Source organism: Nicotiana sylvestris, chromosome 9, assembly GCF_000393655.2.
Source record: "Nicotiana sylvestris chromosome 9, ASM39365v2, whole genome shotgun sequence".
NCBI classification, from domain to species: Eukaryota; Viridiplantae; Streptophyta; class Magnoliopsida; order Solanales; family Solanaceae; genus Nicotiana; species Nicotiana sylvestris.
Window position 1 is genome coordinate 155,618,336 of NC_091065.1, and position 72,089 is coordinate 155,690,424.

At 37.8% G+C, this 72,089-nt stretch overlaps 4 protein-coding genes and 1 long non-coding RNA gene across 7 annotated transcripts; 2 read left to right on the forward strand and 3 right to left on the reverse strand.

Annotated features, from left to right (window-relative positions):
* Positions 1 to 11,014: 11,014 nt before the first annotated feature.
* Positions 11,015 to 11,488, reverse strand: LOC138878461 (secreted RxLR effector protein 78-like). Its single transcript, XM_070158143.1, has one exon. It carries the CDS (start codon positions 11,486 to 11,488, stop codon positions 11,015 to 11,017), a length of 474 nt encoding a protein of 157 aa, XP_070014244.1.
* Positions 11,489 to 16,002: 4,514 nt separating this feature from the next.
* Positions 16,003 to 17,307, reverse strand: LOC138878462 (secreted RxLR effector protein 161-like). The gene is made up of 3 exons (XM_070158144.1): positions 17,209 to 17,307; positions 17,026 to 17,118; positions 16,003 to 16,314 (listed from the first exon to the last, which is right to left on the reverse strand). The coding sequence occupies exons 1-3, from the start codon at positions 17,305 to 17,307 to the stop codon at positions 16,003 to 16,005; spliced, it is 504 nt and encodes a 167-aa protein (XP_070014245.1).
* Positions 17,308 to 25,734: 8,427 nt separating this feature from the next.
* LOC104239946 (red chlorophyll catabolite reductase, chloroplastic) lies at positions 25,735 to 33,810 on the forward strand. The gene is made up of 2 exons (XM_009794698.2): positions 25,735 to 26,148; positions 33,069 to 33,810. The coding sequence occupies exons 1-2, from the start codon at positions 25,816 to 25,818 to the stop codon at positions 33,678 to 33,680; spliced, it is 945 nt and encodes a 314-aa protein (XP_009793000.1). The 5' UTR covers positions 25,735 to 25,815; the 3' UTR covers positions 33,681 to 33,810.
* Positions 31,516 to 32,602, forward strand: LOC138877144 (uncharacterized). Its single transcript, XR_011402473.1, has 2 exons — positions 31,516 to 31,852; positions 31,988 to 32,602. It is a non-coding gene; the product is annotated as an uncharacterized lncRNA (long non-coding RNA).
* Positions 33,811 to 37,466: 3,656 nt separating the features above from the next.
* Positions 37,467 to 39,052, reverse strand: LOC104239947 (cyclin-dependent kinase inhibitor 7-like). Of its 3 annotated transcripts, none has more exons than XM_009794701.2 (5): positions 38,389 to 39,052; positions 38,202 to 38,230; positions 37,960 to 38,079; positions 37,655 to 37,773; positions 37,467 to 37,565 (listed from the first exon to the last, which is right to left on the reverse strand). In XM_009794701.2, the coding sequence occupies exons 1-4, from the start codon at positions 38,722 to 38,724 to the stop codon at positions 37,704 to 37,706; spliced, it is 555 nt and encodes a 184-aa protein (XP_009793003.1). In that variant the 5' UTR covers positions 38,725 to 39,052; the 3' UTR covers positions 37,467 to 37,565; positions 37,655 to 37,703. The 3 variants fall into 3 exon arrangements, with proteins under 3 accessions (XP_009793003.1, XP_009793002.1, XP_009793001.1); XM_009794700.2 differs by having other exon boundaries at positions 37,467 to 37,571; XM_009794699.2 differs by having other exon boundaries at positions 37,467 to 37,773.
* Between the last annotated feature and the right edge of the window lie 33,037 nt (positions 39,053 to 72,089).

Genomic DNA, 72,089 nt, shown 5'->3' on the forward strand with positions numbered 1-72,089 from the left:
AATAGGGGAAACGGAGAGGTAACTCATGAAACGACCGGCCAGGTCGTTACATCCTCCTCCTCTTAAACAAACGTTCGTCCTCGAACGAGTCAAGAAACATACCTGAAGCCTCAAACAGGTGAGGATATCTGCTCTCTATCTCCCACTCGGTCTCCCAGGTAGCCTCCTCCATGGGCCGACCTCTCCACTGCACTTTCACTGAAGTTATATCCTTTGATCTCAACTTTCGAACCTGACACCCCAAAATAGCTACTGGCTCCACATCATAAGTCAAATCATCATCTAACTGAACCCTGATGAAATCCAAAACATGAGACGGATCCCTAATATACTTCCGGAGTATAGAAACATGAAATATCGGATGCACACTCGACAAGCTGGGTGACAAAGCAAGCTCATAAGCCACCTCCCCAATCCTCTGAAGCACCTCAAAAGGCCCAATGAACCAAATACTCAATTTATCCCTTCTTCCAAAACCTCATAACACCCTTCATGGGAAAAACCTTCAACAGAACCTTCTCACCAACCATGTAGCACACATCCGGAACCTTCCTATCAGCATAACTCTTTTGTCTTGACTGCGCTGTATGAAGCCTTTCCTAAATTACCTTCACCTTTTCTAAAGCATCCTGCACCAAGTCTGTCCCCAATAGCCTAGCCTCACCCGGCTCAAACCAACCAACTGGAGATCTACACCGCCTCCCTCACAAAGCCTCATATGGAGCCATCTGAATACTCGACTATTAGCTGTTATTATAAGCAAACTTTGCGAGCGGCAGAAACTGATCCCATGACCCTCCGAAATCAATGACACAAGCACACAACATGTCCTCCAATATCTTAAAGTGCGCTCGGACTGCCCGTCCGTCTGAGGGTGAAAAGTTGTGCTCAACTCAACCTGAGTACCCAACTCTCGCTGCACAGATCTCCAAAGCTGCAAAGTAAACTGAGTGCCCCTATCTGAAATGATGGAAACTGGAACACCATGCAAATGAACAATCTCCTGGATATAGATCTCTTCCAACCGCTCTGAAGAATAAGTAGTACACACAGGAATGAAGTACGCGGACTTGGCCAGCCGATCCAAAATCACCCACATAGCATCGAACTTCTTCAAAGTCTGTGGGAGTCCAACTGCAAAATCCATAGTGATCCTCTCCCACTTCCACTCTGGAATATCCATTCGCTGAAGCAAGCCACCCGGTTTTTTATGCTCATATTTCACCTGTTGACAATTGAGACACCGGGTTACAAATCCCACAATGTCTTTCTTCATTCTCCTCTACCAATAATGCTTTCTTAAATCCTGATACATCTTTGCGGCACCCGGATGAATGGAATACCGCGAGCTATGGGCCTCCTCCAGAATCAACTCCTGAAGCCCAGCTACATTGGGCACACATATCCGGCCCTGCATTCTCAACACCCCATAATCACCAATAGTCACATCTCTGGCATCATCGTGCTGAACTCTATCCTAAAGGACAAGCAAATGAGGATCATCATATTGGAGCTCTCTGATGCGGTCATATAAAGAAGACCGAGAAATCACACAAGCCAATACCCAACTAGGCACCAAAATATCTAACCTCACGAACCGGTTGGCCAAGGACTGAACATCAACTGCAAGAGGTCTCTCCCCAACTGGAATATATGCCAAACTCTCCATATTCACCGCCTTTCGGCTCAAAACATCGGCCACCACATTGGCCTTCCCCGAATGGTACAAGATAGTAATATCATAATCCTTTAGCAACTCCAACCACCTCCCTGCCTCAAATTGAGATCCTTCTACTTGAACAAGTGCTAGAGGCTATGATGATCAGTAAACACCTCACAAGACACACCATACAAATAATGCCTCCAAATCTTCAACAAGTGCACAATGGAAGCCAATTCCAAATCATGGATGGGGTAGTTCTTCTCATGGGGCTTCAACTGACGAGAAGCATAAGTAATAACTCTACCCTCCTGCATCAAAACACACCCAATACCAACCCTCGAAGCATCATAATACACGTTATAGGAACCTAAAGCTAATGGCAAAACTAATACTGGAGTTATGGTCAAGGCTATCTTGAGCTTCTGAAAGCTCTCCTCACACTCATCTGACCATACAAATGAAGCACCCTTCTGAGTCAACTTGGTTAAGGGCGATGCGATAGATGAGAATCTCTAAACAAACCGGCGATAATAACCCGCCAAACCAAGAAAGCTACGAATCTATGTGGTTGAGGATGGTCTGGGCCAACTCTGAACCGCCTTTATCTTCTTCAGATCAACCTGAATACCCTCGCTGGACACCACGTGCCCCAAAAAAGCCACTGAACTGAGCCGAAATTCACACTTGGAGATTTTTGCATAAAGCTTCTCCTCCCTCAATCCCTGCAACACAACTCTCAAATGCTTCGTGCGCTCCTCCTGACTACGCGAATACACCAGAATATCATCAATGAAGACTATGACAAACGAGTCGAGATAAGGCCAGAACACGTTGTTCATCAAATGCATGAATGTTGTTGGGGCATTGGTCAGCCCAAAAGACATCACCAAGAACTCATAATGACCATATCGGGTCCTGAAAGCTGTCTTAAGAATATCCGAGTCCCTGATCTTCAATTGGTGATAACCTGAACGGAGATCAATCTTGGAGAACACTCTCGCTCCCTGAAGTTGGTCGAATAAATCATCAATGTGAGGCAAAGGATACTTGTTCTTAATTGTTACTTTGTTCAACTGCCTATAATCAATGCACATCCTAATAGTGCCATCCTTCTTCTTCACAAATAGAATCGGCGCACCCCAAGGTGACACACTAGGCCGAATGAACCCATTATCAATGAGTTCCTAAAGCTGCTCGTTTAACTCCTTCAACTCCTCTAGTGCCATACGATATGGTGGAATAGAAATGGGCTGAGTGCCCGGCAACAGGTCAATACCAAAATCAATATCCCTATTCGGTGACATGTCCGGCAGGTCTGCAGGAAACACATCGGGAAACTCCCTCACAATTGGAATAGAATCAATACTAGGAGTCTCTACACCGACATCCCTCACAAAGGATAAATATGAAAGACAACTCTTCCAAACCATACGCTGGGCCTTCAAGAATGAGATTACTCTACTGGGAACATAATTAGTCAAACCTCTCCACTCAATCCGTGGCACACCCGGTATAGCCAATGTCACTGTCTTAGCATGACAGTCCAAAATAGTACGACATGGAGATAGCCAATCCATGCCCAAAATAACATCGAATTCCACCATACATAATAATAAAAGATCCACTCGGGTCTTCAGACCCCCAATAGTCACCACACACGATCGGTACATACGGTCTACAATAATAATATCATCCACTAGAGTAGATACATGAATAGGTGAAACAAGAGACTCACGGGGCATATCCAAATAACGAGCAAAGTATGATGACACATAAGAAAAGGTGGAACCGGGATCAAATAATACAAAAGCATCTCTGTGGCAGACTAAGACAATACCTGTAATAACAGCATCGGAAGCAAAAGCATCGGGTCTAGCTAGAAGTGCATAGAAACGGGTCTAACCGCCACCTGATCGACCTCCCCCTCTAGGGTGACCCCTAGCTGACTAACCTCTGCCCCTAGCTGGCTGGGTAGGTGGTGGTGAAGTAACTGGTACTGAAGCCGATGGCCGGCTCCTCTGTTGAGATGAACCCGCAAGACGATGAGGATACTGCCTCCATATATGACCCATCTTTTTACACTCATAGCAACTCCCGGGTGCTGGAGATAGGGGCTGAAAGGAACCCCTAGCATCGGATGACTAGCTGATGCACCTGGCATAGAAGAGCCCTGAACTGATGGAGCACAGGATGAACTCTGAGCTGGAAGGGCACTAAGTGATGACTGGCCCTGATGAGAACTGTGAGAGCCATGACCCGATGACGCCCCATGATAACCTGGGCGAGCTGGCTGAGCATGCCTGAATAGATGGCCTCTGCTATGCTGAAACTGACCTCTCAAATGAGCACCATCATAACTACCAGATCCTCGAGGCCTCTTGGCCTCCCTCTCATCTCGCTCCTAGCGACAAACTGACTTAATCTCACAAGCAATGTCCACAACCTCCTCAAAAGTAGCACCAGACACCCTTTCCCTGGTCATGAGAATACGAAGCTGATAAGTGAGGCCATCAACAAACCTCCTAATCCTCTCTCTATCTGTTGGAACAAATCAAATCGCATGACGAGCTAACTCAGAGAACCTCATCTCATACTGTGTCACAGTCATCTCTCCCTGACGCAACCACTCAAACTGCCTATGTAACTCCTCTCTGCGAGACTTCAGCACATATTTCTTCAGAAAGAGAATGGAGAACTGCTGCACGTAAGGGGTGCTGCACCAACAGGCCTACACCTGTCATACGCCTCCCACCAAGTGAAGGCAGCTCTAGAAAACTGAAAAGTAGTGAAAGTGACCCCGATGGTCTCCAGAATACCCATTGTACGAAGAAGCCTCTAACACTTATCCAAGCAATCGGATAGGCAGGATATGCCCCTGGTGTCTGAAGTCCCTGCACAACCGGCTCAAGTGTGCGAGCGGCGGGAGTCTGAGTGCCTCCCCCGGCCTGAGAAGTAGTTGTGGCTGTAGTAACTGAGATCGCCTGAGCTAGCCAGTGCATACTGATAGAATCTGAGCCAAGGACTCCTAAAGACCCGGAATCACAATGGGCACAGCTGGTGCCTGAGTTGGTGCTGCTGGAGCGTCCACAACTGGGACCTAATCCTGAACTGGGCGACAGGTAGATCTACAGGTGTTGCCCTAGCTGTTGTGCGGGCCACACCCCTGCCCTTACTGCAACCACGACCGCATCCTCGGCCTCTAGTGGCCACAGCTGGTGGTACTAGTGGTCGTCCATCCTAACCGGTAGCGTGTGTCCTCACCATCTGTGAGAGAATAGAATAACAAAAGTTTAGTACTCGGATCAACAAATTCGCATGACATGAATTTCAAGAATATGAAGTTTTTCCTAAAGGTTCTGCAGCCTCTCGGGATAAATACAGACATCTCTGTACCGATCCGTGAGACTCTACTATACCTGATCATGACTCATGAGACGTATGTAACCTAGGCTCTAATACCAACTTGTCATGACCCTAAACCCGAACCCGGTCGTGATGGCTCCTCTCGTGAAAACAAGGCCAACCAACACACTCCAATTCATTCTTTTAAGAAATTAAATAATAAAAACTAAGTCTTTAACATAATAGTAATAATCCCAAAATAAGGTGAATAATACAGTTTGTGGAATAGACATAACCCGGCATCGGGTTGTCACCAGTCATGAGCATCTATCATAAAAACTACAAGTCTGAAGGAGTCTACACAACTATTACATAACTAAAATAGGAGAAAATAAGATGGAGGGAGAAGCACTGGGCTACGAGCACTGAGCAGCTACCTAATGAATCTCCGGAGTCTATTGGAAGCTCTAAACCCTCGAAAGCAGGACCTGAAGTGCCTGAATCTACGCATAGGGTGTAGGGAGTAAAGTGAGTACTCCAACTCAGTGAGTAATAATAATAAATGAAGACTGAGCGATAAGAAATCATGTAAATTCACATCAACATGCTATGAAGAAGTAGTATAAAACCAATAAAAGCAACGAAACAGTGGAAACATGTAAAAACACTTAGTTCAGAAGAATGTTTCTTTAAAACACCTTTTAACAGTTAAACAATTAAATAAGAAGCAGCTAGAAATGATAACACATAGAAATCCACCCCTCAGGCACAATGTTAATAGAATCCACCCCTAGGGCAATATCATGGAACAACACCAGCCCCTCGGGGTATATCTCATATCAAAATGGGTACCTGCGCTCACTGGGGGTGTAAAGTTGGGCCCCTTATGGCCCAACTGCAATATCAAGCCATCTCGTGGCATATTCAGTAGGCTCTCGGCCTCATATCAACAAGCCACCTCATGGTGTACAATCTCAGGCCCTCGACCTCATAATCATAAATCAGTGTATCCTCACAACATAGGCCTTCGGGCTTACTCAGTCAAAATCACATAAGCTACTAGAGCAATAGTAAAACATGATGCTCAACCCAAATTATCATTTAAAATATTATTTAATGTGTTAAAACAAAGTAAACATAGATGAATTATGAAAACAGTAGAATATAGCATGACTGAGTTCAAGTATAAAGTCTAAACAGTAAGGAAATATCAGTAAAAATCCCCTAAGGGTCCAAATAGTTGGCACGAGGCCCAAATATGGTATTCAGCCCAAAAGATGATGATAGCAATTAGTTTTCAATCAAATACGAGGTAAAACAGTCATACGGGATGGACTAAGTCACAATCCCCAATGGTGCACGACCCCACGCTCGTCATCTAGCGTGTGCGTCGCCTCAATATAGCATAATGATGTGCAATCCGGGGTTTTATACCCTTGGGATAACATTTACAATCACTACTCACCTCTACCCGGTCCAAATCTCTAGTTCGCGATGCCTTTGCCCATCGAACCGGCCTCCGGATGCTTCAAATCTAACCAAAATCAGTGCAAAACCATCAAAATATTCTAAGGGAACAAATCCCACTCGAAAGAAATCAAATTACAACACAAATCCCGAAATTGGCCAAACCCGACCCCCGGGCCCACGTCTCGGATTCCGATAAAAATTACATCAATAGACTCCTTATCACTCCCCAAGTTTATTCATACCAAAAGAATCAAAACCCAACCATAAACGACCCCTCAAATCCCAAATTCCAGGTCTCCAATTACAAGCCCTAGTTCTTCAATATTAGGCTTAAATTCCATGATTAATTAGGTAGAATCCACATAAGAATCGAGTATTAAGTCCATAAATCTTACCTTCAAGTGTTTCCCCTCGAATCCTTCTTTAATTCTCTTCAAAAAACTCCAAAATCGCTCAAAATGGTGGAAGTTAGCCCCAAAATCGCAGACCAAATGGCTATTTAAACATTCTGCCCAGGCATCCAATCCTTCTTTGCGAACGCGGTCAACGCCTCGCGTTCATAAAGCACAAACTGAATTTAACCAAAATTTCCTTCATCGCGATCGCGACTCCCAGCTCGCGAACGCGAAGACCTAGTTCCCTTACTCACCACGAACGCGACAACTCCCTCGCGAACGCGATTACTCCTCAGCTCAACCTTTGTGAACGCGTCTGATACCCCGCGAACGCAATGCACAAAACCCCAGCCCTTCGCGAAATTCAACCGAGGCCCCCGGAACCTCAACCAAACATGCCAACATATCCCATAATATCATTCAAACTTGTTCCAACCTTCAGAACGCTCAAAACAACATCAAAACACCAAATTCGCATCGGATTCAAGCCTAAGAATTCCAAAATCTTCTAAATTACACTTTTGATCCAAAAGTCTACCAAACCACGTCTGAATGACCTAAAACTTTTACACATATCCTAAATAAAACACCAAAACTACTGCAACTCCCGGAATTCCATTCTGACCCCTAAATCAAAATCTCACCTATCAACAAGAAAACGTCAAAATTCTAATTTTGCCAATTCAAGTCTTAATCTACTCCGGACCTCCAAAACACATTCCGATCACGCTCCTACATCCCAAATCACCTCCCAAAGCTATACGAACCATCGTAACTCACATCTAAGCCCTCTGACACATAAGTCAATATCCAGTTGACTTTTCTAACTTAAGCTTCCTCAAAAAAAACTAAGTGCCTCAAACCTTCTCAAAACCTTTCCGAACCCAAGCCAACCAATCCGATATCATATAGAACCAATTAACAAAGCAATAAGAAATAGAAATGGAAGAAATGGAGTAGTAACTCATGAAACAACTGGTCGAGTCATTACACTATCATCATGCAAGCCAGGCGTAATTGAAGTGTCATGTGAAGAAGCAGAGTTGTGAATTGTGAATTAGTTAAAGTTGTTGTTTTGCTGATGCCCTATGTGGGGTTCCTAAGGTGTCGTGTATGTAGGGTTAGGTGTGCTCTGATGTGTAATGCCTATTAAAAGGTGTAGTAGAAGGTAATGTTTTACTATTAGAGTTAGAGTGTGTGTAATTGGAGGAAGTGGACAGCCAGTGCTTAAAGGATTTGTCTCCTAGTGAATCAGCTTTGGGCTGTATTTTTGGTCTATCACTTATTGGGGTTGTTGTTTTGTTTGTGCCCATGTCCATATGAGTTTCATTGGATTCATTCAGATCTGCTAATTCACTGTATTTATTAGCAAAGTTCTTTTTATAAGGGTCATTATTTAATGATGTATGGGCCTCAGAAGGCCCAATAGAAATAGTAGAGTTACCTGGATGTTTCCCTAACCTTCCCGCCGCCTACGCCTCCCTATTGAGTGTTTGTTGACGGCCAATATTGTAGCGTGGTAGAGTTTTCTTTGGAAAATCTATAGTTTTCCATTCAGATTCTTGTGTTGTTTCTGGATTGGATGAAGTAGAAGGGGAACTAGTGTTTGGATGTAGAGGCTGGTGTGTTATGTAGTAACAGTTGACATTTGCATGTCCAAACCTCCCACATTTTGTGCATAGTAAATTAAGCCCCTCGTATAGTAGCATCTGATGATGATGTCCTAGAAGCAAATGTGTTTTAAGTGGCTTCTCTAGGGGCACTTCAATACATATACGAGCATACTTTTCCCTAGTAGTAGAAGAAGTAGAGGCATCAACCTTTAGTAGTTGTCACAGTTTAGATCCCACCTTTTGTAGAATTTTCTCATCATAAAATTCCGTATGAAGCTCCGGTAGGCGAACCCATATGGCTGAGTATGTAAGTTGTGTAGAAGATGCATTGAATTTAGGCTCCCATTTGCGAACAAACAAGAAATGGTTTAACACAAACCCTAGACCTTCATGCAGTGCTTTAAGCATATTTTCCTCCTTTTGAAATTTAATTAAGAAAAATTCGGAGCCCAAATCTATTAGAGGTAGATCCTCAGTTGGATTCCATAGTGCAAGCAGCTTAGTTTGTAGTATTTGATGTGTTATTTTCCTACCAAATACCTTAATAATAACTGAGTATTGTCATGGCATATATAGACGACATTTATCTTCCATAGTGATGGGGATAAAGATGTCTTCATCTTGGTTGGTTGAAAGACTTTCATCCTCCAAGTCAAAAGAGTGGTTAACACACTACTGGATATGTGGAGTTGTTGTGTGTTGTTTATTAGAGACTAAAGCTTGAAGAAAATATTCCGAAGGATTAAGTTGAATTTTGTCATCGATTTGCATAGTTCCAATGTCTGGTGGTTCAGTAAGATCGTTGATATAGGGAAGTTTTTGTGTAGGAGTATTCATGGTTATTGATTTATGAAGAGGGATATTGTATCGAATATGTTTGGTGAAGGAAGTAGGTCTGAAGTGTATAAGGGTTTTAGATAGAGAAGCTCTTACATCTTTCTAAGTGTTCTAGTAAAAGTTATGGATAATTGTGCTAATGTAGTCATACAATCAAGTAAAGCATAATTCAAGAAGAACTTACAACCAAACAAGGCATATAGAAGTCTAACACTACCCTCAAACTTGGTATAGCCTTAGTGTAGATATATACGTTCCCCAACTCGCATATACGTCACTCCCAAATCACACACACACACACACACATACACACACATCACACACACAAGATTGGCCATTCACATTTCAAGAGAGATAAATGGAAATGCCCATTCACATTTCAAGATTCGACCTCAAATCGAGGTCTAAATCCCCAAAATTTATTCTCTTAAGTTCTAACCCAAAATCTTAATTTTTACACTTTAACATTATTAATTTAGGAATATAAATCTGTGGGAAATCTTGTATATAATCAAAACTACGTTTAGAAACACCAACCTTTGATATTGAGCTCTATAAGATAGGCTCCCACACTCTAAGACACATGTAGAATGAAGACAGCTAAGTGCAATAACAACAACAACCCAGTAAAATCCCACTAGTGGGGTCTAGGGAGGATAGTGTGTACGCAGGCCTTATCCTTACCCCGAAGGAGTAGAGAGGTTGTTTCCAAAAGACCCTCGGCTTAAGAAAATAAAAAGACAAAAGGAGACAATATTAGTATCACCACAGAAATCATAGGAAAAATAGGGACAACATGAAATCTAGAAGAAAGATGCAAAGCAAAAGTGATAGCTAGTAAAATAGGTCCTGCACTGAAAAGTGAAATAGTAAGATACAACATTACCACTAGCTATCTTAGACAAAAACTCTACTAGACTAGTCTGACATAGGTACGAAGCAAGGCAAGACTCAACTATCTCCTAACCTACAACCCTAATACTCGACCTCCACATCTTCCTATCAAGTGTCATGTCCTCGAAAATCTGAAGCCTCGTCATATCCTTCCTAATCACCTCTACCCAATACTTCTTAGGCCGCCCTCTACCTCTTCTCATGCCCTCCACAACCAACCACTCACACCTCCATACTAGAGCATCGGGGCTTCTCCTCTTAACATGCCCAAACCATCTGAGTCTTGCTTCCCGTATCTTGTCATCAATGGGAGCTATGTGCACCTTCTCCCGAATATCATCATTCCTAATCTTATCCATCGTAGTGTGCCCGCACATCCATCTCAACATCCTTATTTATGCTACCTTCATCTTCTGGATATGTGAATTTTTAACAGTCCAACACTCATCCCCATACATCATGGCCGGTATAACCATCGCTTTATAGAACTTACCTTTGAGTATCAGTGGCACTCTCTTGTCACATAAGACTCTAGATGCTAACCTCCACTTCATTCATCCTACCCTAATACGGTGTGTGACATCATCGTCGACCTCCCCTCCCCCTAGATAACCGACCTAAGGTACTTGAAGCTGCCTTTACTTGGGATAACCTGCTATTCAAACCTCATATCCACGCCCACTTCCCCTAGCTCAGTGCTGAACTTACACTCCATGTATTTCATCTTCTTCCTGCTCAGCTTGAAACCCTCAGACTCAAACAGCATGTCTCCAAACTTCCATCGCCTCGTTAATACCGGCTCACGACTCATCAATCAGAACTATATCATCGATGAATAGCATGCACCATGGAACCTCTCCTTGGATATGGTGTGTTAACGCGTCCATCACCAGGGCGAATAAGAATGGACTAAGTGCAAAACATTGGTGTAACCCCATTACAACCGAAAAATGCTCAGAGTCGCCTCCTACTGTCCTAACCCGAGTCTTAGCCCCATCATACATGTCCTTAATCGCCATAATGTAGGGAACCGACACACCTTTTGCCTCCAAGCATCTCCAGAGAACTTCTTTAGGAACCATGTCATATGCTTTCTCAAGGTCAATAAACACCATGTGCAGATCCTTCTTCCTCTCTCTGTACAGTTTCGCCAACCTTCTAACAAGGTGTATAGCTTCTGTAGTAGAACGACCTGGCATGAACCCGAACTGGTTGTCGGATACAGACACTTTCATCATCGCCCTCGCTTCAACCACCCTCTCCCATACTTTCATGGTATGACTCAGTAATTTGATACCCCTATAATTAACAATACTAGATATCACTCATGTTTTAGACTTCAATACCACACAAGAGGGGGTGATTTCTGTGGTACCCAATTTTCGCTTAACTTGATTATAGAAGAACATGGAATACTACTTTTGCGGAATAATAAGTACAGAAAAATAAAGAACATAGAGATTTTTTGTGGAAAACACCTAGCTCAAAAGATAAAAAAACCACGACCTACCTTCCAGTAGGATTTTCCCAAACTCTCCACCAATATCACTGAGCCAAAAACTGCATTTACAAATACTCTTTTGTAAACCTAGGATTAACTCTAATCCCGTTGTGGCACACAGCCTCAACTGTTGCGAGAACTTCAAGTTACCTCTAAGTATCTAATATAATTGCTTCTAAATAAGCTGAAAGGTACAATGTAAAATCACCTACTACACTTGAACTAGAATAAAAGATAGACACTTGGAACTAGTTCTTCTATCTGGTTCAAGTAGCATCAAGATTGCACGCTTGAATCACACATAAATTGCTTGCAAAATTGTCTTGCTATTTTGCTCTCAATTCATGTTTAACTTCTGCTTATATGCATTACCTGTAAAAGAGAACAACACTAATATTTAAGGGGTTAGTAATAAGAGATTGACTAGGATACAGATGCTACTCTTCCATGGTGGAAGAGTTCTAGTTGATCTCATACTCTAACTCTATCCTCTTCCTAAACTGTGTTCTCTTTGTGTAAGGGGTCTTTCTCCGTATCCAATATGCAACTTTTTCGATCATGATCAGGAGATATTACTTCTGAGAAGTTAGATTTATCTCCATCACGTGCATCTCACAAGTTTGGGTCAATCACGACTGTGCTTTATAAGATAGATCTGGTCCATGTCTGAGTTCTTTTGTCAGTCTTCAAAACTTCACATTTACTTGGGCCAACAAATTCCCCCTTTTTGATGATGACAAACTCTATGCTTTTCATTTCTTTAGGCCCTATAAGAACTCAGCTTATTCATTAATACAAAGTTTAGAAAAATTCACTTATCATCAAGGACCAGATTAATTAGGTTATAAATATCACATATTCAGAATATGTAAAGCACAAATATCTCTTCCCCCTTTTGGCATCATCGAAAAGTTGCATAAACAAAGTATGAGTCCCAGATTTTAATAAGTACTCATGGCCACTGGGGCAACTGCAAGTGCAATCATGGATTAATCATCAGTAATCAGGCAAACATATTTAAACTATCAAGGAAATATGAACAGTCAACAAGAGCAAAAATAGTAGATAAGGATAGAAGATATGTTGCTACCATAATCCATAAATAGAAAGCAAAAATATTCAAAACATGAGCAAAAATAAAGGGAAATCCCTAATCTGGGTCACTGATGGTACTAGACAGGTTCTGGAGATAAAGGCTAGAATTCCTAAGGCTTGGGGGAGCTAAAGGGTTGGTTTTGGCCTTGGAGAAGATTCAACATATTGTGAAGAATCCCATCATTCTTCTCCTTTTCCTTGGTAAGCTCAGTTCTGAGAGCATCCCTCTCAGATTCAACCTCTGCTAAGCGAGCCTTCAGCCTAACTATCTCAGCATCCTTGGCCTCACTTTCCTGAACTAAAGCCCTGACTTTACTATTGATAGGTGTCTTCTTGGAAGAACCAGGTTCATATGGAATGGCATTGACTAGATAGTCATAAGTAATCAGAGTATTAATTCCAAAGTAGTCCTTGCTTGTGGCCATTTCCCATTTCTTCAGAGGCACCTTGCATCGATCCAAACAGTAGTCAGAATAAATCCATAGGGGGTGGCATGGACCTTGGAGCCATTGATAACCTTGTCCAGTAGCTTGATGATGAATGCAGGCCAGTTGATTTGCCTTCCACTTTCAAGGCACTCCGCCAAAACTAAGTCCATATAGTTAGCAATATGCCATTTTTGTTGCCTGGGCAGTAGGCACTTGTTGAAAAACTTAAAGAGGACTTTGTGTTGTGGCTTCATTTCACTCTTGTGCTCAAACTTGGCCTCATTAACTTCTTCAACATCACAAATATCCTAGTTATTTCCAGGGCAGGAGGAAGGGAATCCAGAATTGGCCATCTTTGCCTAGTGTAGTCATCATATCCCTCAGCAGGGATGTGAAGAATCTCTCCGAGCTTCTCTGCATCAAAGGTCACTTGAACTCCTTTTACTTGGCTGGTGACTCTGCCATGTTTGACCTCAGCATTTGCCATGAATTCAATGATCTCATTCCTGGATAGCCTTCCATCCATCTGAAAGACCATGTCCTTTTAGTCCTGAACAGCTAGGGCATCAACCAAACGAACCATTCCTGGTTCCACTAATCTTTCAGCAATCTTCCCTTCAAAAAATTTCTTTTGCGAAACTTGGCCAGCTTGTCTTGTTTACCATCAGACTCACTTTCTTCTTCACCACTTTATTCCTCATCTTCAGAAACTCTAACTTGTTTGCTTTTCACTGCAGACCTTGTCCTCTTGGCCAATGAAGGTTTAGCAACCTTAGACACAGATGAAGACTTCTTGGAATAGGTCTTGACCTTTTTGGGCTTGGGAGTCTGAACCTCTATTGTAGTATGGTCCTCCTGATGGATCTGTTCCATCTCCTCAACATCAACAGCTTTAGAGGACTCTGCAACCTTAACTTTTCCTTTATCCATCCTCTTCTTCTTACTTTCAGCCAAAGCCTTTTGTAGGTCACTCTCACTCTATTTCACCCTGCTTCTTGTGGCTCTTCCCTTTGACAAGGGAGTTTCAGTAGTTGTTGGGAAGGAAGCCTTTCATTTCTTGGAAGGTTTAGTAGCACTGGGGGCTTTTGGTATTGGAGTTCTCCTTTTCTTTGGATCATAACTAGCACCTACTTTCTTCACAAGGTCTACTAAGGTCTCTTTAATAGATGAACCAGGTTCATCTGCCTGTTAACTTAGATTAACCAACCCTTCAGCAGCCTCCCCTAAACTACTTCCCCCTGACTTCTTTCCACTTTCTTCTACAATTGCTTGTGCAACCCCACAGATAGCTGGCAACGACAATTCAGAAGTGGATGAAGAACCAACCACTCCTTTCCCATTTCCTCTCACATCACTACATACACCTTCTATCTCTCTCTCTTTTTCTTTTTCAATTTTCTTTTTACCTCCACTACTTCCCAATTCAGGCTTTTCACATCCCTAATAGGCCCAACCAAAACAAACCTATTTTCTAAATTTTCAGCCAAAGCAGAACTTACCTTGGAAGGGGAGTTTTGAGTCTTCTTAAAGTCAGAAGACCCAGGTCCTTCCCCTCACTCGTATATTTGAACGAATCATCTGAGTTCTCAGAATCTTGGGCTTGGTCAGCCTTCAATTGTGCGTTTAATCTCTTTGACAATGCACCTGAGGCTACAGTTTTTTGGGCTAGCATTTTAACATGACTTTTCTTAGGCTGATAGTTTGTACTAGGTGGAGAAGGCTTGGAGGAACTAGAAGGGGATGGTGGTGGAGAAGTCCCTGGGTTATCTTGAGGGTTCGACATTGTAGTTGATGGCTTGAGAGAGTTTGTGAGTTAGGCTTTTGGAGAAGAAAATAATTTAGAGTGAAAAGGGATTTTTGACGGTTTAGAATAATAAGGATGGCAGAAGGTAATAATGGGTATTTAAAGAGAAAGAGTCATTTAATGGATAACGGTAGCTTTAGAAGTCAATTAGAGGTTTAATCAACTTGAAATTGCAGGTTGAACTAACGATTAATCTTCCCTAGATTTTAGGCATTTTTTGTGGTGAGAATTCTAATAAGGACGGAACTGGTTCAAAAACAAACAGATGGTATTTTCTAATGTGTTGAACAATGGTAAGACTTGCTCATGATTTAAATATTTATATTTCTAATTGTGCAGAGTATAAAAAACATACCTTATCATTCAGATGAATCAATACTAATGAACCAAGTTCTTCATTTAAAATTCTCTTGATCATGCCTCAATTTACCACAATAGAGAAAATTTTATTAGAGATCAGGGAGTCATATCAACACATGTCACAGGAGTAAACTATTTACAGTATGAAGTTGAGTAAAAATTAATCTAGATATTTACACAAGTTCTAGATTTCCTAGCCAAATTTTTTTTTCATTTTTTTTCATTGTGTATTCTGAGCTGGTTCCATTAGGTGATCTTAATCATCCCTAATTCTAACATGTTCCTTTCAATGCTTTTTCTACTTAGTGATTTGGTAAAAATGTCAGCAATTTATTTATCAGTAGCACATAATTCTATGGTAATCAATACTTTCTCATAGTTGTCCCTTAAGAAGTAATGTCTAACATATATGTGCTTAGTCCTCTTATGGTGAACTGGGTTCTTTGTCATACTTATAGCACTAGTGTTATCACAAAAGATAGGAATGCAACCAACTTCAATGCCAAAATCTATCAGCTATTGTTTGATCCACAGCAATTGAGCACAACAAGAGGCAACAACAACATATTCAGCCTCAGCAGTGGATAAGGACACTGAATTCTACTTTTTAGTGGCCCATGATACGAGACATGAACCAAGAAAATGAGCCATACTTGAGGCGCTCTTCCTATCCACAAGGAAACCTGCATAGTCAGCATCATCATATCCCACTAGATTAAAGTTACTACCTTTAGGGTACGAAAGACAAAGATCAGTAGTGCCTTTCAAGTATCTTAGTATCCTCTTGATAGCAGTCAAGTGAGATTCCTTAGGATTTTCCTGAAAACGAGCACAAAGCCCTATACTAAAAACTATTTTAGGTCTGCTAGCAGTAAGATACAAAAGTGAACCAATCATACCCCTATACAACTTCTGATCAATAGATGAACCAGGTTCATCTATGTCTAATTTAGTAGTTGTTACAATGGGTGTGTCTATTTCCTTTGATTCATCCATTTTAAACTTCTTAATCAACTTTTTTGCATATTTCTACTGATGGATCATGATTCCATTTCAGTTTTGTTTGATCTGTAAGCCTAAGAAAAAGTTAAGATCACCTATCATACTCATTTCAAACTCACTCCCCATTAATTTGGCAAAGTCCTTACTCAGTTTGTCAGTGGTTGCCAAAAATTATGTCATCAACATATATTTGTACTACAAGAAGATCCTTACCTTTTTCCCTCACGAATTGAGTACTGTCAATTTTACCTCTCTTGTAGCCATGTTCAAGTAGGAATTTGGACAGTCGTTCATACCATGTTCTAGGAGCCTGCTTGAGTCCATAGAGAGCCTTGTCTAATTTTTACACATGTTCCGGACACTCCTTCGCTCTCAAACCCTAGAGGTTGTAAACACTTCTTCTTTTAGGTAGCCATTCAGGAAGGCACTTTTGACATCCATCTGATGAAGAGTGAATTTCATGTGTGCTGCAAAGGCTTTGAGGAGTCTTATTGCCTCCACTTTTGCAACTGGAGCAAAGGTCTCATCATAATCTATGCCCTCCTCTAGTCTTGCCTTGTTCCTTGTAACTGTTCCATCTTCATCAAGCTTGTTTCTGAAGATCCATTTAGTGCCAATTACTGATCTATCCTTGGGTCTTGGAACTAGATGCCAAACTTGACTTCTCTCAAACTGATTAAGTTCATCTTGCATTACATTTACCCAATCTGTATCCTGCAAAGCCTCAGCAACATTTTTAGGGTCAATAAGAGATAAGAAAGCATCAAAAGCACACAGATTCTTTAATTGTGATCTAGTTTTAACTCTAGATGTTGGATCAGTAATTATGTTCTCAATGGGATGAGAACTTTGATACTTGTAAGATTTCACAACCAATTGGTTTCTGTTTGATGTTTCTCCCATGTTCTATTGCTGAGGAACAGGCTCATGGACAGGTTCTATTAGGGGATTGGTTTCAGTTCTTCTTTGTTCAGTTCCCACTGTCAGGTTGCCCTGGATGGAAGAACCTGTTCCATCACCTGTTCCTTCTTTTAGTGCATATTTAACTTGAGCTGTGACTTGACTCAATTCTTTTACCAGCCCAATAGCCTCATCTTCATGTTCCTGTCTCTCAAAAATAATGTTAGTTTCATCAAAAACTACATGTACATTTTCTTCTATACACAAAGTTCTTTTGTTGTACACTTTACAAGCTTTGCTATGTGAAGAATATCCCAAGAATACTCCCTCATCACTTCTGGGATCAAACTTACCAAGGGAGTCATTTCCATTATTGTGCACAAAACACTTGCATCCAAATGCTCTAAGATGGGATATATTTGGTTTTCTCTCTTTAAGTAACTCATAAAGAGTCTTCTCTACAAGAGGTTTAGTCATGCATCTATTAATGATGTAACATGCTGTATTTACAGCTTCTGCCCAGAAGCTATGGGGCAGTTTACTAGAAAGAAGCATAGTCCTAGCCATATCTTCAAGAGTCCTATTCTTTCTTTCAACTACTCCATTTTGTTAAGGAGTCCTAGGGGCAGAGAAATTATGATCTATACCATGCTCATCACAAAATTCAGCAAACTTAGCATTTTCAAATTTAGTTCCATGATCAGACCTAATTGATGCAAGTTGATTACCTAATTGTTTCTGAGTTTTTCTAACAAAGGAAGTAAACATGTCAAATGTTTCATCCTTAGATGTTAAAAACAGTACCCAGGTAAACCTAGAATAATCATCAATAAGTACCATCACATATTTTTTACCACATATGCTCAATGTTCTCATTGGACCACAGAGATCCATATGAACCAGTTTCATCGTCCTGGTTGTGCTTACCATTCTCATTCTTTTAAAAGATGATCTTACCTGCTTCCCCTTTACACAGGCCTCACAAACTTTGTCTTCCTTGAACTTGATGTTAGGTAACCCTATTACCAGGTCCTTAGAGACTAATTTGTTGAGTTGATTCAGACTTGCATGACCAAGTCTTTTGTGCCATAGGAGGGGATCATTGTCGAACACACTCAAGTAAGTGAGTTCATTTTCTGAAAGATTGGACAAATCTACAATATAAATATTGTTAACTCTTTTTCCCTGCAAAACAATCTTGTCAGTGGTAAGATTAATCACAAAATATTTGGTAGAGGTGAATGCTACCAGGTTACCTCTGTCACACAGTTGTGATACACTAATTAGGCTATATTTCAAGCCATCTATCAAGTAGACATTCTCAATGGAATGTGAGTATGTCTTACCTACCTTTCCAACCCCCAGTGATCTCACATTTCTTCTCATTTCCAAAGGAGACATTACCTCCTTTTAGATCCTCAAGTGAAAGGAACTGGTTCTTGCTTCCAGACATATGCTTTGAGTAGCCACTATCCATGTACCATATTTGGCTACTTCCCTATACTTGAACCTGCAAAACGAAATCAGGGTTTAGTCTTAGGAACCCAAACTAGTTTGGGTCCCTTGCTATAGGCAAAGGGATGAATTAAATTCCTTTTGGCCCATCCAGGCAGCCTATTTTTCTCTTAAACAAAGGTTTTGTTCTTTTGACTGGCCTTTTCTTTTGCATTACATTCATTTTTGTAATGACCAGCCTTGCCACAGTGTGTGCAGATTTTGTTTTCAGGAAGTGTGATGTATTTGCTTTTGGGATCCCATTTAGGTGCTGGGGTCCCATAGCTAAGTCCTCTTTTATTGCTATTGTGGTGCTCTTATAGCTAGGATAGTGCATCATAGGACTTATTCCATTTGCAAGTTCTATATCTAGTTCATGTTTCACCTTGCCTAGATCTTCTTTTAGGACTCTTATCTGCTCATCTTTCTTGTACAACTCATCTTTCATATTTCCTAGATTTTCTTCTAAGGTGAGATGTGTGTGATCAACTTTCTTCTTACCTGTTCCTAATTTCAGTTTAAATTTACAGACCTGAGTTCTAAGACACTAATGTCAAGTTCAAAAATCGGATTCTTCAACTCAGCATTTTTACTATCACTTTCACTAGCCCTAAATTCCAGATTTTTGCACTTGGCTTTTAGGATCACATATTCCCTAGACAGTTGTTCCTTCTCATTGTTTATGACTTCAAACTCATCAATGAAGTCTAGCAATAATTCTGATAGCCTTTCTTTAGATAAAAATTTATCATCTGATTCTCCAATGTCCATAAGTGCTTGTTCATCTCCAGCTTCATCTTCTAAATCCTCATCTGAGGTTTCTCCCCAAGCAGCAACCATAGCCTTTGTTGATCCATTATTCCTTTTGGGTTGAACCTATTCCTTCTTCCTATTTCTTCATTCAGCCCTTTCCTTCTTCCATTCAATTTCCCGCTGGGGACAATTTTTGATCATGTGTCAGTCTTACCACATTTATAGCATCCCTCGTTGGTCTGTTTTTTAGGAGCCCTTGGTTTGTTGAAGGTTGCACCTCTTGAATAACTCTTTCCTCTCATTAGGTACTTCTTGAAATACCTTATGATTATAGCCATTTCATCATCCTCTAAGTCTGCACCTTCAGCTATTCTGAGAGCCAGGCTTCTTTCCTTCTTGGGAGCATCCATCTTCATGGTTTACCTTCTCAGTTCATAGGCAGTGAGATTTCCAATCAGCTCATCCAACTTGAGGGTAGCAATGTTTTTTGATTCCTGAATAGCCGTGATTTTGCTTTCCCAAGTTACTGGCAAGACCCTTGTCAAGATTTTCTCAACCTTGTCTTCTTCAAGGATAATTCTTCCAAGAGACTTAAGTTCATTTGTTAGTGTTGTGAACCTTTTATGCATCTCTTGGATGGTTTCTCCTTCCTTCATGGTGAAATTCTCATATTGAGAATATAGCAGTGTTCCTCTTGATCTCTTTACTTGAGGAGTTCCTTCATGGGCCACTTGTAGGATGTACCATATCTCCTTAGCAGTGATACAACTTTGAATCCTGCTATACTCGTCTGGACCTAGTCCACACACAAGCCATTTCTTGTCCTTGGCAATCTTTTCTCATTTCTTCAAATCTTCAGCAGTACAGTCAGCTCTTGTTTTTGGCACGTCCACTCCTTCAGCATTCTTCTTTGTAGTATCCAGGGGACCATCAATAACTATGTCCCAAAGTTCATAGTCTTTTCTTATGATGTGGTCCTTCATCCTGTTCTTCCACCAGGAATAGTACTGGCCATTAAAGAGTGGAGGCCTAGCAGTGGATTGCCCTTCCCAGTTTCCAGGTAGTGCACTCATCTTGATCTGTTCCTAAGGTATTAGCCTCTTCAAGGATAACCCACTCTGATACCAATTGATGTTTTAGACTTCAATACCACACAAGAGGGGGGATGATTTGTATGGTACCCAATTTTCGCTTAACTTGATTATAGAAGGACCTGGTTCTTCTATGTGTTCCAACTACTATTGTTGCGGAATAATAAGTACAGAAAAATAAAGAACACAGAGATTTTACGTGGAAAACACCTGGCACAAAAGGTAAAAAAACCATGACCAACCTTACAGTAGGATTTCGCAAACTCTCCACTAAAATCACGGAGCCAAAAACTGCATTTACAAAAACTCTTTTTTAAACCTAGGATTAACTCTAATCCCGTTGTGGCACACAACCTCAACTGTTGCAACAACTTCAAGTTAACTCTAACTTGAAAACTCTAAGTACCTAATACAATTGCTTCTAAATAAGCTTAAAGGTACAATGTAAAATCACCTACTACAATTGAATTAGAATAAAAGATAGACACTTGGAACTGGTTCTTCTATCTGGTTCAAGTAGCTTCAGGATTGCACGCTTGAATCACACATAAATTGCTTGCAAAATTGCCTTGCTATTTTGCTCTCAATTTACATTTAACTTCCGCTTATGTGCATTACCTGTAAAAGAGAACAACACTAATATTTAAGGGATTAGTAATAAGAGATTGACTAGGATACAGATGCTACACTTCCATGGTGGAAGAGTTTTAGTTGATCTCATACTCTAACTCTATCCTCTTCCTAAATTGTGTTCTCTTTTTGTAAGGAGTCTTTCTCTTTATCCAATATGTAACCTTTTCGATCATGATCAAGAGATATTACTTCTGATAAGTTAGATTTATCTCCATCACGTGCATCTCACAAGTTTGTGTCAATCACGACTGTGCTTTATAAGATAGACCTGGTCCATGTCTGAGTTCTTTTGTCGGTCTTCAAAACTTCACATTTACTTGGGCTAACAATCACCTTTGTTCTTATATAATGGGACCAACGTACTCCACCTCCACTTATCCGGCATCCTCTTCGCCTTAAAAATAACATTAAACAACCCAGTCAACCACTTCAAACCTGCTCTCCCCATACACTTCCAAAATTCTACCAGAATCTCGTCTGGCCCGGTCGCGCTGCCCCAACTCATCTTATGCATAGCTCCCATGATCTCCTCAGCCTTGATACACCTGCAGTACCCAAATTCATGGTGACTCTCGGAATTCTCCAATTCGCTTAGCACAATATCCCGGTCCCCTTCTTCATTCAGAAGTTTATGAAAGTAAGTCTGTCATCTCCTCTTAATCTGTGCAACTTCCATCAATACTCTGTCATCTTCGTCCTTGATGCATCTCACTTGGTCTAAATTCTCGAGCCTTCCTCTTTCTTAACTTGGCCAGCCGGAATAACTTCTTCTCCCCGTCTTCCCCCCCCCCAGTTCCTCATGCATATGACCATAAGCCACAGTTTTAGCCTCCGTGATCGCTAGCTTAGCTTCTTTCCTAGTTACTTTATACCTCTCCATGCATGTTCTCCTCTCCTCCTCACCTATGCTCCCCACTAGCTTCAGATACGCTGCCTTCTTCGCTTCCACTTTACCTTGGACCACTTCATTCCACCACTAGTCTCCTTTATGCCCACCAGAGACGCCCGTTGAGACCCCTAACACCTCTCTCGCAGCCTCCCTTATACAGTTTGTTGTTGCTGACCACGTAGTGCTCGCGTCACCGCTGCTCCTCCAAGCTCCCATAGCCGACAACCGCGCCTCCGACTCTTGGGATTTATCCTTAGTTAAGGCTCCCCACCTGATTCTCGGTCTTCCTCAAGCAGACCTTTTCCTCCTTTTTAGCATAATACCAACGTCCATCACCAAGACAGCTAAGTGCATTATATATATTATTGCATTCAGAAGCAGATTCAGAAGCAGATTCAGAATTTGAAGCTATTAAATACGAGATTCTAGTCTTATTAAGTTATTGAGTTCTAAATAAATAATTTGTATATTTTTAATAATTCTTTTCGACAAATACATGAATTTGTATCAAAATTAATGCGTTTGACCTAACCCGTAACTTACATGCAAGCTCCGGCCCTGATTGCACTCAGCTGCCTTCATATTATTTAGTTCCAAGGACAATTTGAATTCTTTTTCTCTTATAGAAAAAGGTATATGGGGTGAAAAGTTTATACCATTAGTTATAAGAGCAAATTTTGCCCATGTTTATAGCGATGAGGATAAATCTGACTCGAACTATTAATATAGGACATATCATAACCATTTTGCAAAGTTCAAAGGTAAATTTGGATTGTTTCTCTAATTTTTATAACAATATACAGTATACTAAAATTCGCTCACATTGTTACAAAATAGTAATAGTACATTAGTTCCAACACTAATTGAGTATTTCTACATCTGTATTTGCTTGCACCAGTTTGACCAAGCTAATGCAAATCTACGACATAGAACATTGCTAGAGCTCCATGTCAGCCAAAAATAGTTTTTTTACTTAGGTCAAATGTGAGCTGGAATTCTGCTAGTGAGAAGGAGCAAGTGTGGTTCAATTTTTAGACGGCAAGGATAATTTATTACGAAAAAATAGCGGAGGGCAAAAATGATAGTTTCAGGGTGTCTTTGCTTTTTTCGCTTTTTGTCCAACGTAGATTCGGTATTATGAATTTGAATCTCGATTTCAAAATATCACAGTATTATTGATTTGATCGTAAATCTCGATTTTCAAAATATCACAGTATTATTGGTTTGAATCTTACGATGTGTTTGTATACTAATATTGGATAAATAACTCAACATTCAATCATGTGCATCATTCAATCTTTTTGGAGATGATATTAGATTAATTCTAAGAAATATGTACTCAAAATATCCATGTTAACGAAGAGATCATGAGTTCAATGAACCATAATTTGAATTGTGAATTCGCCCCTGCAATATTGACTATAAAAGACGTCTAATTATGAGGCTGACAATGTTGGCTATATATATGAGATATGTAATTGTTTTAGAATTCACAAAATTTATTAAAAATGATCTCACGCCAATTTTTTTAGAAATTATTTAGTGGTACAACAATAAAAATTTAAATACAATAGAGCTACCATAGGTGGAGAGAGAAAAGAAGAAGAAGAGAACATAACGGTCAACTTTGCAACTCGAAGGAAATATCATTGATTAAAAGCAATTGCTTCAAGTGATTCAATTTCTGAATTTGCTAATTATTCTTCTCCTGCAAAATATTTCAAAAATCACTATAAAAAAATTGGAAAATATTGACTTAATTTGGATCGTGAATTTATGTTTATTTGACAAATAGATAATAAAGATTGTGCAGTAGCCATGTGATAAACGTGTAAAGAATGCTAAATTAAGCAAACAAAGGTTGGATATTTTATTGTCACTCCGTATAAATGGAAAGAGTATATGTGTTTTGTCATATTACAATCTTTCTAATGTAATAAAGTTTTATAATTTCCATTTATAATCATTCCTAAAAGTCAAAATATTTGAAGACCGTAAAAACGAACCTACTATTTTAAGTACTGTTATGTGAACCTATTTTTTTTTTGTCCGTTCCAAAAAGAATGACATCTTTCAAAATTTGATAACAATTTAGCTTCAACATACAATTCTATTATTAATGAGAAGCTTTTATAACCACACAAATACTCTGAGCCCCTTTTTGACTTATTTAGAACCACAAATTCCAAAAGTCTTAATTTTTTCTTAAAATCAAATAGATTCACATAAATTAAAACGGACGGAATACTATTTTATGTCTCACGTTACATTAAAGCAACAGTCAATGTTTCTTTCCGACATTAATCAGTGAACCGTACATGTTACTTTATGTGTTTTATTTTAGTCTTTATTTTAACTGCTTTAGCTCTTTTCATATTTATTAAGAAAATAATAAATAAAAGATATAGTTTATTTTGTTATCCCTATTAACTATTTTTTGAAAATTGAACTAGTATTAAGAAAACTATTAAAGGGTATTATAGAAAATAATTAACAAATTTAATCTTGAACTCCTAAAGTAACAATTATTTTGGAATAATTTCTTTGAATTAAAGCGAGATCAAAATGGGACAGAGCAAATAACTAATAGGAAAATAAATATTCACACTCAGTGCTTATATCAAACAAATAATTTAGTTTTAAAACTTATAAACTAAGGAAAAAGATATATTATTATTAACTTAATGAAATGACAGACGTTTATATGCAATCATATATAAGACATGGTTAATTTTACACACATATATTTGGTATTAATATTGATTTTACTTTTCATTATTTCATACCAATACTCTTTCAACATGTAGATATTATTATCAATCTTAATATTTAAATAATTTAACAAAATCGCCAATAAATATCTTGGAGTGCAATTACTAATTGCTAACTGCTTATTTGGATGGTTGTTATGTATCTTTTGTAATGTATAGTATAATATTATATTGTATTGTACTATATTATTATAATGTATATAATATTTGGATAGATTGTATTATTTGTCATCGTTTCATGATGTCATGCACCAATAATATGAAGAATAAACTTGCAATATTCTAAAGAAAAAGTAAGGTACAAGATAGAATTATTATATAAAAAGGTAGAGTAAAAGATAAAATAAGATTGTTTAATAATAAGGAGGGGCAAGATGAGAAAAAAGAATAAAGGAATGACGCAACCACATCAAATTAGTCGTTCCATAGAGTCATATTTTTCATCACTATGTAACGTCGAATTTAACGATACGATACAATGAAATTTAAGGAAAAATTAAAATAAATATTACTCTCTCCGGTCCACTTTAATTGATTTGACTGTTTTCATACATATTAAGAAATTCACCTTTAGAATTAATTAACAATAAAATTAACTATATTAATCTTAATTTATTTATTAGAAATATAACAAACACTTATTGGTTCTTTACTCCAAGTCCAACTTAAAAAAAAAATAATTTTTTTATATTTAAAATAAATAAATATTATGAACAATAAAAAAATTAATTAAAATAAACCGATAAAAATATATTTAAAGTAACAATAAGTACCCTCCAAACAAGTTGCAAGTGGATGGGAGTTGAGACGGAACAAAAGTCCCACACGTCACGTTCCTCATTTTTATTTGAAGAAAAGAAAAAGCAGTGAACAATTTGCTATGGCTATTTCAATATCCTCTGCCCAATTATTCGCTTCAATTCAGCCATTACTCCCTTCTTCTTCTCGCTCTGTTTTCCTCAGAAAAAGTTTATCTTGTTCATCCTCAAAATACATGGAACAGCAGAATGAAAACAAGTCGAAATTGAAGGAATTTCCTTACGTGTCGGTCCCACATAGGGAGTTGATGGTTGAACTTATATCGACTGTGGAGAATCGGCTTGGAACAGCTCTTCTGCCTTGTACTCTGCCTTCTAACGTGCAGTACTTTGAGAATTCGACTGCTACTGCTCATGCTTCTCTCTATGTCAGATCTGGCCACTCCTCTTCCCAGGTACCCCTCATTTAACCTCCACTACTTATATGTGAATACTACTTTATTGAAGAGCACAGTTTATATTGCGGTGTTTGGCTGAGTACAGAGTTTAAGGCCAAAATAACTTAGAATTTATGGTTTTAGACATGTCAAGTGATATATGCGGAGCCAGAATTTGAAGCTTATAACTCGAGGATTCTAGTCCTTTTAAGTTATTGAGTTTTAAATTAATAATTTGAATGTATTCAATGGATTTTCTAACACAAGTATATGGTTTGGCCCAAAGCTATTAAGTTCGGCCGAACCCTTAACCTAAACTCTAACTTAGCCCCTGTGCCAGGATAATTTTTTATGGCTATAATAGGATGTCATGAAGGATCAAATGCACAGTTTAAAATTAAAGAATTTCCAAATATAAAAAAGTGACATTCATTTTTAAACAGAAAGGAAAGAATGCTATGTGTTTGACTCAAAATATATTGAAACCTTTTTGAACAAATCAATCAAAGAAAATGAAGGGTAAATCCTAGTTAAGGATAATTAACTCTAGATCCGAGATGAATAATATGAATAGAAAAACATAGCCGAGTATAAATGTTGACAGTGATTATGACCAGATTTAATAGCATAAAGAAAGATGCATTAAGTAACATTAAGTGGCAATAAAATGTAAATAAAGGAAAAGATTCACTCAATCTTGAGTGGGACGGATCTTCTTTTATTTGATAAAGATGAATGATAGACAAATACAAGAACCTTAGGACCCTTGTTGGATCTGATGAAGGTCTGGGATCATAGATCCTCCTATCTCTTTAGAGAGATGTGTTTACATATATTCTAGAGAGAGGGAGAAGGAAAGAGCCCGAGAGCCCCCTTGGGAAGTCCTCCCTTCCTATATATAAGGGGTATTCCTAGAAAAACCCTAAAAGAAAAGGTACAATTAGAGGGAGTATTCAGTAGAATATTCCTTTTGAGGATTCCACAGCAGACTAGTTGTTTCATCACTGCCCACCTCGTCTTGTCCGACCTTGGCCTGTCCGACCTCGGCCTTATTGATGATTGTCCGACCTCGGCTTGTCCGACCTTAGCCTGTCCGACCTTAGTTTTATTGATGATTGTCCGACCTCGGCCTTACGTCTCCGTGTGCTGAATTTCTCTGATCTAATTTTGACCCATACAGTTAGTCCTTCCGTTTATCGAGGTCGTCTCTTGGTTGAGCTCGGTGAGCGAACTTCATTAATCACAATTCGAGAAATTCGGATGGAGAGGTTGACTAGTATGGATTGTGGCTGAGGGTGCCGATGCCCAGGGAGAATTTCTTGGAGAGGTGGTGAAGAGGGTGGTGATAGTGACGCCGAGTGAAAAGATAGCTGTCTGTTTTGACTATTGATCCAGGCCGTATGTAATCCGCAACTATTTGCGCAGTGACTTTGTATAAAGAAGAATTTTTTGTTGTTATTCGCCTTGTACTTTTTTGTGTTTTTGCTTTTCGCGACTTTGGTGCAAGGTAGATTCCCGTGTGGCGAGTCCCGGTCTTTCTTTCCCTTTATATTTTCTGACGGTACTTGGTCTTAGGAAAATTTCGAATTCTCTTTGGCGATGGCTCGTAGCCCCGAGGGTGCGTTTTCGAACTTTTATCGAAATATCATCCCGTCGTTGTCCGATCAAGGTCGGACTCTTCTTTTTGGCGAAGGCCCATGGCCTTAGAGGGTATTATTTCGATCTTATCGAAATATTGACCCGTCACCGTTCGATCGAGGTTGAACCCTTCTTTTTAGCGAAGGCCTTTGGCCTTAAAGGGTGTTATTTCGAGCTTGTCGAAATGTTAACCCATCGTGGTTCGAACGAGGCCGAAGGTTGATTCGGACGAGGCTGAAAGTTTATTTGGTCGAGGCCGAAGGTTGATTCGGACGAGGCCGAAGGTCGATTCGGACGAGGCCGAATGTTGTTTCGGTCGAGGCCGAATTCTTCTTTTTGGCGATGGCCCTTGGCCGTAGGGGTCGACCTATTCTTTTTTGGCGACGGCCCTTGGTCGTATAGGTCGAGCCCCTCTTTTTTGACGATGGCTCTTGGCCGCAAGGCCGATTCGGACGAGGCCGAATGTTGTTTCGGACGAGGCCGAATGTTGGTTCGGACGAGGCCGAATATTGTTTCGGTCAAGGCCAAATTCTTCCTTTTGGCGATGGCCCTAGGCCGTAGGGTCAACCTATTCTTTTTTGGCGACGGCCTTTGGCCGTAAGGGTCGAGCCCCTCTTTTTTGGCGATGGCTCTTGGCCGTAAGGTCGATTCGGACGAGGCCGAATGTTGTTTCGGACGAGGCCGAATGTTGGTTCGGACGAGGCCGAATTCTTCTTTTTGGCGATGGCCCTTGGCCGTAGGGGTCGACCTATTCTTTTTTGGAAACGGCCCTTGGCCGTAAGGGTCGAGCCCCTATTTTTTGGCGATGGCTCTTGGCCGCAAGGTCAACCGGACGAGACCGAATGTTGTTTCGGACGAGGCTGAATTCTTCCTTTTGGTGATGGCCCTTGGCCGTAGGGGTCGACCTATTCTTTTTTGGCGACGGCCCTTGGCCGTAACGGTCGAGCCCCTCTTTTTTGGCGATGGCTCTTGGTCGTAAGGTCGATTCGGACGAGGCCGAAAGTTGGTTCGGAAGAGGCCGAATGTTTGTTCGGACGAGGCCGAATTCTTCTTTTTGGCGATGGCCCTTGGCCGTAGGGGTCGACCTATTCTTTTTTGGCGGCGTCCCTTGGCCTTAAAGGGTGTTATTTCGAACTTGTCGAAATGTTAACCCGTCGTCATTTGGTCAATGCCGAACTCTTCTTTTTGGCGAAGGCCCTTGGCCTTAAAGGGTGTTATTTCGAACTTATCGAAATGTTAACCCGTCGTCGTTTGGTCGATGTCGAACTCCTTTTTGGCGAAGGCCCTTGGGTGTTATTTCGAACTTATTGAAATGTTAACCCGTCGTCGTTTGGTCGATGTCGAACTCTTCTTTTTGGCGATGGCCCTTGGCCGTAGGGGTCGACCTATTCTTTTTTGGCGACGACCCTTGGCCTTAAAGGGTGTTATTTCGAACTTATCAAAATGTTAACCCGTCATCGTTTGGTCGATGTCGAACTCTTCTTTTTGGCGAAGGCCCTTGGCCTTAAAGGGTGTTATTTCGAACTTATCGAAATGTTAACCCGTCATTGTTTGGTCGATGTCGAACACTTCTTTTTGGCGAAGGCCCTTGGCCTTAAAGGGTGTTCCCTGGGGGAGTCCCAATTTGCTTAATTTTGCTAGCATTGGAGAATATGACGTATTTCCTGGGGAGTCCCAGTTTGCTTAATTTTGCTGGCATTGGAGAATATGATGTATTTCTTGGGGGAGTCCTAGTTTGCTTAATTTTGCTTGCATTTGAGAATATGATGTATTTCCTGGGGAGTCCCAGTTTGCTTAATTTTGCTTGCATGGGAGAATATGATGTATTTCCTGGGGGAGTCCCAGTTTGCTTCTGCTTCTATTCCACTTAGAGAAATAGTCAGTTAAAACAAAATAAAAGCGTCCGTTACCTCGATTTGATCGGTCGACTAGTGGAGAGGAGTGACCATATTCCCTTCTCCGGTTATGCTTTCAGTGGCCGCTACCAATTTTGGCGTGGCTGTCCGTTTTAGTAAAGTTTTTTTTTTGTTGTACAGATAGCATATTATGATATTTCAAACATAAAGTTAAGATTGCTCCATCTGCCCTCTTTTTCCACTTTGGCGTTCTATGGGCTGTCATTTTCTTGAGTTCGTTTTGTGCAATTGCAGCCCTTCCATCTTTGTAACTTGGAAGTTTTTTAACTTCTATGTCCAAGCTCTTTTTATTTAAGACAATTGAACTCGTAAGTCCTTGAAGTCACTTATCTGTTCTCTACAGTTGAAATATATAATCAAATTTATCCAATGATAAGAAACGCCTTTGATTTGGCATTTAAAGAACACGGAAGTTGTACGAATATTCTCTTATACGGATAGTATATTAAAAATTTGAAGCTGCAGAAGCGAAAGAGAGTTTAAGAAAGCTATTTCGTCTTTCCATGTTATGCTAGATAGCCGTACTAGGAAATATCTACCATGAACAGAACGTGGAACTGGAATTGAATTCCAGATCTAGAGGAAACTAAAATTCTAACTAGAAAATCCCCACAGATGGCGCCAAATTGTTTGACTCTAAAGATATTGAAACCTTTTTGAACAAATCAATCAAAGAAAATAAAGGGTAAATCCTAGTTAAGGATAATTAACTCTAGATCCGAGATGAATAATATGAATAGAAAAACATAGCCGAGTATAAATGTTGACAGTGATTATGGCCAGATTTAATAGCATAAAGAAAGATGCATTAAGTAACATTAAGTGGCAATAAAATGTAAATAAAGGAAAAGATTCACTCAATCTTGAGTGAGACGGATCTTCTTTTATTTGATAAAGATGAATGATAGACAAATACAAGAACCTTAGGACCCTTGTTGGATCTGATGAAGGTCTGGGATCATAGATCCTCCTATCTCTTTAGAGAGATGTGTTTACATATATTCTAGAGAGAGGGAAAAGGAAAGAGCCCGAGAGCCCCCTTGGGAAGTCCTCCCTTCCTATTTATAAGGGGTATTCCTAGAAAAACCCTAAAAGAAAAGGTACAATTAGAGGGAGTATTCAGTAGAATATTCCTTTTGAGGATTCCACAGCAGACTAGTTTCATCACTGCCCGACCTCGGCTTGTCCAACCTTGGCCTGTCCTACCTCGGCCTTATTGATGATTGTCCGACCTCGGCTTGTCCGGCCTTGGCTTTATTGATGATTGTCCGACCTCGGCCTTACGTCTCCGCTTGCCGAATTTCTCTGATCTAATTTTGACCCATTCACTATGTAAAATGGAAGAGATGGAATATTGCATTTTTTTTTTTTGGCAACTAAAGTTTGTGCTTTATTTTCACTGTTCTTATTTTCACTGTTCCTTGAGCCGAGGGTCTGCCGGAAACAGCCTCTCTGTCTTTACAAGTTGAGGGTAAGGTCTGCGTAGTGTTTGTGGGATTACACTGGATTTGTTGTAGTTGTTGGTAACTAAAATTTGTATTAATCACCAAGTGAGCTTTTTACAAGGGATGATGAATATTACATTCACTATTCTTTTTGTAGAGACTAAGTGTGGATTTTGGTATTAATTTAACTATACTTATAAATGTTGTTGGAGGATATCTTGGAAGGACAATAAGCAAATTCAACTTGAACAGCATCCACGGAATTGGTCCTTTCCTTTTTGGAGGATGTTGGGACTTGAGACTTTATTGAATAAATTGTTCTTCTCAGCATTTCCCTTGATCATGATGTTGCTTCCAATAGAATGCAGCACGGCTCCTATGTGAGAACCAATCCTCCTCTCCTTCACTGTTAAATTTACATGGTGAAGATAACAAAGAGAAAAGAGAATCTTCTGGACCTCTTTGCTTTATTATATTTTCCACATGATGTTGTGCATTTGAGATTTATTACAATATGATTGATAAATCCCATTCTTGTATAAGTATGAACTCTAATCATCTAACTTTAGTCGGTTTGGCTTGATTAAGAGGATTTAAAACCATGCCAAATTGTGCTTACGTAAGTGTGAGCTTTCTTATTCATTATGCTAATTTAATTTCAGCCATTTAGGAGTAAGAACACAAATTGAAAAGCCAAGTGCAAGTTTAAGAAGAGCAGCAAATGTAATTTTGTTATCTCCATGCCTTTATCTATATACGAGGATCATATTGAACATAAGTAGGGATTTTGTCTCCATTTGAACTTGGGATTGGTTATTCCTCTACAAAGTTACATAAGGTGTTCGTTGAATTTTGCAGCGTTCCTCTGTGATTATGGTGAATTCAAGCAATTTTCTGCTTACCACTAAATAGGAACAGTTTAAGGTTCAACTTGTATTGGAGATGCCCCTATGTGTGCAGATGAAAAAAGACCCTTCTAGCTCTAAAATTTGTACTACGATGGGTTATTAGTACCCTCAAAATTGATATAATCAATACGGTTATACTTGGTGCGGACACTATCCTGGCTGGACTTCGTTTCAGAATTATCCAATTGCATAGTTTGTAGTCTTCAGTGCTGGTGTAGAGTTGCTTTTACTTGATATATTCTTATTGAAGTATACATCAGGAGTGCAAGAGCAAGGTGGAAAATGTAAACAGGAAGTCTTATAGAGCATCGAGTTAGTTCCACTTAAGGCTTAAGGAAGTAACTTTGACCACAATCTGATCTTCCTGTACTTATTCATTCCTGAATTTTGATCTGGTGTCTACTCATAAGTTCTTATTCCGTCATTTATCAGCTTAATCAATAGTTTCATTGACTGCTCTACAGTTCTTCGTTAGGTCTTGTTTCTCTTTGTGATTTGATATTCTATTTCTAACACGTGTTTTATATAAGATACTTTTGGGAACATGCAGTAAATGATTTCAACTTTTACACAAGTTGAAAAATCGTCTAATAAAGCAGTTCTTGTCATTCTAGCATCCGATGTTTATTAAAAGCTTTCGCTTCATCGCTTGATGTGTTTATTAAAAGCTATTGCTTCGTCGCTTGAAGCGATTCGAAGCGGGGGGGTTATTGCTTCAGTCAAGAAATGCGCTTCAGGGGAGTGTGGGGTTTAAAAAAGTGAAGGCAATATGATCCAAACAAGAAACAATAGGTTCTTGGGAATCTCAACTTTGACGAGTAGATTAATATAGGCCTTATTGTATATGAGATGATGAAATTAGTTATTATAATTGCATATTCTTAAAGCCTTAAATTCATATACGTTTGGAATTTTTCAAATTGTGCGCTTCGCTTCTTGCTTTTTCCTTCAAGCTCCATGAATCTTGTTGCTTTTTACTAGCATCAGGAATACATGCGAAGTCAACATTTTGCCTTTCTAATGTGTGACAGGTTGATTTCATACTGGGTAGTTGGGTTCACTGCGACTTGCCCACAGGTGGAGCCTTGAACATTACAAGCCTCTCCGCCTATTTGAGACCTTCAACTGATGCACCAAACTTCTTAATCGAAGTCATCCGCAGCAGTCCAACATCTCTCATCCTCATTCTTGATCTACCTCCACGAAAGGACCTCGTCCAACATCCTGATTACCTTAAAACCTTTTACGAGGAAACACAATTAGACGAACAGAGACAACTTCTCGAGAAGCTACCTGAGGTGAAGCCTTACTTCTCTTCATCTCTATATATCCGAGCTGTTGTCTCTCCGTCAGCTATCTTGGTTTCCATAGAAACCGAAGCTTCTCAGGCCGTTCGCATTGATGAGATTATTCAGGACCACATAAGTCCTGTTGCTAAGGTAATGTTGGAGACATGGTTGGATCTGTGTGCTTGTGCTGAGAGAAAATTGACAGAGGATGAAAGTACAGCTTTGGCAAAGAGGGATAAAATAATTAAGAATAAGACAATTGAGATAGATCTTGAATCAAGCTTCCCTAGGCTTTTTGGTCAAGAAGTAGCAAACAAGGTTTTAGTAGTACTAAGGGAAATCTACAATGCTTGAATCTCTTACTTATGCAGCTGTTGATTAATACAGAAAGGTGATTATTGTATGTAATCTTGTTAATTCTTCAAATATCAGAAAAGGCAAATTGAAAGTAATTATAAAAGTTGCATTCTTCTGCTCCTCCCTAGATTGTTTTTCATGCTGTATATTGATGCTCTCCCAAGTACAAGAACTGTGCTGGTTTACTTTGACACTTCCTCTAGCTAGACTACTATTCCAGCGAGTGTCTGTTACCTCCCATCAACATAATTGACGTGCAATTTTGTCCACTAAGGTTTAAACAGATGGGAAAAGTACCTAGGGATATTTCTATCTATTGTTTCAAGATGGGTTTTCCCAAGGTCTCTATGACATTTTTTTGGTGCAAATGTAGTATTTGGTTAAAATATGTGGGCTAAAGCTCAACTGGTGATGGGACACTTGTTCCATGTATAGCCCAAAATGTTGTTGCAACTTTGCCAGTTCCAGAAATGCTTATTGGTCAACACAGTCCTACTGCCTTTGTTTCTTAGATGGTGATTTATTTCCTGTTATGTGAGGGTAAACTTAATAAATTCAAGGAGATTAGTGATTTTATTGTTGCTTAGCATAGAAAAGATGAATTCCCAAAAGGAATACCTGCTTCAGTTTCAAAGCATACACATTTTTTAGTTCGGATTAAATAGGAAAGTTGTGACAGTTAAATTATTTGGAGAATCCAACTAATTAATGAGATACTCCAGTTGATAGCAGGGCCAAAAATGAACACCAGAAGGAGCAGCATTTCATTCCCATTTTTGGTATGAATAATAGTACTCATAATAAATATAGCTGAAGCTTTTTTAATAACTGAATTAAGGGGCACATCTCCAGAGAGGTTCATTAATAACGAGTCTCAGGCTTTAATCCAGTCTGATAATTAATACACCTATTTAGGAATACCTAAGGTATTGAAAATTCATTCTCAGCTACTCAAAGTAGAAGTAGGACAGTACCCTAAACAAGAAAGGTCTAGCAATATTCACCAGATCCAAGAAGAATGCTAGCGTAGTAAATGATGGCAACCACTATTGGCATTGAATTATTTAAAATATTTTTTTCCCATTAACAATTTTTGCTAAATATAGCAGGTTATTTATTACTCCCTTTGTCAATTTTTGTTTGTTCAGTGTCCAATTTACTTTTAGCACGCCCATTAAAAAATACTAAATTCTATACAAAGATATCTACTATGGCTAAACTACTCCTAATTAAACATTTAACGTGAGGAGTAAGAAAACTTTTTAGGAATATGTACATAGGGATTATTTTGTAAAAACAAATTGAATTCTTTATTGATTACATAATTGGACACTTTTTTTGAACCAAAATAAAAAAGCAAATTGGACATTTATTGTGAATCGGAGCGGGTAGTATACTAAAAAAATGTACTATCACTTTTACAGGTCCTGTTTGAAAAACCAAGAAATACTTTATATCTGTACTTATTTTACTCTTATACTAATAATTTTCAATACATTGCACAACATATTATAATTATAGGTAATATAATAAAATTATTATTTTATTAATTGCTTCTTAAAACATGAACAAGCAAATTGCACGGAGGAAATACAATTTTAGAATATCAAAAATTTACCTCATGTTGTAGTTCATCTTAACTTCATGACTACAAAAGTTGAGCTCTTTTATATTAGACGGCAAAAAGCAGGGGCGGCCCGACAAATTTTGTGGCCTAAAGCCAAACTTTATAAGTGGCCTTAATTTTTTAATTTTTTTTATTATTTATTTGAAGTCTATTTTTGTTAGTTTTTCTTAGATACAAAATTATTAATAATTGTCTTATAATCAATAACTCCTAATAAGTATTTCTCAATTGACAATATAGTTAATCCATTCAATCTTTCTTGTGACATTGTTATTCTTAGGTAAAAAAAATTCAATTTTAATTTTGAAAACTTCTTTCCGTTGAAGCAACGGTAACATGAGTTATGGACATTATTCCATAAGTAATTTAGACGTTTAGAAAAAAAATAAATCTTTTTATTTGATTAAGTATATCAATTAAACTTTTTTCTTCTAATTGTACTATTTTTCTTAATACTTTTAGTTCAGAAAATATATCTAAACCATCAATATCTAATTGATTATTATGTTTTAAGGAATATTCAAGATTAACGCAATATTTTTTAAAATTTTCAACATCTAGCGATCTTAGTTTCTACTGTCAAATAGAAAACTAAAAATATTTTCATATGCTTCGAATTGTTCAAAATCTATTTTGAAGTGAAAATAGTCTTGTCTATTATGTATAAAAGTAATCAACTCTAAAGAGCACTTCGAAAGATTTTGAGATTTCATTATCAACATTCGCATCAAATTGTTACTTCTTATATATCGCATGTTTCTTACGTAATTCAGGTTCGATATTCCTTTTCAAGTGCAATTTCCTTGGTAGAAATCATAGCAGTTGCAAATTCTTCTTCTTTGTATTTGTTAAAGAAAGAAATCAAACTTGTTCACTTTACAAAACTCTTTTTTAAACTTATACATAGTCTATTAGGTGTAACAAAAAATAAGGCCCCCACAAATATACATAGCGATTGATTTACTTGCTTTATGGAAGGACCGCCCATGGCCAAAAGTCTATTAAATACAATAACAACGGCCCAGGAAAATCTCATTAGTGATGTCTAGGAGGATAGTGGGTACGCAGATCTTACCCCTATCCGAAGGAGTAGAGAGATTGTTTCCGAAAGCAGCTCTATGCCTTTTCGGGGTGATTAATCCCAAGAATTTAACGAAACAGTTATTAATGCTGTTATATTGCTTTCCTTTATTGGGATCCCAACTCACAGATTACAGAGATTAATCTTTAGTAGTATGATCTCTCAGCTAGCTAATCTTGACTTTTCAACTACGTAATTCCTATTTATTCGATAAATTAAATAAGTTGTCATCATTACTAAGCTAATCACATCCGGCGCATCATGCCAAAGAGAAAAAAGAAAACATCGTTTCATGCTTCTAAATACACAATGACACACCCAGAAAAGTTAAAAGAATAAAATAAAATAACTGTAATTAGTGTAATTTTCAGAGTCTATATACTAATTTTACAATTCTTGCACTACACCTCATTCATATGTCCTTAGTCCTATCCAATTGGGCAAGAAAACTGCATCGCCAATTGGCTTTCGTACATAAAACAACTACATTGTATAAGTACATATTTTACTTTGTGATGAAAATGTGGTAATAATAATTCCCAATTGAGCAAGTACATCTTTTACTTTGTGATGAAAATGAGTATAGGTGAAGGGACCAGAAAACTCATATCCACATGGGGGCGTCCCGTTCTTTGAATAGGTGTCCGTAACTTATACGGCAAGCTCTGTTGGCGCTGTTTCTACATATTGTTTATTTGTTGCTGTCACTCTCACTTTCACTTCCATCTCATATGGTATCTCTTCTACTGCTTGCAGAACTTAGTGGCTTCTAGTCCTATATATTACTCCGTCCGGTCTATAATAAATGACCATTTTACCTTTGGCATTAAGAAAATACAAACTCCTAAAGAAAAAAAAATGTATTTACTAAATTAAACTTAATTAATTGTTATCTTGACACATTAAAATATGTAAATAAGTGCAAATTTTGAAAAAAATAAAATTAATTCCTTCTTGATTATGTAAATGGACACTTATTTTGGACAAAAATAAAAAGATAAAATAGTCACTGGATCAGAGTTAGAGGATTAAGTATCGCTTCATTTAAATAAATATAATTTTATGGCGGAGAAAATTAGTAAATTAATCCTAATATATATGAATTGAAGACGAAGAAAGCTGGATGCGAGCTGCCTACATTGTTAATCCATATTAATTGTTCATCTCCAAAATCCTAGTCCTCAATTAAAAAAGACAAAAGAATAATTATTAGTATTTAGGAAAGAAAAGCATGAACACCTAAACAAGGTATTGGTGTAGTACCAGCAAAAATAAATAAAGAAGCAGCAACTGATACTGTTGTGGTCAGTCTTCAACTTCCTATTCGAACCCATTCGTAGCGACCTTCCAATGGCTCCTCCTTCTCAAAGTCGAAGTTGTACCTTTACCAATTACACACATTCATTATGATCTTCATAATTACGTAATTAAAAAAAAAATTGAATAGTTTGAATTTTTTTTTTCTTTTGTCAATTTGGAAAAATATTGTTGAAAGTTAACAAAAGCCAGAGGAAAAAACATAAAAGGAAACAAAAACAAAAGGCCAGAAAAGAGAGAGGGAAATGTACTTTTCTCTAAATCGTTTAAATATAGCTTTCTGGCGAACTGCAAAAAAATCTTCAATCTCTTTTTCAGACGGCATTTTCTCCGGCGTTCGTTCACGCTCGCTTGATAATTTCGCCTCTTTACTGCAAAAAGTACGTTTTAAATTAAATACCGGTAATCGTATAAATGTTGAAATAAATTACAGTATTTTTTTTTTTTTGAATTTTGAATTGGAAAAAACAAATTTAATAATAACACTATTTACCTTTCTGCAGACGCTACCACATTGTTCTCCTGCATTACAGAAGATTCAAAATTCAAGTTTCACATATATTCAACATATCCTGATTTTAAATGCAAAATACACTTATATATACTATATATATTCACACATATATATCCATATAGGAGAAAATTGAATTCTAAGTAAGTTATACTCAGAAGCGTCGTACATTCAGATCTAGGGATTTCGCGTTGCTCTTTGTTACCTCCGTTGATCCATTCCTTGAACAACAAGACGCTAAATCGTGATCTAAGTTAGAATCATCATCATTCTCCTTTAAATTGACCGAACCCGACGGAGAAACCAAATTTCCGGCCGGCGTATCTCCGACTCCGGTGTGACTTCGGCAGCGAAGTAGAGCAGGAGATATGAGCTTCACATCTCCATCACTTGATATCTTCCTTTTTTTCGTCGTCGTAGTCGGCACGTCCAAATCTACATCATCTGACACCTCCATAATTGGCACCTTTCCAATTCCCTTGCACTTCCTCAAATACCTTCCCATCAATTCTTCTCACTTATATACCATATATAGATGTAGGCTTTATTCAATAACAATAGCCTAGATTCTATATATGCGAATTAGCTAAATATTAAATTTCGAACTCAATTATTAGTATTTGAGCTCGCTGACCCTCCTCGATCGTACACAAAAATAATGAAATATCTTTATCTTCAATTCTATAACAGAAGCTCTGAACAAGAATTTCAGAAATTTCCTTTCCCTTAAATTAAAGTACTCACTGAGCAGACCTTCTTTTGCAGAGAAGAGAGATAGAGAAACAGAAAAAGAGGGTGAGGATGAGAGCAAATTTCGTCGGATTGTGGTTCTTATTATTGGCTGATGAGTAGTGCTGTCATTTCTGTGGTCCTGAGTTTTTAACAGCCGTTAAATGAGATCGGGAATCGTTTAGTTGAGTAACGGAATTTCTGACGTCGCCGTCAGCTAATCCTGTGGGGGTAGAGAAGAGGGGACTAGGTAAAAGCTTAAAACAAAGCGAGCAACTGTTTTCGTCGTTTTGGTGGAAAGTTTGTTAAGAGAATGTGAAAATTACAAAGAAGTTAAAACAGATAGAGCTTAAGTTGTGTGGCATGATTGTGTAATAAAGTATGTCATAATTATGTTTACGTAAATTATTAGTAGTATTAAAAATAATATTTAATAATTAACCTTAGTAATATGAAAAGTCTTTAAGAGAGGGATGATGGAGCTGTTGATTTTTGGATGTTAAAATGTTTAAGAAGGGTCATTTTCGTACAATGAAAATAGACGGTTATCAAATTAATTAGGTCATGTAGAAGAAAGGTTCACGTCTACCGGAATCAACTAAGATGCCTCACTTAGGTATATTGCTACATTTCTACTTCTCACCTATCATAATAATAAACAATTCATCTTGCCGTAATTTTCTCTTTTAAATTCTCGATCGCTCCATTCTTGTAGGGATAGAGAATTTGTCGTGGTTAACTATTCTTACGTAGGTTCTGCTGAAGTGGGACAATGTCATTAACTTATACTTATGACCCATTTGTCAATACAATTTTTTTTTCCTTTTTTTCGATTTTTTTTTTAAAAAAAAATGTGTTGAGTTTTTCAAAACCAAATTTTTTCAGAATTTTTTTCCCACCGCAATATTTTTTCAAGGAAAATGTATGTCCAAACAAAAATTTAAAATTAAAATATTATTTTTCAACTTAACTCTAAATACTTCTCCTCTTTTTTCTTTCTTTCAAAAATAACAGCTTTTATGTCCAAACACCTACTTAGTAGTCAATGATAAATTGTTTGGAATGTTATTTTAATTAATTATTAGAGTTAAATAGAACTAAATACCACAAAACACATATTAAATCGTTAGTTAAAATTCAATTAATTTAAAGCCAGTAAATAATCGGAGGAAACATAAAAAAAAGGAATAGGATCGAGAAGTTAGATTCCCCCAAAATTAAAAGCCGGTAAAACATAGACAAAAATTTCAAAAAAAAAAAGGAAAAGGAGAAGAATTGGATAATGTATATCTATTCTCAAAAGAAAAGGATTAGTCTTATTACAACTCATCCTTTGAACTCATGAAACGTACATTAACTATGCTTGTTTTCTTGTGCGGATTAATAAATTAGTAATCCACACGTTTCTTTCTGCTCATAAAATAATAAAACTTTCCCCATCTAAGAATTACTTATTAAATTGTTCATACGAGGAATGTACAATATATGCTTAGTTTTTTTAAAAAAATCCTTGTGTTTCAACTAAATAACATTAAAGGGTTAAGGAAATAAAACAAGTAATTTCATTTAGTGACATGAATAATTCGTAGAAATTAACTTACCATCACAGCGGCAGAATTCTTCCTATATATATGTACCTCTCCTTTAATTTCCTGCAATAAAAAGAGTAACATGTTGAAATTAGAAAGTGTAGAAGATTAAAACATATTTTAATTTAATATATGATCTTTGTATTCAGATTGAGATATAATTACCTGAAGACTGAGATATAAGTACAACTAAATCTGTTTAAAAGCAACAGAGATTAGTACTAATGCCCTGAAAAAGATGAAACCAATAACCTCTTAAACACAAGAGGGGTTTGACTCTATTTATAAATACTACAGAATCTATAGTTAAATTACTTATCCGTGCAATTATTCGTTTAGACAATGACTAATACCGCAAGTCTAACCGTGCAATAATTACAATAACTGTGTAATATTGATAGATTCCCTTTTGAAATTCCTTTAATATCTTTCAGATTATCAGATTTATTAGGTACTATATTCTTTCAAGGAAAGTTATATTTTATAGTTGTTGGCAACTAATTAAATTGTCGGTTGTCAGAGTTAGCTAACCACCAAATGTACGAAAATATCTCCAAGTAAGGAAGTAATGAAGTTAACTGCTTTAATCTAAATTTTGAACTAACATATGTATTTTTATAGATTTTAATTTTCATATATTGTAAGTGTAAACTAAATTTTTACACTACCAAGTCATCTAAAAAATAATTACAAATGATCTCACATAAAAGGTATTGGAAAAAATATATATACTTAAAAGATACTATATATTATCTGCTACAACTAGGGATGTGCATTTGGATCGGATATTTAAAATCCGAACCGATCCACTCAATTTCGAATTTCAAATATTTGGATTGGATTTCGGATTATCTTTATTAAAATTTCAGATATCCCGGATTGGATTCGGATTGGTATATTAATTTTAACCCAATCCGAAATCTGAAATTATTAGGGCATGCATAAATACTAAACTTTAATTTCGGATAGTCAGTATTTCCTTTACATCTTCCTCCAAGTTATTACCTTTACAATGCTACATTTTGCTACATTGGCATCATAGATCTCTCATAATTGCAGAAACATGAATTTTTCTTGCTATATTGCCTCTTCTACAAAGAAAATATAAGTATGAGTTTTGCAACTTAGAGGCATAACAACTCGAACCTCTAGAGAAATATTTTCTTAGAGATGCAATACTGATAAAAGGGATGAAAAGCAACGAGATATTTGTATTAGCACATAATACAAAAGAAGCAGATAAGGTAGATGCATTAGCCGATTAGATTAGCAATAGCCTTAATAATACGTATGATCTGATCCGAAAATCGGACATATTTATCCGATCCAAACTTTAAAATCTGATTCGATATTAATTCGGATCGGATTCGAATTGCATTTTGTAGAATTTGAAATTTGAAATGTGCTAAATCTAATCCGACCTGATCCATGAACAGCCCTAGCTACACCTATACATAAGTTAAATTCATAGTGTGTGTGTATATGTGTGTGTGAAGGGGGAAGGGGGCGAGCGCAAAACACAACAAGGATTTGATGCTCGCTAGCCAAAGATAGTATATTTTAATTACTATCTCCTACAAAAACTAGATTTAAATAATGTTAAGTGATTTTTGGGTTAAATGCTATTCTGTCACGACCCACAATTTTAACTTCAGATCGCGATGGCGCTTAACATTTCACTTTCTAGGAAAGTCAATGTTAGCTATATTTATTAGCTAGTTTTTAACAATTTCAATCACATTATAACAATAACAACTATATAATCTGAAATAATGTGATAGGCTACTGAACGACGTAATCCAAATATAACCTAGAAACTGGAGTCACGAATACATGAGCATCTAGAATACTATAGATAATAGTCTGAATAAAATATAACTATTCTAATCAAAATAAACAGTAATGGTGACATAGAAGGGGACTTCAGGGCTGCGAATGTCGTGCAACTATATCTCAAGTCTCCGCCAGAAGCTAGATCCGGGGAACCTCACTGAATGATGTCGGGACCAACTCCAGTATCTGCACAAGAAGTGCATAGTATAGTATGAGTATAACCGACCTTATGTACTGTATAAGTGTCGAGCCTAACCTCGATGAAGTAGTGACGAGGCTAAGCGGATCACTTACAATAACATGTACGCAGTAATAATAATAAAACAAAAAAAATAACAGGAAAAGAAATTGGAAATGGAAGTAAAGCAATTAACTCATGAAAATGAACTCCAACCTCACTATCAGAAAGCCCAGAATAATAAGTTTCATAATCTCATATAAAAATGTCGAGACCAACTCAATAATAACAAGTACAACATACACAATCCATTGCGGCACGCAGCCCGATCCCACCATATCGTCATGTGTTAATGTCAAGTACCACATATACCATCCTTTGCTGCGTAAAATCCGACCCCACTTTACCATTTATCAATATTATAATCTATCCTTATTCTACTATTTCAATTCATTATCTTTCAATTTTCGTTGTGGCGTGCAACTCGCTCCCCAAGTATTTTCAATCAACTATAGCAATTCAACAATCAAAATTTGCAAGAATTTCTACGTCAAAAGAGTAAATGTATGAGGCAATGTAGAATCACATAATAATCAAAGAATCTCTAACAACTCGAATGACTCAACCTTACCGACTCATCGGTATCTATCAAATAGACAACACATACAAGTGAGACCACATATAGAAGACATCAAATACTACAAAACTATGAGGCAAGAAGGACATATGACAATTTAGATATACAAGTAAAGCAATTAGCAAATAAGCATGAAATCATGGAAGGAATGGAGAGTTTAATACAAGAATAGCAAAATGACAAATAACAATTTTGGCAAAGAAATCGATAAAGCAAGTAGCAATTAAGGTATGAAATAAGATATATAATAAAGTAACAAAAACATGGAAGCAAGTATCATAGTGGCGCATATACACTCTTCACCGCACATATACGCCTTTCCCACATAATTCACATAATATGTAGTTCAGGTTCCTAATTCCCTTAAATCAAGGTTAGACCCAACACTGTCCTCACTCTGTAACTCAAGCAATCAATCAACCACGACCTTGTCTTTTGAACAAGCCTCCAAACTAATACTATCTAGCAAATTATTGACCAAATGATACAAAATAAGCTTTAGAAATTACCCACAAATGAAAGAGGTTCAATTTTGATCATTTTTTAAAAGTCAACCTCGGGCTCGTTTGGTCAAAACCCGAATTTGGACAAAAATCCGATTACTCATTCACCTCGAGCCCAATAATGTGATTTGTTTCGAAATCCGGCCTCAATTCGAGATCTAAATCGCAATTTAACAAAAACCCTCAACTCTATCCAAATCCCTAATTTCTACCATGGAAATCAAATATTTGAAGTTGAAATCTCATGAAATGTAATGGGTAATTGAAAAGAAATAGATTAAAGTCACTTACCAATGAACTTGGGAAGAAAAGTCTCTTGGAAAATCGTCTCTATAGTGTCTAGGGTTGAGAAATGGTGTAAAATGAGCTAACTCCAGTTTTTTCCCTCTTTTACCCAGCTGCAGGTGTCGTAATTGCGAAGTCATGTTCGCAATTGTGAACACCGCAAAGGTGAGACAAGGGTCGCAAATGTGAACCGTGTCACAGTGGCCCCAGATGTCACAATTGCAACATTTAGCTCGCAAATGCGAACTCCCAATATTTTCGCAAATGCGGACCTTTCCTTTGCAAATACGAAGATAACTCAAGCACACACTGAGTGGCAAATTCGATCTCTGATAGTTCGCAATTGCGAATATCTTCCTCGCAAATGCGAGGTTCCCAGTAAAATCCTATGGTAGCAAATGCAAACATTTATTCGTAAAAGCGAGGCTCGCAATTACGAGCCAATGCGAGATCTGCAGCAGAAAACCAGCAACAGAAGTGCACCAACTATTCCAACCTCAACCATGCTCATCCGAAACACGTCTAAAACTCACCCGAGTCCCTCGGGCTCCAAACCAATCATGTACCCAATTATAATAACATCATACGAACTTGCTCACGTGATTAAAACACCAAAATCACACCTAGAATAACGAATTGGACATCAAAATGCATGAAAATTCAAGAACTTCCAAATTCACAATCGAACATCCAAATCATACCAAATCAACTCCGTTTTGCACTAAATTTTGCAGACAAGTCTTATATGAAAAAAACGAACCTATACCAAGTCCAGAACTGAAATCCCATATGGTTAAACTTCGGAATTCTTTTAAACCTTCAAATTACTAGTTTCCAACAAATCACGTTAAATCAAGTTAGGGACTTCTGGATTTAATTTAGGGTATACGCCCAAGTCCTGAATTACGATATGGACCCAGCAGGATCGTCAAAATACTAATCCGGGTCCATTCACATAAATTGTTGATCGTAGCAACTTAAATTATTTTTAAGGCAAAAAGTCACACTTTCTTCAAATTTTCACATAAAGACTTCCCGAAATAAGACACAGACCGCGCACACAAATCGAGAAATGCTAAACAGAGCTAATCGAAGTCTTGAAACATAAAAATAAAGGCTAAAACTCAAAATGACCTGTCGGGTCATCATATATTTAGGATGTTCAACACTTTGATTTGGGATGATTATGAACTGCAATTAACTAACTAAAATTAAAGAAATTAATAATTGATCAAAGAGAACTAGAAAGTATAGAAATTTATTATTATTAATTATAATATAAAGAATAAGGGTTTTGACATGATAGGTGCAAGACTGCTATCTTAGATTTGACACTATTAAATTTCACTCTTAAAGTTCTATTGATTCTCACAAATTCAATAGGTGATTATCTTATACTTCCGATTTAGATTCCTCTCTCGAATAAACATAAATCTTTCAAATAAATTAATGTGAAGAGCAGTGAAACTCGCAAGAAGTTCGTTGGTAGGAATGGTCTAAGAGAAACTTCTCGTGAATACTTTTCAATCTTAATTTAAATGGCAACTCAAAAATCTCTCTCGATTACTTCAAAGAATTACCAAAATAAACTAAGTCATACACTGCAATACTATTCAATATATTATTCCTCTTTCGATTAAGCAATATAAAGAGTAAAATCACAGCTAGTATTATAGCTCCTCCAACAAATTCAAACAATAGTCATATCCATAAACAACAACCAAGTCATCAAATCATGTCAAACCCTAAGGTAAACTACTCCATAGATATGGAGAAAGTCATCAACATTAGAGTTAAAGAATAAGAAAAAACCAATCCAACGTTGCAATCCAAACTTCCATATTGTTGGTCGAAAGATGATGAAACCTTGTGCCTTGAAGCCTCCAATTATCTCTCAATTGTTTAAGTCCAAAAGTCCCTTTAAAAACGTGTTTCAGTGTATTTATACCAAGTAGGAACGGGGCCGGACGAAACTACCCTCTCTTAGCCGAAGTGAAAAAAGTTAGGCACTATTTTATACTAGCGTGTGATTTTTCAAAGAGCTAATTTTTTTCACTCTACATGAATTTTGCTCGAGCGTCCCGTGGCGTGGTAGTGTATTTTTCTCAAATTTTGACATCCTGACTTGGTCATCAACCATCCAATGCGATCGCGGTTTAATCCCTTGAGCTTTTACTTAAACTTTAAAGCTCCCAATCATCCAGCTTAGCTCCAAAATCGCTCCTTACGCGAAATCACTTCCGACAAAGTATAATACACGTAATTAGTATAAAATACTAGCAATTAAGTTCAAATACAATCAAAGTGAAGTAATTAGAATACAAAATATAGTTAAAACGTGAGTTCCACGCGCCCATTACTCCGTGCTATTTGGTTTGATTGTTAAAAACTAAGTAGGTAGTACTTGGAATAAAATGTGTTTCTAGACTTGCAGTTTCTATCAAATTTCGCTCCATATTGTACATAGATTTAAAATATATAGGAGAATGATAGACTTTCAGATATTAAAATATATGTAAAGGTGGAAAACCCCAAAAGAAAATCTGTCGTTCCAAACAAAATATTCTTCTTGATTTTTCATAGTAAGCCAGCACATCCGCTAATTTATTTGCCTCCCTGAAAACATGTTGCAGGGAAGGGTAAGTGGGCAACTCACGGCGAGAAACCTGCAATCATTTAACAAATGTAGATATAGTGTAGTTTTAAAGTCTGCGTTAATCTGATTTATCACTTGTGAATATGCTTCAACAATAGGAGGAAACAAGTTCTTATGCGCACTATTAGGGGTTGTTTGGTTAAAAAAATACTATGTATAAATTTTATTATCACACCAAAATTAAGAACCACCTTTGTTTAGTACTCTATCCGCTCTTTCTTAAAATTGTAATGTTTGGCGTTTGCATGGCCTTAAAAAATAATTAATTAAGAGGATAAACATTAATTACTATATGAATTCTCATTATATAATCTATTATAAATATATATATATATATATATATATATATATATATATATATATATATATATATAAGGCTTTCATTGGTCATTTTAGATGTTTATGAGAAATATATTAATGTATTCGTGTTTTATAATTATCCCTTATAAAATAATATCTATATTAATTAACAAGAATCATGAAGATAGTATTATATATGCAGGTGTGATGACCTGATAGGTCATCTTATGTTTTTGAACCTAATTCTGCGCTTTGAGGCCTTAACCCTTCTCGATTTGTGTGCGCAACCTAAGTGTTTTTTCGAAAAGCTTTTATGTTAAAAACTGAGAAAATATGAAATTTTTGCCTAAAAATTCATTTGAGTTGACTTCGGTCAACTTTTTGAGCAAACTGATCCGAATTTATGTTTTAACAGTCCCGGTAGGTCCGTATCGTGATTTGGTACTTGGGCGTGTGTCCGGAATCGAATTCGAAAGTCCCTAGCCCGAGTTATCAGACTTTGTCGAAATTTGAAGTTTAAAAGCTTAATGTCCTTGAAATGTTTGACCAATATTTGACTTTATTGATATCGGGTCCGTATTTTAGTTATGAAATCCGGTATAGTTCCAATACCATATTTATGACTTGTCTGTCAAATTTGGTAAGGAACAAAGTTGGTTCGACGTGATTTGAACGTCCGGTTGAGAAATTAGAAGTTCATAGGTTTTCTTGAAAATTTCCTTTGATTTGATGCTAAAGTTCTAGGTGTTATTTTGGCGATTTGATCGCGCGAGCAACTTCGTATGATGTTTTTAGACTTGTGTGCTTAGTTGATTTATAGTCCCGAGGGCTCAGGTGAGTTTCGGATAGGCTACAGAGTGAATTTGGACTTAGAAACATTGTTGGTGTTCTTCAGTTTCTGATGCAGGTCTCAGACCTCGCAATTGCGGGGTCTGGCCTCACATTTACGATATGGAAATATACTTGCCAGGTTCGCATTTGCGATCATATTCTTCGCATTTGCGAAAGACCCAAATGCGCAATTGCGACTAGGTCTTCGCTTTTGCGATTGGGACTGGGAGAGGGGGAGGGAGTTACTTCTCATTTGCGATCAATGGGTCGCATTTGCGACCAGGTCCAGTTCGCATTTGCGATGGAAGCAGAGATGGGAAGGGTTTCGCATTTGCGATGATTTCTTCGCATTTATTTGTGAACCCCAGGCCGCAAATGCGACATCTGCAACTGATCAAAATGGGAGTTAGACGGGATTTTTGTTCATTCTATCAAATTTTCAAACTTAGAAACCCTAGAGGAGATTTTTCAAAGAAGTCTTCTTCTCCAAATCATTGGTAAGTGATTCTAAACTAGTTTCTTTCAATCTTTCACTACATTTCCTAAGATTTCAACCAAAAATCTTGTGTTTTCATGGTGACAATTGGGGATTTGGGTAGAATTAGGGATTTTTGTAAAATGAGGATTTAGACCTCAATTTGAGGTAGGCTTCCAAAAAAATTGCATAGCCGGGCTCAGGGCTGAATGGGTAATCGGGTTTTGGTCCGAATTTCGAATTTGGACCAGGCGGGCCCGAGAGTTGACTTTTGTTGACTTTATATTAATAATGACCTATATTGAATTCTTTGCAATCGTGGGTAGTTCCTAAAGCTTAATTTGAATCATTTGGTTGGTAATTTGCTAGATTCTTTTGGTTCGGAGGCTTGTTTGAAAGGCAAAGCCATGATTGAGCTTTGAATTGATCCTTTGGAGCGAGGTAAGTGTCGTGGTTAACCTTGACTTGAGGGAATAAGACTTCCCTGTCTATTTTCTACATGTTTAGATGTTGGGTACAACGTATATTTGAGGTGACGAGTACTACTTATGTGTTATTGTCGGGTTAAAACATGCGGGTGAGACCTGTTCCTTGCAATTATTGCTTATTTTGATCATGTTATGCATGCTTAGACTAGTTATTTGTTAAATTGATCGTTCTTGTCGTGTTTATGGGTTTTTGGTGATAATTGAGTATTGATTTCACAGTTGAGATTGGTATTGTGGAACCAGTATTGAGATAAGGCTTGTACTTGTTATTCTATCTCCCTGTTGTTACTTGTTCATTGTTATATGGTAAGGGAGAGTGTTAATGCACGAAGGGTGATGTCGTGACGTTTGTGAGTGTTAATGCACGAGGGTGATGTCGTGCCATATTGTGAGTGTTAATGCACGAAGGGTAATGTCGTGCCATGTTATGAGTGTTAATGCACGAAGGGTGATGTTGTGTCGTGTCTATTGATTTATACTGTGAGTGAGAGTAACAACACGAAGGGTGATGCCGTGCAGTATTATTGTTTCATTGTAACACGAAGGGTGATACTGTGCAATTTTCTTCATTGTGCTTAATTATTTTTACTGGTTAAAGTCTTATTGACTATTCTGGTTATCATTTCCACTGTATCTCTCGTATCTTGTATCCCATTAGCATGTTCCCCTCCCAATAGTACATGTTTGGCTTTTATTCGTTGTTATCTTGTACATATACTGTTATCTGCACAGGTTTATTACGTGGGTGTCTTGTCATAGCCTCGTCACTACTTCGTTGAGGTTAGGCTCGACACTTATGGAGTACATGGGGTCGGTTGTACTCATACTACACTCTGCACTTCTTGTGCAGACTTTGGTACCGGCCCTAGCTGTTCATGAGGCGTATCAACTTGGATTTGCTCATTGGAGACTCGAGGTAGATCTGCTGACTTTCGCAGACCTTGAAGTCCCCTTCTATTTTACTATTTTACTGTTTCTTTCGCTCAAAACAGTTCTATTTCTTTCAGATTCTGTATGTAGAAAATCTTACAAGCTCGTGAGTTGTGACTCCATATCCGGATTGTAGTAGATGATATGGACATTTATGTTATTCCGCACTCAGTTTTATTTTATTTTGGCTTAATTTACTTTATTTATTGAAATTGAATGAAAATTGGTTGAACGGTTCTGTAACGTTAACTTGCCTAGGAAGTAAAATATTAGGCGACATCACAATTCCGAGGATGAAAATTCCGGATCGTGACAGCATGAGACAAATATACCAATTGAATGTTTTATTATTAATGTAGAACTTTATGTCAAAATTAGTCCAACGGGAGATGGAAGAAACCCTTATTTCATTTGTTTTTTGCACCTTATATGCGCGGCAATCATTACTTAAGCACTGATTACTAAGATGCATAAAGAAAGGTAGAGCGGATATATTTGTTTGAAATGAAATAATACTACTTCAAGCATCGACATCATGACACTTGAGATTAGACATAATGTATATTATTTATTATTATTATTATTATTAATGTGTGATAGGCGACAAAAATAAAGGATAGCGACAAGGGCACATGGACCTTTTTCTAGGGTGGGCAGGCGATCCTAGAACACATTTTTGGGCCCTCTTTTTCTTTTGAAGGATTAAAAAAAAAAATGAAAGTGAAGCGGCAGCCATTAAGTAAAAAGTGGTATAAATATATTCCTGAAGAAGCTTAGTCATATGGGACTCCACCGTAAATATATTTATCTATTTAGTACTCTATTGGAAATAAGTTTTCTGAAGAAGCTTATCACTCCTGTACTCGGTTATGGATAAACATTACCCCGGTAGAAGATTATCCATACTAGGTATAATAAGCTTATTCATTCAGTACTTCGTTATGGATAAACACTGCTCTCAGTAAAAGATTATCCATATCTGGTATAATAGCAGCTTACACAGCAGCTTGCAGTAGCAGCTTGCGTAGCAGCTTACACAACAGCTTCCTTTCTTCTATAAATAGAAGAGATTTCAGTTAATTATGTACATCAGTTTGAATTCGAATAATATAACAGTTTCTCTCTATACTTGTCTTTACTTTACAGTCTTTATTTTATAACACGTTATCAGCACGAGACTCTGCCATCTCAAGCAAATATTTTGAAAGTATCTGAGGTAAGAACTTTCTTTTCCTAAATAATGTCAAATCTTTCTAAACTTGAATTTGTAGCCTTGGATATATCGGGCAAAAGCTACATGTCTTGGGTGCTTGATGGTAAAATTCATCTTGATGCGATGGGTCTGGCAGACACCATCAAAGACAAAAATCAGGCATCAAACGAAGACCGTGCCAAAGCAATGATATTCCTACGCCATCACCTTGATGAGGGCCTAAAAATAGAATATCTTACAGTTAAAAATCCAGTCATACTGTGGAATAATTTGAAAGATATATATGACCATCTGAAGATGGTCGTTTTTCCACAAGCACGATATGATTGGACTCATCTAAGGCTACAAGATTTTAAATTTATAAGTGAGTATAATTCTGCTATGTTCAGAATTATTTCCCAATTGAAATTATGTGGTGATAATATTACTGATCATGATATGTTGGAGAAAACTTTCACCACTTTTCATGCCTCGAATATGCTCCTGCAGCAGCAATATCGAGAGATGGGATTTAAAAAGTATTCTGAACTTATCTCACATCTTCTTATAGCAGAGCAACATAATGGGCTATTAATGAAAAATCATGAAAGCCGACCTATTGGTTCTTGTCCATTCCCTGAAGTGAATGAGACGAACTTCCACCAAGCTAAACGTGGAAGAGGTCGTGGCCCCAGTCGTGGTCATGGCCGTGGTCGGGGAAGAAACCCCAATCATGGTAATAATAATGCACCAAAGAAGCCTCCTCACCACCAGCAGTGGAAAAGGAAGGAACAAAAGCATGAAGCGGTGCAAGCGCCAAATGCAGAAAATGCATGCTATAGATGTGGAGGAAAAGGGCACTGGTCACGTACTTGTCGTACGCCAAAGCACCTGGTTGAGCTTTATCAAGCCTCCCTGAAGAAGACAGAGAAAAATGCTGAAGCAAATTTTATTTCTGAAGATAATTTAGACTTCATGCATTTGGATGTAGCTGATTACTTTGCACTCCCAGAAGGAGAAACAAGTCATGTAATCGGTAGTGAATCTGTAGAAATGTAAATATTTTAATTTTTGTTGTTTGTAATAGATAGTATGGTTATGTAATTTTTGTACATAAATAAAAGTTATGCTTTGATAATGATGTTTACTATAATATATTTTATTTATGTCATTTTGAAGAATATAGATAATCCTCAAATTATGTTTGGATCAAAGACAAATCATGAAGATATTTGTGTTATTGATAGTGGAACAACTCATTCCATATTCAAGGATCAGAAATACTTTTCTTATTTGCATAAGGAAAAAGAAAATGTTTCAACAATTTCTGGTAATATAAGTTTGATTGAAGGCTCCAGAAGAGCCATTATATTTTTGTCTAAGGGAACAAAACTTATTATAGACAATGCATTATTCTTCTCCAAGTCCCGAAGAAACTTGTTGAATTTTATAGATATCCGCCGAAATGGGTATCATGTTGAGACAATAGATGAAATGAACAGGGAATATCTTTGTATTACAAAGAATATTTCTGGCCAGAAATGCATTGTAGAAAAGTTACTAACTTTATCTTCTGGCTTATACTATTCAAAAATTAGTACAGTTGAAGCACACTCTATCGTAAACCAGAAGTTTATGGATTCAAATACTTTTGTGCTTTGGCATGGCCATTTGGGCCATCCTAGATCAATAATGATGAGACGAATTACTGAAAATTCGAGTGGGCATCCATTAAAGAACCTGAAGATTCTTACAAATGACGAATTTTCTTGTGATGCTTGTTATCAAGGCAAAATGATCACTAGACCATCACCAATGAAGGTTGGCATTGAATCTCCTGCCTATTTAGAGCGTATACATAGGGATATATGTGGACCTATTCACCCACCAAGTGGGTTGTTTAGATATTTTATGGTCCTAATAGATGCATCTTTAAGATGGTCTCATGTGTGCCTATTATCATCTCGCAACCTGGCGTTTGCAAAGCTATTAGCCCAAATAATTCGATTAAGGGCACAATTCCCAGATTATCCTATAAAGGCTATTCGCCTTGATAATGCTAGAGAATTCTCATCTCAAGCTTTTGATGATTATTGTCTATTAGTTGGAATAAAAGTTGAACATCCTGTAGCTTATGTTCATACTCAAAATGGCCTTGCATAGTCATTTATTAAACGCTTGCAATTGATAGCAAGACCACTACTTATGAAAACAACATTGCCCACTACTGTTTGGGGTCATGCTATCTTGCATGCAACATCATTTATCCGTCTCAGACCGACACATTATAATAAATATTCTCCGTCACAATTAGTTTTTGGTCATGAACCAAATATTTCTCATCTACGAATTTTCGGATGTGCTGTATATGTACTAGTAGCACCACCACAACGCAGTAAGATAGGATCACATAGAAGGATAGGAATATATGTTGGGTTCGAATCACCCTCTATTATTCGCTATCTTGAACCATTGACAAGAGATTTATTTACTGCTCGATTTGCAGATTGTCGGTTTGATGAAACAAATTTCCCACAATTAGGGGGAGAGAAAAAGGAAATCAAAAGAGAAATTGTGTGGAAAGTTTCATAATTATCTCACTTTGATCCCCGTACTCCTATATGTAATCAGGAGGTCCAGAAGATCATCCATTTACAGAATATAGCAAATCAAATTCCAGACGCATTTACTGATTTGAAAAGGATAACTAAGTCACATATCCTAGCAGAGAATGTGCCTATCCAAATTGATGTCCCAGTAAGACCATCTACTAGCATAAGAGCTAGTGAACCTAAAGCACGCCTGAAGCGTGGTAGGCCTTTGGGTTCTAAGGATCGAAATCCTCGAAAAAGAAAATTGACAAATTATCAAAACGATACTATGAAGGGATCTCCTGAAGAGACCCAAGATCTGATTAGTTCTGAGATTCCTGAAGAAATCAATTAACCCGAAGCTTATGTGAGTGAAGAACTTTTAATAAGTTCGACCAGTGATGGAATTAATTTAAATCGATCTGAAATAGTGGTGGATAATATTTTTGCATATAATGTTGCACTTAATATTATGCAAGATAGTGAGGATCTTGAACCTCGATCTGTCGAAGAATGTCGACAAAGATCTGATTGGCCAAAATGGCAAGAGGCAATTCAATCGGAATTGAAGTCACTTGCTAAAAGAGAGGTCTTTGGACCAGTAGTCCAAACACCTGCTGGTATAAAACCAGTTGGTCATAAATGGGTTTTTGTGCGAAAAAGGAATGATAAAAATGAAGTTGAAAGATACAAAGCTCGCCTTGTTGCACAAGGATTCTCACAACGACCTGGAGTCGATTTTGATGAAACATATTCACCTGTTATGGATGCCATAACATTTCGATATCTCATCAGTTTAGCACTACATGAAAAGCTTGAAATACATCTAATGGATGTAGTTACAGCTTATCTGTACGGTTCACTTGATAATGAAATTTATATGAAAATCCCTGAAGGATTTAAAATGCCTGAAGCAAAATCTCAGGAAATGTATTCAATCAGATTACAAAGATCTTTGTACGGTTTAAAGCAATCTGGGCGCATGTGGTATAATCGCCTTAGTGAATATTTGCTGAAAGAAGGTTACATAAATGATGTTATTTGTCCATGTATTTTTATAAAGAAAATGGCATCAGAATTTGTTATACTTGCTGTTTATGTTGATGACATAAATCTTGTTGGAACTCCAGAAGAGCTCCAAAAGGCAATTGAATATCTTAAGAAAGAATTTGAGATGAAAGATCTTGGAAAGACAAAACTTTGTCTTGGTCTGCAAATTGAACATTTAGCAGACGAGATCTTTATCCATCAATCTGCCTATACAGAAAGGGTCTTAAAACGCTTTTACATGGACAAAGCGCACCCATTGAGTACACCAATAGTTGTTCGATCACATGAAGTGAATACGGATTTGTTCTGACCTCCAGAAGAGGACGAGGAGCTCCTTGGTCCCGAAGTACCCTATCTCAGTGCAATTGGTGCACTAATGTATCTTGCTAATGCTACAAGGCCTGATATAGCATTTTCTGTTAATTTACTAGCAAGATATAGTTCTTCTCCTACACGGAGACATTGGAACGAGATTAAGCATATATTGCGATAATTAAAGAGAACTCTTGATATGGGTTTGTTTTATGCTAACAAAGATAGTGCAGATCTTGTTGATTATGCAGATGCAGGTTATTTATCTAATCCCCATAAAGTTAGATCTCAAACCGGGTACGTATTTACATATGGAGGTACTGTAATATCATGACGCTCCACAAAACAATCTATTGTTGCTACTTCTTCAAATCACGCTGAGATAATAGCTATTCATGAAACAAGTAGGGAATGTGTATAGTTGAGATCAATAATTCATTTTATTCGAGAAAAATGTGGTTTGGAATGTGAGAAAAGACCCACAATTTTATACGAAGACAATGCTGCATGCATATCACAATTGAAGGGAGGATTTATAAAAGGAGACAGAACGAAGCACATTTCACCAAAATTATTCTACACACACGATCTTCAGAAAAGTGATGACATTGATGTGCAACAAATCCATTCAAATGATAATCCAGCAGATTTATTCACTAAATCTTTGCTAACTTCAACTTTTGAGAAGATGGTATACAAGATTGAAATGCGGAGACTCAAATATTTAAAACAAGGTTTTCATCAGGTGGAGTAAAATACGAGATGCACTCTTTTTTCCTTACTAAGGTTTTTTCCCAAGAGGTATTCCTTGTAAGATTTTCAATGAGGCACATAGCAATGCGTATTACTAAATATGTGTACTCTTTTTCCTTCACTAGGATTTTTTCCCACATAGTTTTTCCTAATAAGGTTTTAATGTGACACATTATCTTTTAATGAACATCCAAGGGGAGTGTTATAAATATATTATGGATGTTCATTTAGTACTCCGTTGTAAATAAGCTTCCTGAAGAAGCTTATCCATATGGGACTCCGCCGTAAATATGTTTATCTTTTTAGTACTCTATTGGAAATAAGCTTCCTGAAGAAATTTATCACTTCGGTACCCAGTTATGGATAAACATTACCCCCGATAGAAGATTTTCATACCGGGTATAATAAGCTTATCCATTCAATACTCCATTATGGATAAACACTGCTCTCAGTAGAAGATTATCCATATCTGGTATAATAGCAGCTTACACAGCAGCTTGCAGTAGCAGCTTACACAACAGCTTGCACAACAGCTTGCAGTAGCAGCTTAGACAATAGCTTTCTTTCTTCTATAAATAGAAGAGATTTCAGTTCATTATGTACATCAATTTGAATTCGAATAATATAACAGTTTCTCTCTATACTTATCTTTACTTTATAATCTTTATTTTATAACAAAAGTACATATCCAACCCTTTTCTTTCTTTCTTTCTTTCTTTCTTTCTTTTGGTACAAGGATTTTCTTTTTCAATAGGATTGAAATTTTATTTTAAAAAATTGGACATGTTGGTGCTTTTACGAATTTTAATGAGATATTACAGAAGATTTAAAGAGAAAGAAATTTGAATTTCATATGTGTAATTGTTTGTTGGCAATTATTGTATTTAAAAAGTTAATTATAAATAAATATTTATTATAATTGCGAATAAGTAACTTGAGAATGAATAGCCTTGTCCAATTATTGAAATTATATTGATCTAACAGAAACTTAGCCTTGTCCAATAACTGAAATTATATTGATCTAACAGAAACTTAGCCTTGTCCAATAACTGAAATTATTATCATTGTATATAAGTTGAATGTTGATAAAGTGGTATAGAATAATGACATAAGAGTTGGAATGTTTGATAAAGTGGTATAGAATAATGACATAAGAGTTGGAATATAGTGATCTGAAATGTAGTTGTATAAAGATGTTAGAACATTAATTAAACATTTATAACCGAGATCAAATATTATAATACATATCTTTTTGTTGAAATTGAGGAAAAAAATGTGACAAAATGATTTTATAACCGATATCAAAATGATTTTCGCGTTGCCCTCACAGTACCAAGAGCCAAACCAAGAACAATAAAGGATTTCCATTTTAATTTACAATTTCCTTTATATTATAAAATAATAAAAGAAGAAGAAGAGTATTGCAGAGAAAAGTAAGGAGAGATAATTCTTATTAATTTGGGGTCAATTATAATGGAATAGAACCCCTCTATTTATAGGAAAGAAAGTGGCTTAGCCACCAAGTAACAAGCCCTAAGATCTCTCTAAAATATAGACATTCACCTTAAATAGAATTCTATTTATAACACTCTCCTTGAATGTCTATTCAATAGATAATGTGCCTCGTTAAAACCTTAACTAAAATAAAATCTAGTGGGAAAAAAATTTTAGAGAAGGAAAAAGAGTACAACGCCTTTTGGTTGCCTCGTTAAAAACCTTGTAAGGAAAACCTAGTGGGACAAAACCTTGTAAGGGAAAAAGTATACAACACGTATTAACTCCCCCCCTGATGAGAGCATCAATTCACATCCTTGAGCCTTCACATTCCAATCTTGTGTACCATCTTCAAAAGATCGTTGGTAAAGATTTGATAAACAAATTAGCCATATTAACTTGTATGAATTTGTTGCACCTTTAAATTATCATTCTTGATAGATATGTAATGTCTTCATATAATATCATGGAATAACTTCTTCAATATCTTCTTAGAGGAAATCTCGCTATCACATTATCATGCTTATAGTTATACAAGATACATATGTGCACAAATTGTACTTAGGATGTGGTACTTCAGGATCAAGAATTCTATATGATTTAAGCGATTTAAATCCTTCATGGATTGTCATATAAGTTAAATCATATAAGCCATATGAATGGACTTTAGATTCATATCAAGTTTTCATGTCATGCTAGACAAATAAGATATCGAAAACTGATTGCACATACCATTGATTTTATACTTTCAAGTGTTTGAACTGCAGGTCGAAAATTACATGTATTTCATATGAAACCAATTCTACTTGAATTGTTTCTTCAAAATTAAGATCCTCATAAATATTTAGCGTTATCATAGATGTAATCGACGGACATTTTATATCGGTTCCAATATTTTTCATAAAGACATAACATAGAGAGCTCTCCATTCATATATTCAGGTACCTGAATCTCTCCTAAGATTTTATGAAGTGTTATGTCATGTGATTTTCTAGATCACTTGCCTCCTTACTATGATCATTTAGATCATTTACTCATCTTCTTTATCAAGAATTTTATTTGAAACCGATTTGTCTATACGCTTTAAGCGTACCATAAACTTTGTCCTTCTAGGACTTATTCTGATAGGAGCATCTGCAATGAGAATATAGTTACTTTCTTTGGGTCAGCAAATGCGTCTGGCATGCTTTGCAATATATTGCAGATGAATTATCTTTTTATGAACTTCAAGTTCATATTATCTCATTCGAGGATCTAGATATACAAATGATAATTCCTTCCACGTAACTTTTTCTCAACTATTTATTCTCTCTCCCCCTCATGTTAGAAAAACTAACTTGCTTCCTCAACTTTGAAAATTCACATTTGTGTGTTATGGTGTTAATCAAAATACACATTGCACATCAATAATAATAGGATGAAATTATTTGGTTCATGACCCTGAACCACTTGTGAGGGGAGAAAGTAATATACTTTCGTATATAACATATATCAAATTGATATTGTCACGACCCTAGTTCGCCCTCCGTGAACTGCCGTGATGATACCTAGTCTCTATAGCTAGGTAAGCCTAATGCGGAACATAAACAAAACTTGCAGAAGAAATAATCAAAAGCCAAAATAATGGAATGGAGCAATAGTTATAATGTCGCTCGGCATATACAACACAACATTCTCAAAACCAGTACAATATCCCAAAACCCGGAAACTCACGAAAACATAAGCCTTTGGAATATCTAACAATCTAACTCCAGAATGTCTAACAAGAAAGAAAATACAAAAGGGCAATGTTTAACAGCTAAATAGAAAGGGACTTCTCGGTCTACGGACGCGGCAGATGTACCTCGAAGTCTCTAGAGCAGTCGCCTCCCTCAAGGATGGTAGGCCTGAATAGTGGTACCTGGATCTGCACATGAAAAACATGCACAAAAGAGGCATGAGTACACCACAGCGGTACTCAATAAGCGCCAAGCCTAACCTCGGTTGGGTAGTGACGAGGAAGGTCAGGGCCCTACTGAGGTTAAATAAAATACAAAGATCGACAGTATAGAACATAACAATATAAATAAGTACAACAGTAAAATAACACAGGATGTACATGACAACAACAACTATACAGAAGCAAGGTAAACACAGAAAGAAAATACAGCTCAGCACTAATAATAACAATCGGGGATCTCCTAGGATACTGTCATGTAGTCCCACATGTACATATCCAATGGATCTCCCAAGATCCCGTCCCGTAGTCCAACTCATAGTGCGCGGGGATCTACTGGAATCCCGTTTTATAGTCCCAAATGTAAATACCCAGTACTGGGGGAATCTACCGGGTGCATTCCCGTAGTTCCATACAACTATGCAGGGGGATTTACCAGAGTTCCACATAAGTAGTCCCAAAATAAACAGACAAGGGGGAGCTACCGGAATCCCAGATCCGTAGTCCCAAAATAAACAGACAATGGGGAGCTACCGGAATCCCACATCCGTAATTCCAAAATAAATACACAGCAGCAACAGAAAAATATACAGAAATGGAAAAAATTTCATATTAAGGCAACAAATGATTCTATCCTAGCATGTTGCACAGAAGTCAAGTAAGACAGGTTGAGCAAATAAAGCAATTAAGTCACTTAGACATGCTTTCCTAAGCTAACAACAAGCTTAATATTGCAAGTAATAGAAACAGGAAAGGAAACATACTAGTAATTACTTAAAGAAAACCAAATTTTCAATAATTAGCACAAGTACGCACTTGTCACCTCACGTACAAGCATTTCAATTACCAAATATACAAATCCTAAGGGGAAGGTCCCCCCCCCCCACACACAAGGTTAGACGAGCCACTTACCTCGAACCGACTCAAAATCAATCCCAAACCAAGCTCTTGCCACAAGTACTTGACTCTAAATGGCCCAAATCTATTCAATTCAATTTCATAATGTAAATAACACTTCAAGTAACTGATTCTACAATTAAATTCTAAGCTAATACGCGAAATTAGGTAAAATGACCAAAACGCCCCTCGTGCCCAAGTCACGGAATCGGGTAAAATTTATATTTCTAGAATCCTCACACTCTCACGAGTTCAGTCATACCAAAAGCATCAAAATCGGACCTCAAATGGTCCCTAAAATCATCACTCAAAGGCCTCCAATTAGTCAAGCCCTAACCCCCAATTACCACTGATTATCCTTAATTTTTCATGCTTAAATTGATAAAAATCATTTCAAATAATGAGTTCAGGGACCAAAGACCTTACCCCAATGAACTCCTCTGAAAATCCCTCTTGAAAAGTGCTCCTCAAGCTTCTTCATGTTTTGAAAAAGATGAAAAATGGCTAAATTTCGCGAAGGCAAGAATTTATATGTTCTGCCCAGCGATTTCCGCATTTGTGGCTTCTGCGAGGACTTCGTCGCATTTGCGACTTTCACTTAAAGGCCAATTTCCCAATCTGCGGTTACCTTTCCGTAGGTGCGGTACCGCTTCTGCGATGAACTACCCACATCTGCGGTTCCTGAAGAGATGGCCAAATTCCACTTCTGCGGCCACTTAGCCGCTTTTGCGGTGCCACACTTGCGGAACCCAAACCGCAGGTGCGGTTATGACAGAACCAGCAGCTGAAGTTGTAACTTAAATTCCAAAATCTTTCCGTCAACCACCCGAAATCATCCCGAGGCCTCCGGGACCTCAACCAAACATACCAACCAATCCTAAAACATCATTCAAACTTGTTCCAACCTTTGGAACACTCAAAATAACATCAAAACACCTATTTTTCAAAGAATTCGAGCCTAAAAATTCCAAAAATTCTAAAAATATACTTTCGATTAAAAAGTCTATTAAACCTCGCTCGAATAACCTGAAATTTTGAACACACATCACATTCAACACTATGGAGCTACTCCAACTTCTGGAATTTCATTCCGACCCTCGGATCAAAATCTCACTATCGAACCGAAAACTTCAAAAATTCAACTTTCAGCATTTCAAGCCTAAATTAGCTACGGACTCCAAAACACAATCCGAACACGCTCCTAAGCCCGACTTCACCCAACGGAGCTAACGAAACCATCGAATTTTCATTCCGAGGCCGTCTTCACACTGTTCCGACTACGGCCAACTTTCCAACACTTAAACTCTCATTTAGGGATTAAGTGTCCCAAAACTCCCCGAAACTCAAAATCAAACGTCCCGGCAAATCAAAATAGCATAAATAAACTCGGGGAAAGAAATTAATAGAGTATCGGGGCGTTAATTCTTAAGACGACCGGCCGGGTCATCACAGATATAAATAACTTTGTTCTCCTAAGCAATAGTTTAGCTATTAAGTGGAGGCACTCAATAAATCATTTTGCTAAACCAATTGTGATATAAACCAACTTATCAAGATAAACTATCTTGAATAGAAAATCTGGAAATTATGCTCTAAATTAAATTATTGAGCAACTTACCTCGCAAACACTAAGTTGTGGGTTAATAATATCGCACATGTAACCATCTCATAGATGCATCGTATGTGACATACATGGCAGGTGAATGAGCCCATATTCACCTTTGATATTTCCAGCATTCATGGGATTCAATCCCAATTTTAGTTGGTATGTTAATTAATGAGAACAAGCAACATAAGAGAATTCGTAAAGAACTTTCTAGTTCCTTAATATTTACCCATGTGAATTCTCTTTTATTTTTGTACATAATACTTAAATTAACATAACTAAACCAATTATGCCAACTGAATAAATAAACAATATTGATAAAGTTAAAGTTTACACCATGACATCTGCAATTATCAATAAACTCCAAGTTTATTATGATATGGGTTTTTATATCAATAAACATCCACTTTATTATGATATTCTTTTATTTATGTAGTACAAACTGGAGAATAAAGCGGGTAATTTTTCACATACATATTACCCCATTATAAGTTGTAGTAATAGAAGATATTAAATCTTTCCATTATTTATAGTCTCAATATAACCAACCGCATTGGCGAATACTTTAGAAACTAAATAAGTTTCTTTGAGACTAACTAAAACACAATACCTTATTGGTAATCAATTGTGTTTCTCCAAAATAGTATAATTGACTCTTGTAAAGTTCTCAATTAATTTTATAGTACCACATATTCATCAACATCCATATGGTGAGTATTTCTTTCAAAGAGAAAGTTATACCATTATGGTAATTGTCAAAATTATATGCAAGATCTGTTTCTTGCATCACTGTTGTCCTTTAATAATCACCTTACCAAATTATTTTGGCGTACAATAGGTACATGACCAGTGACCATTTATGCTATAATAATGACATTATTTTCTTATTTCATCTTAAACCTTCCTCTAGAGGTGACTGTGGTATATTCACTACCACTATACGTTCATAATAATATGTATTCATAAATCACATGTTTTCACATTCACATCATGAATGGACCGTAGTCATCTATATGTGCTTTAAAAAATCTCATGTCAAATTGATGACAAATATTACTTTCACAAAGTGAAGGATTATTTTGAGAATCCTTATTGTTCTCATTACCATAATGATGACGATTATAATTTTGTCTATTGCCACGTCCACATCCATTGATACATTCATAGTAATAATTTTGTCTTCTTTTGAGACTTATCACATACTAGTATCACATTCTCTCAAGGGAATGAGAATGGAGCAAATTCAATGGGACGAGTTTTTAATTTTTTGCCCACAATCATACATGAATTTGATCATGACAAGACATACAAAATTTTACCACTTTGGATGGTTATAATTTCTTTCAAACTCCATTAGAGTTACAATTAAAATTTATCGTCTTCGCTTGTATTTAAAATCAAGGCCAAATGCATATACAGACCATTAAACTTGGCCCAAATTTTTATTTTGGCTCTTTAACTCAGCTTTGCTCTATTTTGGCCTTCCAACCTCATTTCTTTTGTTCCACTTCGACATAATTTTTTTTCTCCTAGGTAAAAATGCAACGCATGCAAATACCCAGTTGCGAAAAATACCCAGCTACTACCCCCACCCCCCGCAATTTTTTTTGTAATTTCAAATTATTATTATTTTTGTTTTTTCTGCCCACATCCCGGGGAAAAAAATATTTTTTTATATATATTTTCAGTAATAACTACGGTTCAACTGAACCCATAGCTTTCAACGCGGAGTAAAATTTGTATGTAAAATTCATTAAAATTGTAAAAAATAGATATAAACCCATAACATTTAAAAATATAATGGGTTCTTTTGTTCCACTTTGACACAAATTTTTTTATCCCGGGTAAAAATGCAGCGCAGACAAATACCCAGCTGCTGCCCCCACCCCCACCCCATTGCCCCCACCCTCCGCAATGTTTTTTTTTGTAATTTCAAATTATTATTTTTTTCATTTTTTCTGCCTCCCTCCCGTGGAAAAAATATTTTTTTATATATATTTTCAATAATAACTACGGGTTTAACTGAACCCATAAATTTCGACGCAGAGTAAAAATTTGTATGTAAAAATTCATTAAAATTATAAACAAAATAGATATAAACTCATAACTTTAAAAATATAATGGGTTCAATGTTAAAAACATTAAAATTGAATCTATAAGATTTAAATTCTGGATCCGCCTCTATGTTGGGAGTATGAAATTTGGCTTAAAAAATGGCTCTCACACGCCTACAAGGGTGAGACAAATCACACATGGAATCTAGTCAGTTTTTGTGTCAAAGTGAACAAAAGAAATGGGGTTGGAGAGCCAAAATGGAACAAGGCTGAGTTAAAGTGCCAAAATAAAAATTTGGGCCAAGTTTAATGAGTTGTCTATGTATTTGGTCTAAAATCAAATTATAGAATGTCAAGAATTTAAAAGAGAAAAATAAAGTAAAATACTTACCTTAAATCTAGAATTTAATCATGAAGGAAGTTCATGGAACAATTGACAATCATTATGCTTAATCCCAAAGCTTCTACTCAATTGGTTAGAGTCTCGTGCTGATAACGGAGAAAAATAGGGAGAGAGAATTGTTATTGATTTGGGGTCAATTACAATGAAATAGAACCCCTCTATTTATAACAAAAAGTGACTTAGCTACCAAAAAACAAACCCTAAGATCCCTCTAAAATATAAATATTCACCTTAAATAGAATTATATTTATAACACTTTATAACTTCAAGGATGCTCAAACAATATAAATACCGATTTTTGGTAGATCAGATAGCAATTCGCGTATGCTTTAATTATTCTCGGTGATACCTAGTTTCAAACATACTTCATTTCCCCCTTTCCTTTTATTTTTCTTTCACAAATTTTTGGAGGGAATAATGGAAAGTTGGAGATAGGCAAATTTTCCCACTTCTCAGACTACACTAGAAAGTCCAAGACTTGCTAAAAGAGAAGTGAGGAAAGCCGCGGGGGGGGGGGGGGGGCGAAAGTGGAGTGGAGAAAAGCAGATAAAGAGTCCAGTTACAGAAAAGATCAGGATAAATTATTTATTACTCGCTACTAAAAGGGACATGGCTAAAAATGCAACTTTAAAGAGGAGATCAATTTCTTTTCATGTACTCCAGGAGATTTTTCAATGGCTAGCTAGTGCACTAATGGATTAATGGTCCACGTCTCTTCTCATCTTTAAAGGCAGTTAGTTCCTTCTAACTTCACTCTTCCCACTTATCATTGATCATCCTTCTCTTTATATTTTTATAAGACATGCATGTAAAAAATGAAAATCCAATGCAATGCTGTTAGACATAGCACACTTTGAATTATCTCTCACGTATGAGATTGACTCTTTTTCATGAGTCAAGCACATATTAATTTTTTTAATAATTGGTGATGGTGAAATTTCAACTAAGAACATCTATCTACCCTAATATGTATCATGTTCAAGTGTGCTACCATCTCATTGAAAAGTATAAATTGCTACCTAGAAAGGTTTCACTTTTAGTTATTTATATCTTCGAACACTAATTATGGTCGAAGACATTCAAATAAATGCAAATTTGTAGATAGAACTCGAACGACATCCAAAATTGATTTTTTTTGTGAGTCAAAAGTAGTGAATTTATGTCACGATCCAAAACCAACCGTCATGATGGCGCCTATCATTGAACTAGGCAAGCCAACTACTCAACCTATTCAACCAAATAAAAGCTTTGAAAATTATACGGAAGCAGTTAATATTTAAAGAAAACTTTTTGAAAGTAGAAATAAGTTCGCAACTCAATACAATTCTCTCCCAAAACCGGGGTGTCACCGAGTACATGAGCATCTATACCGGGATACAGTCTACTACAATGCCTAAGGAATAAGAACTGAAATACAGACAAAGATAATGAAGGAGAGTCAAGGCCTGCGAACGCTATGCATCTATCTCAATAGTCTCCCGAGATCCTGACTCCTCACTCAGCAACCGCCATGACTGGAAGCCCCTGGATCTGCACACGAGGTGCAGGGTGTAGCGTGAGTACAACCAACTCAATAAGTAACAAATCCAACCTTTGGACTGAAAGGTAGTGACAAACTCAACCGGCATAGTTCAATATAGAAATAACAGTGCAGAAACGTAGGCATGTTTTCAAGTTCAATAGATAACTCAAAATAGTAAAATAGATCCACTCTGAATGATATGAAGAATATAACTCCTCTACTTCTACATGCCAATGCACATGTTGTATATGATGCACCATGCTGACAACCTCATGTTCTCACACTCTCAAATGTTCATTCACTCAGTACTGTATATGGCTCATACGGCCTAGGGAAGATACATTCCGGAATATATACATCACTGACCATCAGTCACCTAGTACCGAGCAGGGCCAATCCAGCCCGTGGAGAAGATCCATCTCCAGGTATATAATGCTTCGTACAAGATCCATATTCAAAGAAGATCCATCCCTCAATATAATCAACCGCGCTCACTAGGGGTGTGTGTAGACTACAGAGGGACTCCTTCAGCCCAAGCGCTATCATAAAATTAGTATAACCACTGCGGTGTACCACCTGATCCCATAAATGTCACTCATAATCAGTCTCTAGGCCTCACTAAATCATCAATCTCTCCAGCCTCTCTCATAGGTTCACAATGTCATGAAACTAGCCCAAACATGATGATATGATGTATCAATAAATAACAACAGAGACCGAGATATTATATGAAATGAATGAATATAAGTGAGTACAAAATATCAATGAAACCAGTAAGTCAACAGCAAGAAACGACCATTATGGGTCCCAACAATACTAGCATATAGCCTAAACATGATCTCTAGCATGATTAACAACTCAATTACTTTATCACATGGTGAAAACACGGATATAAACAAGATATCAATGTGACCTTCCCCTCGCGTTCGCGTAGAACACTCTGACTGCCCCTCAAATTAACTCTTTGCGAACGCGTCCTTAGCCTCTCGAACGCGAAGCTTTGCCGACCCCACTCTTTGCGAATGCGACCACAACCCCGCGAACGCGTAGACCAATAGCAAAGGGTCCCCAGTCGCCTCTTCCCTTCTTCGCGAACGTATCCTCTTCTTCGCGAACGCGAAGAACAAAACTCCCTCAGCCTCCAGATGCACTTCGCGAACGCGAGACCACTCTCGTGAACGCATAAGAGGAAACCAGAACCATAAAAAACTAGCAATCTTCAGCTAACAAGTCCAGTGCAAAAATGATCCGCCAACCATCCGTATCTCACCCGAGGTCCCCAAGACCTCAACTAAACATACCATCAAGTCCCAAAACATTATACGAACTTTGTCGAACCCTCAAATCACCTCGAACAACATCAAAAACACGAATCACACATTGATTCAAGCCTAATAAACTTTGAAGTTTTTAAATTCTACAAACAACGTCGAAAACCTATCAAATCAAGTCCAATTAACCTCAAATTTTGCACACAAGTCACAAATGACACCACAAAACTACTCCAACTTCTGAAAATCCAACCCGGCCCTGATATCAAAAATCCCACTCCTGGTCAAACTTTCCAAAATTCCAACTTTCATCATTTCATGCCTAATTCTACTACGGACCTCCAAATCACAATCCGGACGCGCTTCTAAGTCCAAAATTATCTAACGGAGCTAAAAGAACCATCAAAACTCCATTCCGGGGTCATTTACACATATGTCAACATTCAGTCGACTTTTCCAACTTAAGCTTTCAATTATAAGACTAAGTGTCTCAATTCACTCTGAAATCTCTCCAGACCCGAACCAACGGTAAGTCATATAACAGATGTGGAGCACAAATGGAGCAGTAAATGGGGGAATAGGGATACAACACTCAAAATGACCAACTGTATTATTACATCCCCCATATTAAACAACCGTTCATCCTTGAACGGGTCTTGAAACGTACCTGGAGTCTCAAATAGGTATGGATATCTGCTCCGTATCTCCTGCTCGGTCTCCCAAGTAGCATCCTCAACGGGCTGACCTCTCCCCTGCACCTTCACTGAAGCTATATCCTTTGACCTCAACTTTCGAACCTACCAATCCAAAATGGCCACCGGCTCCACATCATAAGTCAAATCACCATCCAACTACACCGTGATGAAATCCAAAATATGATATAGATCACCGACATACTCCCAGAGCATAGAAACATGAAATACTGGATGCACACTCGACAAGCTAGGCAGCAAGGCAAGCTTGTAAGCCACCTTTCCAATCCTCTAAAGTACCTCAAAAGGCCCAATGAATCGAGGGATCAACTTTCCCTTCTTCCCGAACTAAGAACACCTTCAACAGAACCTTCTCCCCAACCATGTAAGCAACATCACGGACCTTCGTGTCGACATAACTCTTTTGTCTAGACTACCATGCGAAGCCGCTCCTGAATCAATTTAACTTTATCCAAAGCATCCTGAATCAAGTCGGTACCCAATAATCTAGCCTCACCTGGCACAAACCAACCTACGGGAGATCTACACCGCCTCCCATACAAAGACTTATACGGAGCCATCTAAATGCCCGACTAATAATTGTTGTTGTAGAAAACTTTGCGAGCGCCAGAAACTGATCCTATGAACCCTCGAAATCAATGACACAAGTGCGTAGCATGTCCTCCAATATCTGAATAGTGCGCTCGGACATTCTGTCCGTCTGAGGGTGAAATACTGTACTCAACTCAACCTAGGTTCCTAACTCTCGCTGCACGGCTCTCCAAAACTGCAATGTAAACTGCGTGCCTCGATTTGAAATGAAGGACACTGGCACACCGTGAAGGTGAACAATTTCTTAGATATAAATCTCAGCCAGTCGCTCTAAAGAATAAGTAGTACCAACTAGAATGAAGTGCATGGACTTGGTCAGCCGATCCACAATCACCCAAATAGCATCGAACTTCCTCGGAGTCCGTGGGAGCCCAACTACGAAATCCATGATGATCCGTTCCCACTTCCACTCTGGAATCACCATCCTCTGAAGTAATCCACCCGGTCTCTTATGCTCATATTTTACCTGCTGACAGTTAAGAAACCGAGCTACAAATCTAACTATATCCTTCTTCATTATCCTCCACCAATAGCGGTTCCTCAGGTCCTGGTACATCTTCGCGGCACCCGGATGAATGGAATATCGCAAAGTGTGGTCCTCCTCAAGAATCAACTCACATAGCCCATCCACATTGGGCACACATATCCCGCCCTACATCCTCAAGACCCTATCATCTCCAATAGTGAGTTATCCCATATCCTAAATCTATGGCATAGTCATGCTGAACCCTGTCCTTAAGGACAGGCAAATGAGGATCATCATACTGGAACTCTCTGATGCGATCAAATAAGGAAGACCGAGAAACCATGCAAGTTAGAACCCGATTGGGCTCATAAACATCTAATCTCACGAACTGGTTGGCCAAGGCATGAACATCAACTGCAAGAGGTCTTTCCCGCAACAAGAATGATGCAAGACTACCCATACTCACTACCTTCCTACTCAAGGCATCGTCCACCACATTAGCCTTCCCCCAATGATACAGAATAATAATATCATAGTCCTTTAGTAGCTCCAACCATCTCCACTGCCTCAAATTTAGATCCTTCTATTTGAAAAAGTGCTGGAGGCTTCGATGATCCGTAAATACCTCACAATACACACCATAGAGATAATGCCTCCAAATTTATAATGCATGAACAATGGTAGCCAAGTCCAAATCATCAACATGGTAGTTCTTCTCATGAGGCTTCAACTGGCGCAAAGTATAAGCAATAACTTTACCCTCCTTCATCAAAACACACCCTATACCAATCTGAGAAGCATCACAATACACTATATAAGAGCCTGAAGCTGAAGGCAGAACTAGGATTGGAGTTGTGGTCAAGGCAGTCTTGAGCTTCTAAAAGATCTTCTCACACTCATCCGACCACCTGAAAGGAGCACCCTTTTGAGTCAATTTGGTCAATGGCGACGCAATAGGCAAGAATCCCTACACGAAGCGACAATAATAACCAGCCAAACCAAGAAAGCTCCAAATCTCCGTAGTAGAGGACGGTCTGGGCCAACTCTGAACCGCCTCTATTTTCTTCGGATCCACCTGAATACCCTCACTAGAAACCACGTGCCCTAAGAACGACACTGAACTAAGCTAAAACTCACACTTGGAGAACTTGGCATAAAGCTTCCCCTCCCTCAACCACTGCAACACAACCCTCAAATGATGGGCATGCTCCTCCTAGCTACGAGAGTACACCAGGATATCATCAATAAACACTATAATAAATGAGTCGAGATAAGGCTAAAATACACTATTCATTAGATGTATGAACGCTGCTGGGGCGTTGGTCAGCCCAAAAGACATCACAAGGAACTCATAATGACCATAACGGGTCCTGAACGCTATCTTTAGAATATCCGAGTCCCGAATATTCAACTAGTGATACCTAGACCTCAAATCTATCTTGGAGAACACTCTCGCTCTCTGAGGCTGGTCAAATAGATCATTAATTTGTGGCAAAGGATACTTGTTCTTGATTGTGACTTTGTTCAACTGCCTATAATCAATACACATTCTTATAGTACCATCCTTCTTCTTCACAAATAGAACTGGTGCACCCCAAGGTGACATATTAGGCCTAATAAACCCCTTATCAAGAAGTTCCTGAAGTTGCTCCTTTAACTCCTTCAACTCAGCCAGTGCCATCTGGTACTGAGGAATATAAATGGCCTGAGCGCCCGATATCAAGTCAATACCAAAGTCAATATCCCTGTCGAGTGGCATGCCCAGCAGGTCTACAGGAAATACATCCAGAAAATCTCGCACCACCGGAATAGAATCCGTAGTAGGGGTATCGACACCAACATCCATTACAAAGGCCAAATAAGATAAACAACCCTTTCCAGCCATCCGCTAGACCTTCAAATATGAAATCACTCTACTAGGAACATAGTCTAGAGAACCTCGCGACTCAATCCGTGGCAACCCCAGCATCGCCAATATCGCAGTCTTAGCGTGATAATCCAAAATAGCATGACATGGAAACAACCAATCTATACCCAAGATCACATCAAAATCGACCATACTAAGCAGCAAGAGATCAACTCTAGTCTCCAATCCCCCAATAGTTACTACACACGACCGAAATACACGGTCCACAATAATAGTATCGCCTACCAGCGTAGATACATGAATAGATGAAGCTAAAGACTCTCGGGACATATCTAGATAATGAGAAAAATACGATGATAGATATGAATAGGTGGAAACATGGTCAAATAATACAGAAGCATCTCGGTGACATACTGAGACAATACATGCGATCATTGTGTCTTAAGAAATATCATCTGGTCTGGCACGAGTGCATAGAATCGAGCCTGGCTGCCACCTAATCGACCTTCCTCTCTAGATCAACCCTAGATGACTAAGATCCACCCCAAGATGGTTGGGCGGATGGTGAAGTAATGGGTGCTAAAGTCCTAGGTTGACTCCTCTACTAAACTGAAGCTCCTGAAAGGCGGGGACAGTGCCTCTTGATGTGATGCAAATCTCCACACTTAAAGCAACCCCTCCATGTGAATGGCAGTAGGGACTGAAGGGAGCCCCAAGCACTGGTATATCTGCTAGAAGGACTTGACATAGATAAACCCTGAGTTGATGGTCCATAAGATAAACTTTGAGCTGGAAGGGCACTGAGAGATGAGTGACCCTACTGAGAACTATGTGAACCATGGCCAGATGATACATTACGGTGAACTGTTCGAGCCGCCTGAGCATGCCTATAAGGATGACCCTTGCCGTGGCCTCCCGCTCAACCCGCTCCTGGCTGCGGACCATCTCTATCTGCCGAGCAATATCGACAACCTCATCAAAAGTAGCACCAGATGCCATCTCCCTAGTCATAAGCAATCGCAGCTGATATGTGAGGCCATCAATGAACCTCCTGATCCTCTCCTTATCAGTGAGAACCATCCAAACTACATGACGGGCCAACTCAGAAAACTTCATCTCATACTGCATCACAAACATATCATCCTGGCATAACTGCTCAAACTGTCTGCGTAGTTCCTCTCAAAGGGAATGCGGCACAAACTTCTCCAAGAAGAGAATGGAGAACTCCTGCCAAGTAAGTGATATTGCACCAATCGGCATGCGCCTCTCATAAGCCTCCCACCATCCAAAATGCGGCCCCAAAAAATTGAAAAATATTGAACGAGACCCTATTGGTTTCCATAATACCTCATGTACGGAGAATTCTCTGACACTTGTCCAAGAAACCCTAGGCATCCTCCGCCTCTGTCCTACTGAAAGATGGAGGCTAGAGTCTCCCAAACCTTTCTAGTCTCCACTGCTCATCATCAGTCATAACAAGAACCATATGGGTCTGAGCAGCTGCAACCAGCTGGGCTTGTACTGCCTTCGGTGTTTGGAGTCCCTGTATCTCCTGATCTAGTATATGGGCAGCGGGAGTCTGAGTACCTCTCCTGGACAGAGAAGTGGCTGCTACGGCCGAAACAGACATCGCCCGAGCAAGACTGGTGCATACGGTCAGAATTTGAGCCAAGGCCTCCTAAAGGCCTGTAATCACGATGGGCATAGTTAATGCCTGA

Coding starts and splice junctions, on each gene's coding strand:
- LOC138878461 (XM_070158143.1), bottom strand. CDS start 11,488: ATGAAAGTATGGGAGAGGGTGGTTGAAGCGAGGGCGATGATGAAAGTG.
- LOC138878462 (XM_070158144.1), bottom strand. CDS start 17,307: ATGGGAGAAACATCAAACAGAAACCAATTGGTTGTGAAATCTTACAAG. Junction 17,119..17,208: donor TTACTGATCCAACATCTAGA/GTTAAAACTAGA, acceptor GAGGCTTTGCAG/GATACAGATTGGGTAAATGT. Junction 16,315..17,025: donor CAAGACCCAAGGATAGATCA/GTAATTGGCACT, acceptor TCTATTGATCAG/AAGTTGTATAGGGGTATGAT.
- LOC104239946 (XM_009794698.2), top strand. CDS start 25,816: ATGGCTATTTCAATATCCTCTGCCCAATTATTCGCTTCAATTCAGCCA. Junction 26,149..33,068: donor CTGGCCACTCCTCTTCCCAG/GTACCCCTCATT, acceptor AATGTGTGACAG/GTTGATTTCATACTGGGTAG.
- LOC104239947 (XM_009794701.2), bottom strand. CDS start 38,724: ATGGGAAGGTATTTGAGGAAGTGCAAGGGAATTGGAAAGGTGCCAATT. Junction 38,231..38,388: donor CGAAATCCCTAGATCTGAAT/GTACGACGCTTC, acceptor TCTGTAATGCAG/GAGAACAATGTGGTAGCGTC. Junction 38,080..38,201: donor GTGGTAGCGTCTGCAGAAAG/GTAAATAGTGTT, acceptor TACTTTTTGCAG/TAAAGAGGCGAAATTATCAA.